The sequence below is a fragment of the Carcharhinus amblyrhynchos genome, chromosome X (assembly GCF_965287045.1).
Source record: "Carcharhinus amblyrhynchos chromosome X, sCarAmb.v2.hapA, whole genome shotgun sequence".
Taxonomy (NCBI): Eukaryota; Metazoa; Chordata; class Chondrichthyes; order Carcharhiniformes; family Carcharhinidae; genus Carcharhinus; species Carcharhinus amblyrhynchos.
In genome coordinates, this window is record NC_137359.1 from 7,526,623 (window position 1) to 7,598,711 (window position 72,089).

Below are 72,089 nucleotides of genomic sequence, written 5' to 3' on the forward strand. Positions count from 1 at the left end.
TCCAGTTTTCCCTCGAGTAGAATGCCCCATAAATCTGTATGCATATTGTTGCAATGTGCAAAATGAGTGTTTGCGTACAAAAATGAAAACCATGTAGCGACCATTAAGCAGCCCAGCTATGAATGAAACTTTTGCGCAGAATTTCCAGATGGTTAATTTTAATAGCTCATTTAAAAGATTACATGGCCAAGGCATGGCACAGCACTAGATTTGCAATTGCAGTATGGTACAGTAGCAAAAGCCCAGAGCAGCTGTTCACATCACCATTGTGAATTAGAAGCCAGTACACTAGTCCTCTATCAACATTTATTTGAAAAAGTGCTAGTTAACTGACAGCATTACATTTAAACAATGCACATCAGTTCAGTGCAAAGACAGTCCAGCCAGGCCCCCATTTCTTTTCCTCAGAAAAGTACAATGCATAAGACCTGTGGGCAAAAATCAAAAAGCAGCCACAAACAGGAAACTGTTGCTCAAGTGTTTTTCCAATGGGGAGGCATTGAGACAAACTAAGGGTCACTCACCAAGGTGAGTTTCAAACAGAAAAGTCCTTGCGAATACTGGCAATTATTTCTAAACCATAACATTTCAGGAGCATGCATGGGTACAGAACACCAAGTATGGCAAAGGACAGGGACCTATTTACCAGCTTCCAATGGCTAGCAAAACCAAGTTCTACCATGGTAGTGTGCTAGAACAGGTGGCTCAGTTGAAAGTGTACTTGGGAGTAAAACAATTCAATCTTATGCTGTTAGTGTTGCAATACTGGCTTCAGACAGTAGTGGGGATATTGCCATACATCTATTGCAAACTGCATTGCACAGCTCACCTATGAGAAAAGCAGAGTGACAAGTTACCAAATTAGGTTTTATGTTGCATTTTCACTTTTCAGGTGAAAGGTCATTTAGATCACAAAATGTTAAAAAGGTACCACCCAGCAACATTCATACCCTGCAGTATTGAAACTTGGCAGCAAGTCAAAGTAAGCTGCCAGTGGCTGCTTTTTGGAATCTGGCTCTCTTTTCTTATACAAGACCCCTTCAGTACAAAAACATCTTGGGATAAATTACACTAAAATAAAATCCATTCTCAGTTATACAGACATTTGTTCAGTCAAGAATAAAAACATCCGTCCAGTCTTCCCTGTGTATCAGTCTAGTCTACCCAATGTTCATGCAAGTCATCTTTTAGGGTCAGCAAGCTGACCAACAAAGCTTTATAAAACAGATCAGCCTGTTACCAGTTTTGATTGAAGCTAGCTTGAAGACCAGGATTTCAATATTGCTTCAGCTGTCTTGGGTTTACTTTCTGCATCCATACAAAAAGGTGTTGGGCCATTTAAAACATGCAGTATAATTTCTCAGTCAGTGGCCACAAAGGAGTGCAACAGGATTGATCAACAAGCTAGGGAGAAAACATCCAACCCAGGAGTTGAAATAAAAACCAAAAGGGAAAAAAAAAACAATCAAATTTAGTTTGTTATGCAACAATAGTTCATATTTGAAATACTTGGTTATGGTGGAAATGCAATACTATGTAACATTGCAAAAAGCCCAACTCCTGCTACCTGGTTCTGTTCTTTCAATGCTTGGTCTGCAATCCTCAGTCACTTCCCATTAATAATTTGCAATAAGTGTGAAAGCTTTTAAACTAGTTTCTGGTGCAAGAGGAAAACCACACCCATTGACAATTGCTTATGCACAAGTTATTATTACATATCCTTAATCCTCACTTTCACTATGTGGGACCAAGCACATTTTAAAACCCTGTATATAGGAAAGCACCAAATAGGAGGATCCAAAAGAGTCAATAAATCCAGAAAAGGAAAACAACCAAACTGGGACTGATGCAAAGAGTGAAGTGAAATTCAGAGCTACTGTGGGTGGTAGTGAGGAAGAGGAAAAACATTCCAGGTCAGGTGCTGCTTCTGGAGTGTTTTAATTTGCATACTTGGTTGTTGTGTTTGGAGGCTGTTTAAGTGACACTCGAAGGGTGAGCTGCATGAAAAGATAGGTTTCTAAAAGGAACATTTACTTTGGGAGGCATGAGATGAAAAAGGAGGTTGAAAAGCCATGTTCTCAATTTTAAATAAACACATTCAAGCAGCTGCAAATGGCTCTGTGCCTAAAAAGGTTGCAGAAAGTTTATGCAGTGTCTACAAAAGTAGACAAAGTCCAGTGTTAAATGAAAACAAAATGACAAGCTGCTCCAAACCATCATCCCTGTATGGTCTCAGTGGTTGAAAGGAGGTCTCCTGTATGCTGTGGAATTGGAGCCACAATCTAGGTAGCGGTATGCTTCCAGAGAGTTCTGTGATGGATGACCCAAATAGGAGCTTTTCACTGTGGTCCTGAAAAAGATGAGGGGGAAATTTAAAAAACTGCAGACAAGTCAAGTTAACTTGATCTCACTTGAGGATGGAAGTCCTAGCTACACAAGACAATTTTCTATCACATTGTGGCAGTGTTATTGCTCTAAAAGGGAAATGGGTTAGATTTTGAACAGATCTAGCAGCTCAAAAATTGGGATTCATGCAGTGCTGTGGATCATCAGCAGAATGTGTATTTAACCACAACTTGAAACCTCATAGCTGGCCATATCCCCTCTACCATTACCAGCAGCATCTGTGGAAGAGAAGAATTTCAGCTGGAAGCAGCACTGTGCATGACGACAAGTCAGGGTGTTGAGTATAGGAATTGGGAAATCATGTTGCAACTGTACAACATTTTTGGTTAAGCTGCATTTGAAGTTGTGTACAACTGTGGTTGTCACACTGTCAGAAGGATATTGATGCATTGGAAAGGGAAGAGATGTAGCAGAATGTTGCCCGATTTGGATGATATGGACTAAGAAAGGTTGAATGAACTTGGATAGTTTTCACTGGAATGCAGGAAGATTGGGAGGGGCCAATAGAGGTTCACAAGATCATGACAGACTTAGATCAAGTGGATAGTCAGGGTCTTTTGACATACAGACAGCATTTAAAACAGATACAAGAGGCAAGTTTCTCCAGAGGGTAGTGAATGCCTGCAATGTGCTGCTGGAGGTGATGGAAGCAGACAAACATTCAAGGAGACATCTGGATAGATACACAAATAGGCTGGGAAGAGGGATATGGACCATGTAGAGACAAGAAAACGTTAGATTAGAGGGGCATCTGGGTCAGCACAGACTTGGTGGCCTGAAGGGCCTGTTCCTGTGCTGTACTGTTTTGTTCCAAATCTCAAACTGATGATTAGACCACAACTCTACAGTCTTGCTGTTGAGTGGATATAATTAAAACAGGGAGATGCTCCACAAAATTTGAGCTGTCAAGTGGTTATTGGATAGGCACATGGAGCACTCCAAATTATAGGAGGGGACAGCTTGATCTAGGGATTGGACATAGCTTGGCACAACATTGAAGGGCCTGTACTGTGCTGTAATGTTCTATGTTTCTATGTATAGAAAAATCCCCATATTCACACAAAATGGCAGAGTGGCTGTTTCAGGACATAGTGACCCCAGTAAAGCTTCTCAAAAGAAGAGGCTGAAGCATTCTCATTGTCCATCTCTGCTTCCTCCACTTGTGATGTGGGTATGCTGGCATTGCCACTAGAGATTCCTCACAGATGCCAGTCTTCAGCCCTGAAGTATTACCAAACCATTGAGCACATTGGATAAAGCAAAGACTCCTCAGATACTGAAGCAGTCCATGTCCAAATGCAGCAAGACCTGAATATCTAGGTTTGGGCTGACAAGTAGCAAGTAACATTTGTAACAGGTGCAGACAATAACCATCTCCCTCAAGAGAATCTAACCATCACCCAATCCCCCACTAACATCCTGGGGTTTAATCATTGACTAGAAACTGAACTGGACCAGCCATAAATATTGTCACTACAAGAGCAGGTCAGAGGCAAGAAATCCTGCAGTGAGTAACTCACCTAACTCCCAAAGCCTGTCCATATCCAGGGGTATCAGACATTTAGGAGGGACAGACAGGAAGAGGTGGGGTAGTTCTGTTAATAAGGGATCATATCAGGGTGGTAGAGGGAAGATATAGGCTTTAAGGAGCAAAACATGGCATTGTTGTGGGTGGAGATCAGGAATAGTAAGGGAAGAAAGTTGCTGGTGGGCATGGTCTATAGGCCCCCCCCAAACAACTTGAGGTGGGAGGGCTATTAACAAGCAAATAATGGATGTGTGCAAAAATGGAATGGCATAATCATGGGGGATTTTAACCTGCATATTGATTGACAAGTCAGATGCAGTGGGCTTGAGGAAGAGTTTTAGAATGCTGTCATGATAGTTTCCTTGAACAGTATGTAATGGAACCTGAGGGAGTGAGTTATTTTAGATCTGGTGCTGTGTAATGTGACAGGTAGAATTAAGGATCTTCTTGTGAAGGATCCTCTTGGGATGGAGTGATCACAATGTGGCTGAATTTCTGATAGATGGAGGGTGAGAAAAAAGGGTCCCAAACCAGTGTCCTCTGCTTCAGCAGAGGGGGAGTATGATAGGATAAGGGCAGAACTGGCTAATGTAGACTGGGAGAGCAGACTGGTTGGTAGGACAGCTGAGGAACAGTGGAGGATTTAAAGGAGATTCTTTTCAGTACGCAAAAATATGTTCCAGTGATGAAGGACTAAAAAGGGATAACCAGCCATGGATAACTAAGGAAATAAAGGAGAGTATTAAATTAAAAACCAGTGTACAGAGTGGCCAAAAATAGTGCAGAATTAGAGGATGGGAAAGCTTTAAAAACACTAAGGAAGTGATAAAGATAGATTATGAAACTAAACTCACTCAAAATAGAGATAAACATTTTTACAAATATATAAAAAAGGAAGTGTGCCTAGAGTGAATGTTGAACCCTTGGACAGGAGGGGTGATTTAATTGTGGGAAATGAGGAAGTGGCTGAGACTTAGTTTGTGTCAGTCTTCACAGTGGAGGACACAAATAGCTTACAGCTTACTGGATATTAATCATTAAGGGTTGGTAGGAGATGAAGTCCTTAATACAATTAGAGGTAATGCTTGGTAGACTAATGGGACTGAAGGCAGACAAGTCCCCTGGGCCCAGATGGAATGCATCCCAGGGTACTGAAATAAATGGCAGAAGTAATAGCAAATACATTAGTTATTTATCAAAATTTGCTGGACTCTGGGGAAGTGCCAGCTGATTTTTAAAGTGATGGAAAACAGCTACTGTTACAAAGTAGACAAATGGTGGGCAACTACAGGCTGATTAGCTTAATGTCTGTAATTGGGAAAATGTTGGAATCTATAAAGAAATAGGACACCTGAAAAGGAATGGTTCAACCAAGCAGATGCAACATGGATTCGTGAAAGGGAAGTTGGTGTTTGATGAATTTACTGGATTTAAGAAGATGTGACTAGTAGTTGACAGGGGAACTGGTGGATGTGTTTAGATTTCTAGAAGATGTTCAATAAGGTGCCTCAAAAGGTTGCTGCAGAAGATTGGGTACATAGAGTTGGGGGTAAAAAGTGTTGTGTGGATTGGCTATCTAAACAGGAAGCAGAGAGTTGGAATAAATGGGTGCTTTTCTGGTTGGCAGTTGGTGACTAGTGGCATGCCACAGGGATTGGTGCTGGGGCCTCACTGTTTTACCATATATAGTCCCCTCCTCAGGATTGTCTGAATGTAGGGTAACAGTTTGCTGAAGACAAGATGAGTGGGGAAGTGAGTTGATGAGGACAGTCTGCAGAGAGATTTGGATAGGCTGAGTGGGTGTGGATCTGGCAGATGGAGTATATTGTTGGCAAATGAGGTTATCCACTTGAAGGAATTGTAAAATAGATTTACTTTTGAAATATTACAACATGCTACTGTGCAGAGGGACCTGGGGGGGTCCTTGTGCACAAATTGCAAAAACCCAGTCTGCAGGTGATCAAGAAGGCAAATGGAATGTTGGCCTTTATTGCAAGGGGGATAGAATATAAAAGCAGGTCTTGCTGCAACTGTACAAGGCATTGGTGAGGCTGCAACTGGAGTACTGTGTGCAATTTTGGTCACCTTATTTGCAAAAGGTGATATTGGCTTTGGGGAGTAGAGAAGGTTCACCAGGTTGATTCTGGAGATGAGGGGGTTAGCTTAGAGTAGAATGGGCCTGTATGGAGTTTAGAAGGCTGAGGGGGGAAATCTTAGACAAGATAATGAAGGGGCTGGATAGGGTAGAGGTAGAGAGAGATTCTTTCCACTTAAAGGAAAGCAGAACTAGAGGACACAGCTCAAAATAAGAGGGAGCCAGTTTAGAAGGAACAACTGGAGGGTAGTGAATCTCTGGAATTCTCTGCCCATTGAAGTGGTGGTGGAGGCTACCTTGTTGAATATATTTAGTCATGGGTAGATAGATTTGATAGACAAGGGAATTAAGAGTTATGGGGAGAAAGCAGATCAGATCAGCCATATCAGATTGAATGGCAGGGTAGGCTTGAAGGGCTAGATGGCCTACTCCTGCTCCTATTTCTGTGTTCTCATACACAAGACAGGAATGACATGGAATACTCCCCAGTTGCCTGGATGCATCCACACCACAAACTCAACACCATCTTGGCCAAAGCAGCCCACTTGATCAGCACCTTAAACAAGGATTTCCTCCACAACCAACTATTTGCACCATCCACAAAATGTACTTCAACTCGAGGTTCCTTCGACACCATCCAAACCTGTGACTTCTACCAACTTGAAGGTCAAGAGCAGTAGATACCTGGGAGGTTCCCCTCCAAAATCACTCACCATCCTAACTTGGAAATATATCACTGTTCCTTCACTTGTCACTGGGTTGGAATTCTGGAAGTGCTTTTACAGCTGCAGCAGTTTGAGGCAGCTTATCACTACCTTTGAAGGATTCAAAAAACAAATAAAGCACCCTCAACAGCCCTGTAACAAAGATTTGTACAGTTCCAGCACAGCTACAACACTGCCATCTACCCAGCAACATGGCAAATTGCCTAATTTTGCCTGGTCCATGAAGAGTAGGACAAATTCATTCTAGCCACTTACCTCTGGATGAGCAGCCAGTGACAGAAGGTCATCAATCGTGCTATGAGTAACACTCAATAATTGACCTACAATGCACAGTTCTGCCAGGGCCACTCTGCTCCAATCTTGGTACAGCCTTAAATCCAAAACCTGGATGAAGAGCTGAACACAAGCAGGGAAAGAGTGACTGCACTTGACAGCAAGGCATCCTTGTGTACTATCAAAGGAGTTCTGGCAAAAGCCAACTGGAAGCAGGGGGTATTTCTCCACTGGTTGGAGTAAGGAAAGTGGCCATTTTACTTTAGTTGAACTTCTTGTGAAACCCTGGAACTATTATTTCAATGACCTTCCATCATAAGTGCACAACTTTAAAATCTCACTTGCACCTCATACCATCTAGGACAAGGAACACCACCACCTGGACTTTCCCTCCAAGTCATTCACCATCCAGACTTGGACCATTGTTCCTGGGCATGAATCCTGAAACTCTCCCTAGTAGCACTGAGGGTGTACCTACATCATGGGAACTGAATCTATCCAATAGTGTGCACATGTATAAACATCCCCACAGATGCAATGATCCAAGGCAGTGGCTCATCACCTTGTCACAGGCAATAGATACCAACAAGCAAAGGAAGAGGAAGAAACTTTTTAAGCTGGTCAGCACAAAATCTCAAGTCACCACATGATTTTTATTACTACATTGAAAATGGTGTGGATTGGGTCTGAAGCAAGTGCTAATCAAACTGATAGTTATTTGCATGGACTGGTTAAGTAACTCCAAGCTGTGCTCAGGCAGCATTAGACTTCAAGCAAAAGTGAAATCAGAAACTATACACACTATCCAACTAACCTAAAGCATAAACAAAGCATTTGTACTTGTATATTACTAGAAAGTCTGCATTTTAGAATTGCCAGTATGAGGTACTTGACTTGTTGTAATAAATATATGCACCTTGGTAATCTTCAAGGTCAACCATTTGAGAGCCCACTCCAAAAGCAAAATAATGAAATCAAAGTAGACAGACTCCCTTTTATTGGGAAATAGCTGATTAAAAACATACTTGCAACATAACTGCAACATTTTTCTGAAAGCTTTGAAAATAAAGTCTTTGTTCCAACCAGCAAAATACATTAAAACAACTTACTGCAAGAAGACAACAATATTGTGGACCTTGATTGATGGCATTGTGCAAAAGGTGCTGTAGGGAAAAAAAAGCTGCCTTATAGTCAAAGTCAGAATAAAGTCATTACAGCATAGTAACTTGAAGTAGAGAATAGCAGCAGCAGACCTCATGTAAACCAAGTAGATTCTATTTATCAGGGCAGCTCAAACCTACTTTTATTCTAGTGCTCACATGCCAAGAGTCACAATATGCCTTCACTATATCATTGCAAGCCCATCAAATTGGATTACATTGTGTTATCATAGAAACCCTACAGTGCAGGAGGCTGCCATCTGGCCCATTTGAGGCTGCACTGACAACAATCCCACCCAGACTCCATTCCCAAAACCCCACATTTACCCAACTAATCCCTCTAACCTAGAAATCTCAGGATGCTAAGGGCAATTTACCATGGCCAAATCAACCTAACCTGCACATCTTTGTGGGAGGAAACCCATACAGACATGGGGAGAATATGCAAACTCCAGTGACCCAAACCAGGAATTGAATCCAGGTCCCTAGAGCTTGAGACCGATGACACCAAGATTGGTGGAACAGCAAATTGTGCCAAGGGTGTGGAGAGTCTGCAGAAGGATCTAGATAGGCTGGGTGAATGGGCCAAGAACTGGCAAATGGAATTTAATGTTGGCAAATGTGAGGTTGTCCACTTTGGTGGGAAGGACTCTTTCTTACGTGGTGAAAAACTGCAGCATGTGATGGTGCAGAGGGGCCTCAGGGTCCTTGTGCACGAGTCGCAAAAACCCAGCCTGCAGGTGCAGCAGGTGGTCAGGAAGGCAAATGGGATGCTGGCCTTCATAGCAAGGGGGATTGAATATAAAAGTAGGGAGGTCTTGCTGCAACTGTACAGGGCACTGGTGAGGCTGCAGCTGGAGTACTGTGTGCAGTTTTGGTCACTGCACTAACGCAAGAATATTTTGGCCTTGGAGGGCATGCAGAGGAGGTTTACTAGGCTGATTCCAGAGTTGAGGGGGTTGAACTATGAGGAGAGGCTGAATAAACTAGGCTTGTACTCAGAGTTAAGAATGAGGGGAGATCTCATTGAAACAAAGATGTTGAATGGGATGGATAGGATAGAGGTGGAGGGGCTCTTCCTGCTCAAGGACAGTAGGACAGAGGGCACAGCCTCAAGATGAGGGGGGGTGGTTTAGAACAGAGTTGAGGAGGAACTTCTTCACTCAGGGTGGTGAATCTCTGGAATTCTCTGCCTGTTGAAGTGGTGGAGGCTGCCTCGCTCAATATTTTTAAGATGCTGGTTGATAGGTTTTTGATAGGCAAGGGAATTAAGGGTTATGGAGAAAGGGTGGTAATGTGGAACTGAGCCACAACAGATCAGCCATGATCTTATTGAATGGTGGGGCAGGCTTGAGGGGCTGGATGGCCTACTCCTGCTCCTATTTATGTTCTTATGAGGCAGCAGTACTAACCACTGCCACCTTTTTTTTTAAAATATAAGAGTGGGGTCACAGACTCAAAGTTCACTATTTTATCTCTCCACAAAATGCATCAGAATCTTGGGCAGTGAGGGAGAAAAAACATTTAAATGAGGTTTCTTCCCCTCTGAAGTGTACATCCCAACCATCTCCAAAAACATTGATTTATGAAAAGCCAAATAAAACAGTTTATTCATTCTGGCAATATGTGGCCAGTGTCTAATGCTGGCAAATCATCAGTAACTTGCATTAAAAGATTCTCAAAATGCAGGCACTTCAGTTTCAAATATTAAAATTGGAATTTCACATCAACATGTACACAAGGCAACTTAATCACTTTGCCCTCTTGGCTTTTCTTTGCACAAAGGCTGACTGTACAATTGTGTATGGCAGGCAAATTTCCATCTCCAACCTTCCATCTTTGCACCAGAGACACACCAACAGCAAATGGAGTTGCTGTGACAGCTGTAATATTTATTAGAGTTACTAAATAGGTAGTGTAAAATTAACCACCCCTTCATGGTGTGTGGGCATCAAGTCTTAATTGCTGCCAGCCCCAGTTACCCTGAAGGTCCATGTGGTGTAGGTACACCCAGTGTGGTTAGGGAGGGAATTCCAGGATTGTTTCTAGCAGTGAAAGAATAGAAATGTGGTTCAAGTTAGGATGGAATCTGGGTTTGATTCCCAGCTTGAGTTACTGTGCAGAGTTTAACATGTTTTCCTACAGGTGCTCTGGTTTCCTCCCAATCTGGAAGACATGCTGGTTAGGTGCATTGGGTACACGGAGGGAGAAATTTAGCATGGCCAAACAGGCACTGGAGTGTGGTGACTAGGAGATTTTCACAGTAACTTCATTGCAGTGTTAAAGCAAGTCTAAATGTGGCACTAAAAAATTAGTGACTCATGAATAGGTTTCAAGTCAGGAGAGGGTTGCTCACCAGTATTCCCAGCTTTTTAGTAATGGTATTTAAAAGGCCAGTCCAGTTATGGTCAGTGGTGCAGAGTAACAGGTTATTGGATCATTTAATGTCATGGTCTCAATTAATGATTCAATTGTGACACTAGTCTGATGAGCAAGAGGTCAGCATCTTGAATACCAGTGTTTACTCTAGGGAAACAGCCTCAAGATGGCATAATGGTAAAACCAAGGCTCAGCAAGATCAAAACAAGCAGGAACCATCTATGGTGTAGTGTCTCGTTGCATTTTTTCAATATGCAAACATTTTCAAACTAGAGCTATTGAAAGATGTCTTTGCCTCTATGGTAATGGTGGGTTTCCAAAATTTAATTGATGAACAGACTTAATAAAATGATTAGCACACAATGCTGCTGTTGTGTAGGACAAAATGCTTACTTACTATACATATGCTAGAGGTCCACTAAATTCCATTCGAACAGTGTAGTTCACCTAAAAACACAAGAGACAATGTCATTAACACTACAGCCCTGATGCAGCAAGTTAAATATTATTTCCACTTTGGATGCTAGGCTTGAACTCTAAACCAGAGTAACCAGCGAGAATCTTCTTACTAGCTACAAGGATGCAGTGTAAACTCAGCTGCTCCAACTGAATCCAGAGGCACAAAGCTACAGCATTAACTAAAATCAAAACAATTTCCTGATAGGGCTCCTTAACCCACCTCTAGTTGTCCACTGTTTGGCATCTCAGTTACAACTCTCCAACTTTTACAAGTGCACCACAGAAAACATTCTGGTTGTATCACAGCTTAGTATGGGCTCCTGCTGTCCAAGACTGCAAGAAACTACAAAAGGCTGTGAATGTAGCCCAATCCAGCCTCCCATCCACTGTCTGACATCTCCCACTGCCTCAAAAGCAGCCAGCATAATCAAGGACCCCATGCATCCCAGGCATACCTTGTCAGTACAAAAGTCTGAGTTCACATACCATTGGACTCAAGAACAGCTTCTTCCCTGCTGCCATTAGGCTTTTGAATGAACCTACCAAGCTGATCTCTCTCAATCCCCTAGCTATGACTAACACTACATTCTACCTTATGAGCAGTATGCTTTGTTTGTACAGCATGCAAGAAAATACTTTTCATTGTATCCAAATACATGTGACAATAAATCAAAGTTGATGGTCCTAGTTTGCCCTAGGTCCTTATGCTAAGAATTTAAACAGTTTTTTTTCCCCCCTAAGGAGTCACAACATGGCACAGTATTACATAACCAAGAGCACAAATAAATGCAAAGGCAAAATGTTAAGTACAAGTACCTGTTTCTCACTTAGTGGTGGTATAACAGAAATGTTGTTCAGTTGCTTTGTTCCAATTACAGTTTTCATGTATTGGACCTGGCAGGTAAGTGAGTCCACAGAAACAGTATAAAAATTGGAATTGCTGATGTTGAGGGTACTCTTGGAAAAAAAACAGCACTGGGTTAAATATCAAAAGATAACATACTGCTAATGGTTAAATATTATAAAAACTAACATTGTGGCATGCTGGAGAGCCACTTAACCTGGTCTGAGGGCTAGCATAGAACTTGGTACTGCAGTAAGCAATGTGATCATAATCTCTCACCATGAGGGGAAGGAGAAAAAAGGGGAGAGCAACTTCACCCTCAAAAGGATTTCCCAAACAGATTATAGAAGCTGGTATCACACTAAATCATGAACTACTTTTGAAATCTTAAACTCTTCCTTCAGGACTTGCAAGGAATTCTCCCTCACTTTGTTAAAGTTCTTACCCCACACTTGCCTCCAGTATTAGTGCCCATGTCAGTAGCCTGGTCAGCTTCAGACAAACAGTCTTGAATTATGCCAATTGAGTGGGGATATTGCCCTCCCTCAAATTAAAAACCCCAGCCTGTTTGTTCAGGTGGGCATTCTACTGAACAAGAAACCCAGCATGTTTTTATTCTTCATTGTCACCATAAAGAATCTGATGTGCAATTGGCTAGTGTTGGACCAAAATTATACTGATAAGCATTTGGGAGGCATGAAGTTGTGCAATAAAAGTCAGCAATCTCAGCTTGACACCTTGGATAGTTAAAGCAATGCAACTATAATTACTATGTGTCCATTGATCTATAGAAAAGTAACTGCACATTTTAGGTGGTGGGGTGCAAAGCAGTAATGCATTTCTTCAAATAGGTTAAGCCACATCAGGGAAAGCTTACTCTGAAACAATGACATTATGTCATCTGCAAGCAGATCCAACACAAGTTTGGCCAACTGGATTAAAAATAAGCCAGACAGTACTGACATAGTTTTTCAATATTCAAATGGTGTTGAACTATTTGTGGTCTGGTTATTCAGACTACTAACAAGTTAAAGTATTACATGAACAATCTTACAGCAAAATTTTAAGGTTATGCAAGACAAAAAACAAAATATGCTGCAATTATAACCACCATTCTGCTGGATGCATCTATTCCACAACAGCAGTTCAGCTGTTGTACTCCTCTATGCTGCAAACTTCTCTTCAGGTACATAATGGAATCTGCCTCCATCTTCACCAACCCCTCTAGTGCATTCCAGCATTAAAAACTAAGCATGCACCAAAACTTTAAATTATAAAGTCATGCACCTTGGCAAAGGTGCTGGTGTAACTATTTAGACCCAAAGACTGACAAGCCCCTAAGCCTGCATCTGAGGTTCTGGAAAGACAGGAGACTTACTGGTCTTAATCATAACCTTCCAAAGTTCTTTAAAGGTCCCAGATTTAGAACAAATGCAACACCTCAAGAGGAAACTATAGTCCAGTTCGTCTAAACTGTCATTGGTAAAATGCTAGAAGCCATTACCAGGATATTTCAAAATATAGAATCTGTACACTAGAGGCCATTTGGCCCACTGAGTCTATACTGACCACAATCCCACCCAGGTCCTATTCCCATAATGCTACATATTACCTTGCTAATGCCCCTGACATTAGGGTCAATTTAGCATGGCTAATCAACCTGACCTGCACATCAGGTGAAGTACATGTGGTTTTAATCAAAGAAAAGATGAGGCTTTTGAGAAAGTAACAAAGATGGATCAAAGGGGGAATATTTGGTGTACTTGGATATCCAAGAGGCTTTTGCCAAGGTATCACAATAGAAGCACATGGTTTAGGTAGCAACATGTGGAAGAAGGATTGATTAGCCAATTGTATGGCTAAATGGATCATTAAGTTGGCAAGCTGTGAACAAGTAGGGTACACAACTATCAGTACTGGGATCTCAACTTAGTTTATATCTGACTTGAAGGGGCCATGTGATTGTAGTAAATTTGCTGATGATGCCAAGATAGGCAGGAAAGCAAGCAGTCGAGGTAGACATCAAAAAGGTATTACAGACAAGCTGAGTGTAGTCAAAAAATTGGCAGATGCAATACAAGGTGGGAAACATGAACTTGCCCATTTTGGCAGGAAGAACAGAAAAGCAGTATTAACTTAAACAGGGTCTTCATTTACAATGGGAGGAGGAGATTGAGAATTCTACAGGCTAAGAATCCTCCACCACAAATCAGTGAAGTTGGATCAAATCATTGACTTTATTCAAGGTACAGTTTGTCAATTTAAATATCAACAAGGGAGTTAGCAGTTATTGGGCAAACAGAAAAGAGGAGTGGAGGCCACAATCAGATCCACCATGATCTTATTGAATGGTGGAGCAGGCTTGAAGAGCCAAAGTAGATTTTTAAAACACTGATGATTTGAGCACAATAACCCCAGGTCTATTCTCCAGCAGCCTTTTAGGACTGTATCTTGTGGGGTAATAATGGCCTAGTTTTAAGGCTGATAAAATTGGATATCCTAAATTAAAAGGAATTGGGCATATTAAAAAGTCAAATGGGGTGGGGGGGGGAAAAAAACACAGGCAATTCTACAAATACACAAACATGTCTGGGCCTGACCCATCAAAAAAGGTCATTGCACCTTACTGATACTTAGGAGATCATTGCACCCCATTGAAATGCACCAGCCTATTATTGTTAGAAGCCTGGATCAGGCCAGACTTTGGTCAGCAAGAGTTCCTGACATAACTGCTTACATGTAAGCCGTTATCAGATAAGCCAACAGCATGGAGATGGACACCTGGGGGCAAACCCTGGTGTCCTGTCAGGCAGGCAGCAAGAAACCCACTGGGTATATTAACCCTCTCCTGGGACCTCACTGGCCAGAAGCCAGAGAAGTTTCTGGAAAGGCAAGCAGGTAGGGGGATAAAGGGACACATTTTTCAGTCACCAACAGCAAAGACTTGACAAGGGAAATGACTGACCATTCAGAAGACTGACTGGAAGGAAGAAGCTGCCATTGAGACTCACCCTCATGGTGGACCAGAGGGACTCAACTGAGCCTGCAGTTTTAACCAAATCATCTCTGCAGGTCGTATGCTTTAATCTGGGATATCCTCTTGTTTTGTGGGTAATTTAAGAACATAAGAAATAGGAGCAGGAGTAGGCCATCTGGCCCTTCGAGCCTGCCCCGCCATTCAATATCATGGCTGATCTGTTGTGGCTCAGTTCCACTTTCCCACCCTCCCCATAACCCTTAATCCCCTCTCATCAAAAACCCATCAACCCGTGTCTTAAAAATATTTAGCGAGGCAGCCTCCACCACTTCAATGGGCAGAGAATTCCAGAGATTCACCACCCTTTGAGTGAAGAAGTTCCTCCTCAACTCTGTTCTAAACCACCACCCCCCCCCCTTTATCTTGAGGCTGTGCCCCCTAGTCCTACTGTCTTTTTTGAGCGGGAAGAGTCTCTCCACCTCTATCCTATCCATCCCATTCATCATCTTATACATCTCAATGAAATCTCCCCTCATTCTAAACTCTAACGAGTACAAGCCTAGTTTATTCAGCCTCTCCTCATAGCTCAACCCCCTCAACTCTAGTATCAGCCTAATAAACCTCCTCTGCACTCCCTCCAAGGCCAAAATATCTTTGCGCAGGTGCGGCACCCAAAACTGCACAGTACTCCAGCTGTGGCCTCACCAATGCCTTATACAGCTGCAGCAAGACCTCCCTACTTTTATATTCAATCCCCCTCGCTATGAAGGCCAGCATCCCATTTGCCTTCCTGACCACATGCTGCACCTGCAAGCTGGGTTTTTGCGACTCATGCACAAGGACCCCGAAGTCCCTCTGCACTGTCACCTGCTGCAGTTTTTTGCCATGCAAGTAATAGTCCTTCCTACCATTATTCCTACCAAAGTGGACCACCTCACACTTGCCAACATTAAATTCCATTTGCCATTTCCTGGCCCATTCGCCCAGCCTATCTAGATCCTTCTGCAGACTCTCCACACCCTCTGCACAATTTGCCGTTCCCCCAATCTTGGGGTCATCAGCAAATTTCGATGCCCTACACTCAGTTCCCTCCTCCAGGAGGGTCTATATAAATGGTAAAGCTGAGGCCCCAGCACCGACCCCTGGGGCACTCTACTAGTCACCATCCGCCAATCCGAATAGCACCCGTTGACCCCCACTCTCTGCCTCCTATCTGACAACCAATCCTCTATCCATGCTAACACCCTACCCCCAACTCCATGTCCCTCGACCTTCTGCAATAACCTCTTGAGGTACTTTGTCAAACGCCTTCTGAAAATCCAGAAAGACCACATCCACCGGCTCTCCTCTATCCACTGCCCTAGACACATCCTCAGAACTCCAGTAAATTTGTCAGACACGACTCCCCTTTAATGAAACCATGCTGCATCTGCTCTATCAAGCAATTCCCTTCAAGATGCCTCGCAATTTCCTCCTTAATGACGGATTCTAACATTTTACCTACCACAGACGTTAAACTAACCGGCCTATAATTCCCCGCCTTTTGCCTGGCACCCTTAAACAACAGCATAACATTAGCCGTTTTCCAATCCTCCGGCACTTCCCCGGAATCCAGTGACATCTGGAAAAGAGTGTTATTATTAAAACTTGTTGAACCTGTGTTTGTCCATCTTGCAAAGGACACCAGGGTAAAAACCTTGGAGTAAGCAAACTGGTTGAAAGTATCTGAAAATTAACAGGTACAGCACCTTATGCTACCTCCCCTCTTCCTTGCCACTAGAGAAGTCTCACTTTCCAGGATCTGCAATTAGTCTGCCCATTCCACTAATCTTTCTACATTACAATGATACTGGAAGATACTTTTAGATTCAAGATTTTTTTGCAGCATTGCCCCCAAGCATCATACCTTCCAGATTCTCTCTGGGGACTCAATTGCCCTGACAATTTTCTAGGACAAAAGACAAGAGTCCCAAATATGATTAAAAATCTCTCCTCACATAAAACATAAGACTAAAACAGAGTACTCCATTTAAAATAGGACTGAGGCCCATTTTAAAAGTCACATCATACACCAACCTGACTTGGGGGCCCAAACTTACATGAGAACAGCATGCAAAGTAAAAGTGAATCACCTTATTTAAAGGAACTTAGAGATAAGTGAAAAGGGAAGGAATATGGACTAACTGAAAGCACTTAAAATGCAAGTGTTTCAATATATTGCAAAGAAAAGTTAATTACAGTCATGTCAATGATGACTCTGGAGTTATTGTGGTCAAACTTGACTATAACCACTCTGATTCCATCATCGTTCACAACCACTGACCGAGGGAACAAGAAGAAGACAACCAATCCAGATATGAACAGGCACAGGAATATGGATAAGAAGACATACAACTTCCTGAAATACAAAAAGAGGACATTTGGTTTAAGCAGTAATGATTTCTTTTACACATTCTCCAAAACTAGTTATCCCACTCATTTCACAACATGGTCAGCAATAATCAATTTAGGTGCAGTGGGAAAACAGGCAGGAGATGCTAAGAGGCAAATTTCATTCGCAGAACCTAGAAAGTGCAATTTAAAAAATGAGCCAGAAAGTCAGTTAGCTGGATGGCTGGTTTGGTGATGTGGAGCATCAACATCATGGGTTCAATTCCCATACTGGCTGAAGTTAAATCTTGCAGATCCACTTCATGTTTAACTTCCTCTTTTGTACACCATTTATTTCCTTTGGAGGAAAGTCTTTTCTGCTGAGGGGCTGGTGGTGCTCCCTTGGACCCTCAGGGTCAAGCATGCCAGGTCCATGTTGGCAATGACCAAAGCTGCCCAGTGCTGTTCCTGCTGGATGGAGCATCAAACCCACTTAGTGGGTTTGCATGTTAAAATTGGGTTGCTGCCCAATCTTGGGCAGGAAACCTATTGGGTCAGGTCAGGTGAATCCCAACTCTAGCCACCATGGTCCCCCCAAACCAACAACTGGAATGAGTCAATAATTTAAATTTGTTCCAAACTGTTTAGTGTTGGAAATGAGATTCAAGCTTCCAGGTTCAGTCACAGGTACAAGTTGCTAATTATTCAAGCTCCAAAGACTTACGTTCTTTGAGGCTGCAGCCTCTGGTCACTATATGGGATCAAGGCCACCAATTCATTAATCTGCCCTGCAAAACGAGAAAAATAGCAGAGTTAAGTCCAACTTAGATCATTATTGTGAGGGGGACAAACCAAGATTACCTATGTGCCTTCTGGACATGCAATGCATAGTTAAGTGTGCAGAGAAGCTCTTGTAGAAACATTGGCATAAAATTTAATACTGGAATAATGTTTGGGATTGGAGAAAGGCAGATAATATTCCAACTTTCCTCCATCACTTATAAAGCACATCTAGTTCCCTACACCACTTCAAAACAATTCAGTAGAACAGATTACTATTCAGACAAAACATTGGGTTGCATGATTAGGATAAGGTGATTTAAAATTTTTGGTAATCTTCCCCTTGCAGCACCATTTGCCCCTTTTATGAATAAATGGAACCAACCAGCATTGATGAAGTTGCAAGGAAATGATTGAAAATAGACGGTGTGTTAGAAAGAAGTGACAAATTGATGGTGAGCGTCTCAGTGGTCAGGGTAGCACAGGAAAGGACAAACTTCCCTTTCTAATTGCATTGATGTTAAAACAACTCCATGAAAATGGTTAAAGGAGACAACTGCACCCAGCAAAGCTTTGATTTGAAGTAGCTCAATTATTCATGGCAAATATTTTTATACCTTACATTTCTCCTTCCCTATTAGGCCTAGAAGAAACTAGTGACTTTGGACCTTTACCTTATGATTCAGTATTGTTATAACTACACCATTTGAAGGACCTTTGATTTTGACTTTGGATTTCTACATTTGCACTGTGGGGATTCAAAGGAGGCATTTTTCAGCCCATCAAGCCAGTACTGACAATCCCACCCAGAACTCCATGTATTTACCCTGTTAGTTCATTTAATACTAAGGGGCAATTTAGCATTGTCAATCCACCTCACCTACACATCATTGGATTGTAGGAGGAAACCCTTGCAGGCCAGTCACCCCAAGTCAGAACTGGACTTGGGGCCTGGCACTGAGGCAGTCGTAACTGTGCCAAAACCTCCCTCTGCCAACACTTAAAAAAATCACAAGTTTGTGCTGACTAGCTATTTGAACCCATAATTCTTGCAATGCTATTTGCTCTTGAGATTTTATAGCATGTTTTGCCTTGGGATGGACCTAGAATATATTCAATAGTTTACCAAATTGCAGCTTACATAACTTCACCATTTAGGAAATGTCCCTGCTGAAAGCAGAAAATACAGTACACAGGATTTAAATCAAGTTGCCATTTTCCTTTCTTTAAATTTAACTTTATACCCAACGCATCAAGGCTGCAGTTCCACTTTAGGTACAAAGTGGACAGGGATAAGGTCCAAATTTATGCCAGAGTTTGGATAGCACATGCAGTGAGCCCAGATGTAGCATCTCAAAACCAGCTGTGTTATGGAAAGTTGGCAAAGAAATTCTGGATAGGGATTCCCTTAACACACCAAGTGTTAGAACTGCCAATGTGATTTAATGCATACTTTTGAGATGCCAAAGCAATTAGAGCAACAACAAAACCACTAACAGCAAAAGCAGTAACAAGGCCATTAACAGCAAATTGGCTGTGAAAAAAATAAACAGATCAACATTATGAAGGGAGGGCATTGGTCTCAAATTGCCCACCCCTCTTCCCTCCAGAGAGATGAGTCTTAAGTGATGCCAAGGTTTTATGGCCTCTACTTCCATCTGATGGTCAACTGTGTGGCTAAAAACTCAATTCAGTTTTATCCAAATCATTAATATGGAAAAGAAAATTTACAATTACTTACACTTGGGTATCCAGCCTATTAGTTTAAAAGAGTTGGAAAACTTGAAAACAAGATCAAGAATAACTATGCAATACAATAAAATCTTACATTGAAAAAAAACAGGGTTTTGCACAACCATAGCACACTTTAAAGCCACTGAAGTACCTTTGAAGTGTAGTCAATGTTGTAATGCAGCAGCCAATCTGCACATAGATAATTTGGTTTGCTGTGCTTACAGGGATAGACATTGGCCAGAAGCACAACAGGGAGAACCCTTCTGCTGTTTGTGCCATGGGATCTTTTCTGTACAAAAAAGCAGTCAGATCAGCCAGTTTAATGTCCCATCCAACAGTCCACCACTCCCTCAGTACTGCAGTGGAATGGCAGTTATTTTTGTATTCAAGTCCTGAAGTGAAGCTTAGAATTTAGTATCTGCATCCTCAAGTGAGCAACTGAGCCACAGCAAACAATTGGGTTTATATAAAACTGTGGGAGTTTAAAGCACAGAAAGAGACCAGTTGAGCCATCACATTGGCTTGGCACTGGTTTTTTGAAAGACCAAAAATATCCCATAGCCCTATCAATGCACTTTAGGTGCAAAGTGCAAGCTTCCATATCACTCCCTCATACTATCAAAATAATGCAGCTAGGTTAGATGTGATGTGCCTTTCACAGATCCATGCTGGCTCAATCAGCTTGTGTATCCAAAGTGTTCAGTCACCTCATTCAAAAAAGGCAACAAATTTCATTAACAAGCCTTCGGATTTTTTTTTTAAAACTGGCAACATTGATGGACAACTCCCCTGCATTTGATGGCATGTAACCATGGGTCTTAAGTTGCTAGAGATAGTGGACAAATTGATTGTAATCTGAATTATTACCCAGATTCTGGAAAGGGCTCAGGTGATTGGGTTTTTTCAATGCAACACTGGACACAGAGGCAAATTGTGGTTGCTGGAATCTGAAACCCAAAGGAAATGCTGGATAATCTCAGCAGGTCTGGCAGCATCTGTAAGGAGAGAAAAGAGCTGACAGAGTCCAGATGGCCCTTTGTCAAAGATTTGAAAAAGGGTCATCAGGACTTGAAACGTCAGCTCTTTTCTCTCCTTACAGGTGCTGCCAGACCTGCTGAGATTATCCAACATTTTCTCTTTTGATCCCAATACACCACCACTAGCTGAGACAAAGCAGAAAGCTATAAGCCAATATGCAGCATTCAGGTGAAAGCAGGACATTTAGAAAATCAGAACACAAATCAGATGGTTGACAGTTTTATGAAAAGTAAATGGTGTTTGGCAAATTTAGAGCTCTTTGGAGATGCAAGAAGCAGGGTGGTGACAGAAAGCCCCATCAACAGCTTGTTATAGTGCCTGTTCAAAAGTTGTGTGCACAGATCTGTGATCAGGAGCTTATAGTCAGGGCATTCTGCTTTTGATAGTTGAAAACAGATACTAACTGATATCTAGAAAGCTATTCTGGTGAAATGTGCTTGTGATTTAACTGTTATTTTGGTCCATTGAAACATCCTTTTTGAGGGAGTATTAAATAATTTTGTACTGGGATTTGGAAGGTACAAACAAACATCTTTGCACAAAAAGGTGGCACTGTGCCATTTGCCATCAATATATTTAAGCCCACCTTTGGGCCTACATTATTTTGCACCTAAGCTAGGGGTGTGAGTGCATAAAGTGAAATCAATAGATGCAGTGCACTGAGTTCCAATAGAGCTGGGGGCATTTCTCCTGCCCTGCACCGCCCCCCCCCCCCCCCTCCCCCTGTAGGATTGGGCAATGAACTCAAATCATTTTCAGATTGATAAGTTGCCTAGGTTAGGTGAACATAGAGCATTAGTGCAGGAAAATGGAGGTTGTCCACTGATTTTGGTGGGGGGGGGGGGGGAGGAGTAGAAAAGCAGCATATTATTTAAAATGGAGAGACTGCAGAATGCTGTAGTTAAGGGATCTGTGTATCCTTGTACATGTGTACATGATTCAGAGTATGAGGGTCAGCAAATAATTAGGAAAATAAAACATTAGCTTTTACCCCAAGGAGGATGGAGCATAAGGGAAGCAAGACAGCATGTAGACTGTAGCAGGCAGCATGGTAGCAGTGGTCAGCACTACTGCCTCAGCACCAAGGACCCAGGTTTGATTCTGTGTGTGAGTCTGCATGTTCTCTATGTTTATGTGGGTTTCCTCCCAGTCTGGAGGTGGTGCTGGTTAGGTGCATTGACCATGCTAAGTTCTCCCCCTGTGTACCCAAATGCCAGAGTGTGACAACTAGGGGATTTCACAACAACTTCATTACAGTGTTAATGCAAGCCTACTAGTGACATAGTACTGTGCAGTTTTGATCACCTGGGAAGGTAGTACAGAGGCTGATTAAGAAAGTTAACCTCATACTTATGCAATTAAGAACAAAGTATGGTCTCACTAAAAGAAAGATTTAGAGAGGTTTTAACAGGGGAGATGCTGAGAGCCCTCGTGGGGAATCTAGAAATAGGGGCAGTTTCAAAGTAACTGTTCCTCATTTAAGAGGGATGAGGAATTTACTACCCCAGAGCACAGTGGAGGCTGCATCATACTCAAGACTGAGTTTACAAATGGAGGAATCAAGGGTAATGGGGAAAGCAGAAGCCATGATCAAACCAGCTGTTACCTTGTCAAGTGGTGCAGCAGGTTAAAAGGGCTGAATGGTTTACTCCTGTTCCCATTTCTCATCAAGAGTTGAAAGATCCACAAGTTCCTCACCTACTTTTAACATCCTGGGATGGAAGCCATCAAGCCTTGGAGATTTTTTAATCTTTGTTTTATGTAATTAAAAATCTAACAACTTCCTCCTTGATTTAATTTTACTTTATCCTCTTTCTCCACTAGAAGGCTTTTCTTTTGTGGGAGGTGAATGTCACTGACTGAGCCAGCATTGATTGAGTGGTTAACTAGACTATTTCATAGGGCAGTTGGGAGGACCACATTTGTGGATCTGAAGTTACCAAATTCCTATAGTGCAGAAGGCCATTTGGCCCATTGAGCCTACACCAAAATCCCACTGAGGTCCTATTTCCATAACCCCATTTACCCTCCTAATCCCCCTGATGCTAAGGGGCAATTTACCTTGGCCAATCAACCTAACTTGCATATCTTTGTACTGTGGGAAGAAACTGGAGCACCCAGAAGAAACCCATGCAGACATGGGAAGAATGTCAGATAGTCACCCAGATCCCTGATGTTGCAAGGCAGCAGTAATAAACACTGCTGCCCCACATGTAGCTAGAACAGCAGATTTCCTTAAAAAGGCATTAGTGAACCACATTTTTTCCTTTTAATAACAAATTGATGACCATCTCAGTAATGACAACCATGCACATTCTGAATTCAAATTCCTGTGGTGGGATTATGAACCCATGTCCTTACTCATCTTAGTTGGGGGAACTAGTCCAAGGTTAATGCTGTAAGGTCCAGTGACTTTCCCTCCCAGACATCCATTTGTTATGAATGTGAAGTCAAGGGGAGGGTAGAAATGTATCAGACATCCTGAAATGGTGATCAAGCAGCCAAGTCACAGACAGTAAATAAAAAGAAACTCTTCTCTAATTTAGAGTAAGTGGTGATGGGACAATGAATTGAGATAGAAGCTTTATAACAAAAAACCCCAATGGATTTATGAGAATTAAGAAAAAATTGAGGGCCTGTAAAGCTGCAGTTATGAACTAGTATGCAGTTTAAAGAGTCACACCCCATTTAACAACATGTAAAGAATTCAGTGATAGTGTGGCAAGTGCTTGCCTGTTCAAAATATCAATTGTTCTAAAGTCCCTGGACTTTAGAACACCCTCCAGAGAAGTGCAAAGTCACTGATAGTAATTGCTGATTCCTATGTTTAACCATATATGCATAGACTCGACAATGAGTAGAGCTACCATTTCCTAATTACAACATGGCCTGCTCCTGTCTTTTCTAAAAGAGGGAGTTGCCAGTTCACATTACCCTCAGCCTCCCATCCACTGATGGTCTACACTTCCTGCTGCCTCAGCAAAGCAGTAAAAAGTCTGACAACACCAGGTTTTAGTCCAACTGATTTATTTGATAGTAAACGCACAAGCTTTTGGGTTAGTCCCTTCGTCAGGTGAATGGAGTTCTGGCCTCAGACAGAGCATATAAAGCACAGACTGTTTACAGATTACTGATTAGAATGCAAATCTTTACACCTAACCTGCTGTTCAAGTCTTGAAGTGGCTGACAATGTGAGTGGAAGGAGCACTGATCACAGGTTAAAGAGCTGTGTATTGTCTCCAGACAGTACAGTGAGTGAGGTTTTGCAAACCCAGGCAAGTGTTGGGGGTTACAGAGTGTGACATGAACCCAAGATCCTTGTTGAGACCGTCCTCATGTGTGGAACTTAGCTATCAGTCTCTGCTCAGCGACTCTGCGCTGTTGTGTGCCTTGAAGGCCACCTTGGAGAATGCTTACCCGAAGGTCAGAGGCTGAATGCCTGTGACCACTGAAGTGTTTGCCAACAGGAAGGGAACAGTCTTGCCTGGTGTTGTCAGACTTTGTTTACCCCAGTCCAATGCTGGCACATCCACATCAGCAAAGCAGGCCAGCATAATCAATGAACCCATGCACCTCAGACATTCCCTCTTCCATCTCCACCTGTCAGGAGGAAGATACAGAAGTCTGAAGTCACTACCAACCAACTCAAGAACAGCTTCTTCCCTGTTGCTGTCAGACTTTTGACTGGGCCTACCTTGCATCAAGTTGATCTTTCCCCACACCCTAGCTACACCTAACACCACATTCTGCACCCTCTCCTTTCCTTCTCTATGAAGATGGTTTGTCTTTAAATGCACAAGAAACAAATACTTTGTATGAAAATACATGTGACAATATCAAATCTCAGCCACTCTCCAATTTAATGTACTCAATCACAACCATGTTGCTTTTAGCCAAATCCTTAACACTAGCTCTCGCTTTGATAATAGTACAGCTCTTGTATGCCAAGGACTTGGAATGGTGCCAAATACTCCTTGGAACACTTCCCACACCATTTTCAGTTAATAGTTCTGCCCAGTTCATTCCCATCAATTTACAGCCCCATGCCTTCAAGTCCACCTTTCCCAGCTGGTGGAAAAGAGAGGAACAAAGTTTAGAGGCACAAGTAGTATAAAGTAGTTATACTGGGAGACTTCAAGCATAAACTGGCACAGGAATAATGGAAAGGGAAGAGAAAATGTTGAAGGCTCAGGTGCCTTTTCTTGATCAACTCACTTCCAGTCCAATGAGGAAGGCATTGCTGGATCTGGTTGGGAATAAATTTAAGTGATAAAGTGTCAGTAGGAGCATTTGGAAGATAGTCATCATTGTATCACAAGGTTTAGTTTGGCCAGGGAAGAGGACATGTAAAAATAGGAGGGGCCAACATCAATTGAGTGATAACAGATTCCAGTCTATCTGGGCCAGATCCAAGACTGAGACAAAACTAAACAATAGGCTGCTTTTAAAAAACTAATTTGGCTAGAGTAAACAAATCCAGGGCTCCCTGGATGAATGAGGCAAGACAACAAGATGAAGCATATGACATATGGATAATACAATTAAGAATCAGATTGAGGGGGAAGTGAAAGACAAATAGTACACAGGGTGGCAAAGGTAAGGGGCTGGTTATGGGCATAAAAGGGATTCAATTTTATTTTTCAAATGAATACTCTGCAACTATTTTTAAACCAAGTAATATGCTGCTGACCAAGCTAGTGAAAGAGGCAGTCAAGATACTGGATGCACTAAAAATTTAAGAGGTGGTGTTTGATCCACCAAGACCAGGTGCAATGCAGCCAAGGATAGAGGGGAAAGAGAGTGGCAACTGTAGAAGCACTGGCTATGTTGTTAGTTTGTCTTGGGTACACAGGTGCTAGAGAACTGCAAAATATTACACCTTGTGGAGAAAGAACAAGCCCAGCAACTATAACCAGTTTAACCTTGGTGATGGAAAGGGTTTAGAAATAAAATGTGGGACTAAGTGAATAGTTGACTAACTTGCCTGTGTTTTGTGGCAAGCATGGACTTCCAAAAGTTATGGATAAAGTGCCACATGACAGCTTCTCAGTAAGGTTAGGGCTCAGTGAAAGGAATATGGATACAAAATTGATGGCATGACAGGACACAGTTGTTTTTCCAAACCAGAGGGTTTGAGGTAGGTCCACAGGAGTCAATATTTGGACCACTTTTTCTTGCTACATACTAAGTAATCCAGACTAGGCTCTACACACCACAAGTTCATAATATGAAGACAAAGTGTTGTGAACAGATGGTAGTGATGGACTTAAGGACAGAAAGGCAGCAAGCTAGTTTGCTAAGTGACTTTTGCAAGGAAAGAAAGGAATATAATTCTAAAGGAGGGTGTAGGAGCAGAGGGACCAGGGTATACATGAACTATTGAAGGTGAAAGGATAGTTTAAGAACATGAAAAAATAGGAGCAGGAGTAGGCCATCTAGCCCTTCGAGCCTGCCCCACCATTCAATAAGATCATGGCTGATCTGTCGTGGCTCAGTTCCACTTTCCCACCTTCTCCCCATAACCCTTAATCCCCTTGCCCATCAAAAGGGGATCTACCTGCATCTTAAATATATTTAGTGAGGCAGCCTCCACCACTTCAACAGGCAGAGAATTCCAGAGATTCACCACCCTTTGAGTGAAGAAGTTCCTCCTCAACTCTGTTCTAAACTGTCCCCCCCCTTATCTTGAGGCTGTGCCCTCTAGTCCTACTGTCCTTTGAGTGGACAGAGCCTCTCCACTTCTATCCTATCCATCCCATTCATCATCTTATGTCTCAATAAGATCTCCCCTCATTCTAAACTCTAACGAGTACAAGCCTAGTTTATTCAGCCTCTCATAGTTCAAACCCCTCAACTCTGGTATCAGCCTAGTAAACCTCCTCTGCACTCCCTTCAAGGCCAAAATATCCTTGTGCAAGTGCAGCAACCAAAACTGCACAGTACTCCAGCCTCACCTCCCTACTTTTATATTCAATCCCCCTCGCTATGAAGGCCAGCATCCCATTCACCTTCCTGACCACCTGCAGGCTGGGTTTTAACTCATGCACAAGGACTGAGGTCCCTCTGCACTGTAGCATGCTGCAGTTTTTCACCATGTAAGTAGTAGTCCTTCCTATGAAAGTGGACAACTTTACACTTGCCAACATTAAATTCCATTTGCCAGTTCCTGGCCCATTCACCCAGCCTATCTAGATCCCTCTGCAGACTTTCCACACCCTCCACACAATTTGCTGTTCCACCAATCTTGGTGTCATCAGCAAATTTTGACATGATACCCTCAGTTCCCTCCTCCATCTATATAAATGGTAAATAGCTGAGGCCCCAGCACTGATCCCTGGGGCACTCTAGTCACCAACTGCCAATCTGAATAGCACCCATTGACCCCCACTCTGCCTCCTATTTGACAGCCAATCCCCCCCCCGCCAACCCTTCTGTAATAACCTCGTGCAGCACCTTAAACACCTTCTGAAAATCAAGAAGCACCACATCTACTGGCTCTCCATCCACTGCCTTAGACATCCTCAGAACTCCAATAAATGCATCAGACATGACTTCCCCTTAACGAAACCATGCTGCATCTGCTCTATCAAACAATTCTCCTCAAGATGCCTCGCTATTTTCTCCTTATGGACTCGAGCATTTGACCAACAGACATTAAACTAGCCAGCCTACAATTCCCTGCCTTTTGCCTGCTACCCTTCTTGGAAAACAGTTAATGTTACACCATTGTTTAATCTTCTGACACTTCCCCAGAATCCAGCAAGGTTTGGAAAATAATCAAGGCATCCACTTGCCTTGGAAGGAAGTAACAGCAACCTATGCTTTACCATTAAAGACTGAGTTCAAAAGCAAGGGGTTATGATGAACCTGTACAGAAACACAGGTTTGGCCTGAACTGTGTTGTCTAGTTCTGGGCACCACATTAGGAATAATGTGGTGTGCAGAAAATGATTCATAAAATGTATATTGAGCAGAGTAGCCACCTTGGGAGAAAATATTACAAGGATTTGAATTTGAATAGTGGAGATACTGGCTGGAATTCAGTCTCACCCCACCACAAGAAGTAGAAATTCTCTCCCCCCCCACAAACCACCAATTTCAGCAGGACTGGGAAAAAAATTACAGCTGCTAGAGGAATCAAGATCCAGAGGATACAGATTCTGAGATTGGCAAAAAACCTCCAGTGAGTGGTTAGAATCTGGAATGCATTGCCTGGGTGTGTGTGGAGACAGATTCAGTGGGGCTTTCAAAATTGGATAATTATGTAAGAGAAAGAAATTGCAGAGCTAAGAGGAAAACAGTGGGACTGGATGAATTCCTGCAGACAGATGGCCTCCTCCTGTGCTGTAACCATTCTATATCAAATTATGTCACTTAAACCTAGATTACTCATATCTAAAACAAGAAAACTGCTAGTTCTGACTTGTTCAGTTTTTGATTCGATTCAGTCATAAGATAGCACAGGAGACCATTCAGCAGCTGAATGGCTGGCTCTTTACAAGAGCTAGTTAGTCCCAGTCCACTAGTACAATTTCTTCCTATAGCCTGAAAAAAGTTCTCCAAATCAAAGCCCTTTTGCATACTGTTAAATGTGCCTTCACCACCTTAAGGCAATACAATCCAAATTCTAACCACCCACTCAAATTAAATCCTGCAGTTATGCTGTATTTTTAGCCAAAGTCCTTGGAGTTCTTGATCCCAGCTACTGGAACAAGACCCTTCATGATTTTAAAGTTAACCTCCGAGCTTTTTCTTATGAAAGGAAAACCTATTCCAGCTTCACTGGTCAAACTGAAATTGTAATCACATCCCTGAAAGCAGGCTAGAAATTCTCACCTAGACCCAAAACAGATCCAAGCATGGGCTGTACAATTGGATGCTATACTCCAGCCAACAAATTAAGTTTAATAACTTGGTGGAGCATAGCTTCCTGGTTCTTTTGCATTCATGCATCTACTTACAAAGCAAGGGTCCCATACAAGTACACAAAATGCTGGGCACCTCCCATGGAGAGAAAAGCAGCCAACACTTCAGGTCAATGATCTTTCCCCATATGCTTTCTAAACTAGTCATTCCATGGTCAAAGATTCTCACAAACACCAAATTGTTCTGTTCTTGCACCATCTTTCTTCCTAAGAACATCACCTCACACTTGCATATTGAATATCAACCCATTATCTTTCACTACAATTTCACACTTCAGTTATGCCTCACACCCATATCATTAAACAGAAAAAAAGGCAGTGTTTGTTGTACTTAATCCTGAGGAACACCACTATTCCTCCAGTCTGGAAAGTGTCAATTCCCAAGGCAGCTTTCCATTGTTTAGCCAATTTTATTCATGCTGCTACCTTTTTAAAAGGTTTTGATTTTGCAAATACATCCAATATCAGGAAGTCTTTTCTGCAACCTCCATGTTTATGCATCCCACTGCTATCAGGACATTTGCAGACAATGCCCAGTCATATCTTTCCTGTTGGTTTGATTTATTGTCACATTAGTATACAGTGAAGAGTATTGATTATTGTGCACAAAACATACTGTTCATAAAGGAAATGACAGTGCAGAATGTAGTGTTACAGTCATGCTAGGGTGTAGAGAAAGATCAACTTGATACCAGCAGGGAAGCTATTTGAGTCAGTTGGTATGTGATCTCAGATTTTTGAATCTTTTCCAAGAGTGTATGTCTGGAGTGTTTGAGTCCTTGATTGTGCTGGCTGTTTTACCAAGGCAGCAGAAAGTGTAGACAGTGTCAACTGATGGAGGCTGGGCTACATTCACAACCTTTGTATTTTTGTGATCTTGGACAGAGCAGGAGCCCATACCAAGCTGTGATACCACCGGAGAGAATGCAGTCTACTGCCTCTTACAATATCACCCTATCTAATGCTGCAAATGCCCATCAGCATTGGTGTGTCATGGTCACTAAATCACATCTTTTAAATTTGTGATTCAAGTACATATAAATCTATAGAACTCTTATCTGAAGATGACATGAAGTGGACCTTTTTCCCAGCCTAGCAGGTATTAGTGTCCTACAAAATGTAACCCCTCCTTGCCACAAATATTCAGCGATGTGTTTATTTCTTTAACCCAATTGACCCCCTCATGAAGAGTCTACTCTGGAGTTCCTGCTTTTCTAATAAGCTACTGATACCACCCCAGTGGGATCTCTTCCTGGTTCACATCCCAACAGCTTGGCCAGCATGGACCACTGCAAGTGAATCTTCTTCCTCCTTTTGCAGTCACTTCAAAATATCCAGAGCAAAGGCAACAAACAACAACTACTCATTGAGACAGACTAGGCCACCTTTTAGTTCAGTAAAAAGGCAGGAACCAAAACAGTGGTAATGGAAACCAGGTTTGCAAGCTGCAATATTTGAGGACTATGAGGGATGCTTGGGTCAAGGAGATGTAACCAGTAGAAAAAAGGCAAAATTAAATGATGCTTGCATAGGGTAGAAAGGAGATGCAGTAGTCAAAAGTGAGTGAAGGTACAAAGAAAGGAGAGCAGGAAGGACTTCTCATGCATGAGATAAGCTTGAAGAGATGAGGAAAAAGCAGAGCAAGAAATTGCAGACAGCAATCTGGATTTACAGCAGAAGTGCATGAATGGTCTTTTATATTGGGAGGTTAAAGGAAACCAAGAATGAACACTTCACATTTGAAAAGGTGAGGAGCTTTGTGAGGCTGAGGTAACTGCAGTTGTTTTTGGGGGGGGGGGGGGGCAGGTTCCATTATAATAGTTGCCCTTCAGAATGCAAAATGCTTGGTGCAGTTATCATCTGGCTGCTATGTATTGGGATGGTTTACTACAAGTATCTAGGTTGTTTCTCTTCTCCCCCACCTACACAGCACCAAGGGCTAGAAGTGGGTGGAAAACTTGCAAGGAGACTTAAAAATGCACAAAAATCTCATTTACATGGGGGAGGCAGGGTCAGCAGAAGGGAACAAAGTGTCAGGGTGCTGGCTAGTTGTACAAAAAAAGGTCTTGCCCTGAAGGGTTGACCTCTGAATAACAGCAAGCACTTGACTGGCCAGAGGGGCATAAAACCAAGCTCATGATGATCAGGCAAGGCATTCAGCTATACAAGTTTCTACAGCCTTCAGACTGAAGGGAATATGAAAAAGTGTGAAATGTGAAAATATGAAAGGGACAAATACAGAACAGAAGGAATGACATCATGATTTGTGACCTCAGACTGTAAACAGCATTAAGAAAATCAGACCACAGTGCAGGAAACATTCATTGCTCAACAGCTGAGCAGCTAGTCAAGTTATAGATTTCTAGGTTAAAGTTTATTTTAGTCAAAAGCAAGACTTACACCTCTGAAGTTATGAAATTCTCTAGTTGCCACACCAGCACCTGTTTGGCCCAATGCACCTAACCCACATTTTCAGACTGTAGGAGGAACCCTGAGCACCCAGAGGAAACCCCACACAAACACAGAATGTGTAAACTCCAGAGTGACCCAAGCCAGGAATCAAACCCAGCTCCTGGCAGAGGTGGCAGTGCTAACTACTGTGCCATCATGCCACCCAGGAAAGACAAGAGGCAGAGCATAGACAAAATTTGTCAATTTTCTAATGTTAAGTGAAAATTGAACCACACTAGCAAAAAATATGCCCATCAGGCTGAAAACATTGCATCAATATTTCTGTAAAATGCCCAGTCTTTTTCCAAATAATCCAACAAGCTATGAGTTGAAAAAGGGACAAGATTCCACAACAGCATACATGATCTGTATTGAAGTAACAGGCTCATTTCACATTTTATTTATGCCAAGACTCATGTGACAAGATTGGAAGCAGTGGTGCTTTCATGAGCTCTGATGCTACTCAATTTAAATTTTTAAAAACCTGACGCACAATCCAAAATTATTTGGTCCTGAACCAATTTTATGAAAATGTAGAACAATGAGCATTCTGTATCAAACTAAATTTTAGTGATTTGTTGCATAGACCACAAGACATAGCAGAATTAGGCCACTCGGCCCATCAAATCTGCTCTGCCATTCAAACATGGCTGATTTCCTCCCCCCCCACCCCCACAAATCCCCATTCTCCTGCCTTTGGGCCATAACCCCTGATCCCCTCATCAGGAAGCTGTCTGAAAGACACTCAATGACCTGGTCTCCACAGCCTCCTACAGCAGAGTGCCACAGATTCACCATTCTGGCTAAAGAAATTCCTCCTCATCTCTTTTAAAGGATCACCCCTTTAACCTGAGATTGTGCCCTCTGGTTCTAGTTTTTCCAGAAGGTAGAAACACCCTCTCTGCATCCACTATCCAGAGATCTCAGTATCCTGCAAGTTTCAATGACATGCCCCTCATCCTTCTAAACTCCGAGTACACACTGAGTCCTCAACTGCTCCTCATATGACAAGCTCTTCATTTCAGGGATCATTTTGAGAACCTCCTCAGGAGCCTTTCCAAGGCAAGCACATACTTCCTTAGAAATGGGGCCCAAAACTGCTCACAATACTCTGAACGGGGTCTGACCAGAACCTTATACAGCCTCAGAAGTACATCCCAGCTCTTGTATTCTGCCCTCCGACATGAATGTTAATATGGCATTTGCCTTCCTAACTGCTGACAATCTGCATGTTAACCTTGAGAATTTTTAACAAAGACTCCCAGCCGCTTTGCTATTTCCTAAGCATTCTCTCCCCCCCCCCCCCCCCCCATTAGAAAATAGTCTATGCTTCCATTCCTCCTTCCCAAGTGCATAACCTAACTTTTCCACATTGTATTCCTTCTGCCCCTTCTTTGCCCACTCTCCTACTTGTGGAAGGACTTTTGCAGCACCCACTCCCTGCTTCCTCAATACTACCTGTCCCTCTACAGGTCTTTGTATCATCTGCAAACTTAGCAACAGTGCCTTCAGCTCCTACTAGCTTATTAAGTTGTGGTCCCAGCACTGACCTGAGGCACACCACTAGTCACCAGCTGCCATTCTGAAGATGACACCTTTATCCCCACTACCTTCTACCAGTCAGCCAATGCTCTATCCATGCCAGAATCTTACCCTTAAGATCATGGGCACTTGTTTAACAGTCTCCTATGCAGCACCTTGTCAAAGGCCTTCTGAAAACTTAAATAATCATATCCACTGGTTCTCCTCAACATTCTTATTATTACCTCCTCAAAGAGCTCTATCAGGTTTGTCAAACATGATCTTCCCTTGACAAAACCATGCTAACTCAGTCCTACATCATGCACTTCCAAAATGCTCTGCAATCTCACTTTTAATAATGGACTAAAATCTTGCCAGTGACTGAAGTCAGGCTAACCAGCCTATATAAATTTCCTGTCTGCTGCCTCCCTTCCTTCTTAAAGCAGCAGTGTTATGTTAACTACTTTCCAGTCCTCTAGTACCCTCCCTGCTCGAGTGATTCCTGAAAGATCACCACCAATGCCTCCACAATTTCTTCTGTTAAAATGGAAAGCTCTCAAGTGACAAACCAGCAGCATTTTTGCAGTACTGAAGGGACAATTTCAGTTAATTTAATGTAATCATTTTGCTGCAAAAGACTGTTTTGCATTTATGGTGGATATTGGCAAGGTCACGCTTCCTTCTATCATTGGAAAGGATAGGGTTCACTCAATGTTTTAATCAGACTGCAATTCAAATTGCTAAACACCTGGCTCCATAACAAGAGCAATGTTTGTTCATGCTGCTTGAAACCATTTGTCCAGAAACTTATACTCTGGGTAAAAGCAAATTCCTGCAGATGCTGGAAACTGAAACCAAGAGGGAAAATCTCAGGTCTGACAGCATCTGTAAGGATTCAGCTTGCCAGCTTTGACAAAGGTCATCTGGACTCGAAACATCAGCTCTTTTCTCTTTACAGATGCTGCCAGACTTGGAGATTTTTTTTTCCAGCATTCACTTTGAATGCAATTGCTGCCTAGTTTGACAAAGGCTTTAGCCAGATGATTCCCCTCCTACCACCACACAAGAAAATTATTTCCTTTAAACTCACAAATAGTACAAATTGCAACAGTCAAACTGCTTTTACATAGTCTTTTCAGACATCAAAAACAAGCAACACAACCAGAATGGTCTTCTGCCTTAAGATGAGTTTAACTGTAACAGAACCCCACATTGAACAGTGCAATTCAATCAATTCCATGTCATCTAGGCCACAACAAAATGCTTCTGTTGGATCCGTTTGTTCCTTTGAACAGGAAAGGGGGACAGCACTGCTACAGAGTTTTAAAATAATTTCTTTCAGCAAAGATAATGGAAAATGAACACGATGGAAGTAGTGAAATAAAAAGCAAATTTAGATACTGGCTGCTGGTAGCCACCTGTTTCAACATGCTGCAGTGTGCATGTGATTGCACATTCAAGGACTTTTAAAATGGGCAGTACATTTGCAAGGATTACAGGGCCACAGTTTTCTTTGGAGACTTCTGAACAGACCCTGATCTTTATCTTTCTCTGCACATCAGCAGTGGCTGTAACATTATGCACCCTTTCCCTCTATGAACAGTATGCTTTGTCTGTTTAGCACAAGAAAAAATATTTCTCACTATTTAAGACAATCAAAAATCAATCACATCTTAGGAGTCAACACCCCTTAATTTCAGGTGAGGGGAACATTAGGATGAAAAGCCAAGGTAAGAGAAGGAATATTATTATTTTGCTGTGGAGATACCAGCATTGGACTGGGGTAGACACAAGAAGAAATCTCAATACCAGGTTAAAATCCAACCACAAGCTTTCAGAGCATTGTTCCTTCATCACATGAGCTTCCAACCACATTCATACCATCACTAAGACTGCAGCACTCAAAATTTGCAACACCAAATAAACCTGTTGGACTTCTTGGTGTTGAGACTTCTTACTTGGGACTCAGGAAAAGCTAGGGTGACAGTGCAGTAGAGTAAATTACTAGCTGCAGAAATCTGAGTGCAAAACAAGACAGAAAGACTCAAACTGTGCTAGAGATGTTAGTGCAAACACACAAGATTTAGGGTTAGCCATGAATTAGAGCTGAGGAGCTTGTAGAGTGAATAAATTAGGTGTCAAGAGCATTCACAGGCTAGTTGAGAAACAAAGAGCTTGATTACATTTGGGATTTGAATGAGAAGGGGAAGATTAAAAATTACAACATAGCTGGTGGCTGAAGCTGTGTTGTGCACACAAGAACAGTAGGGGCAGCCCAAAGCTAGCACTGCTGCCTCAGCACCAGGGGCCCAGGTTCATTTCCTGGCTTGGGTCACCATGAGGAGTTTGCCTATTCTTTGGCCAAGGGGGTCCTTGTGCACAAATCACAACTCAGTCTGCAGGTGATCAAGAAGGCAAATGGAATGTTGGCCTTTATCATGAGGGGGATAGAATAGAGTGGGGAGGTCTTGCTGCAACTGTACAGGGCACTGGTGAGGCCACAGCTGGAGTACTGTGTGCAGTTTTGGTCCCCTCATTTGCAAAAGGGGATATTGGCCTTGGAGGGAGTACAGAGAAGGTCCACCAGGCTGATACTAGAGATGAGGGGGCTTATGAAGAGAGATTGAATAGACTAGGCCTGTACTCACTGGAGTTTAGAAGGCTGAGGGGGGGGGGAAATCTTATAGAGACTTACTAGAAACTAGAGGGCACAGCCTCAAAATAGGGGGGCAGTTTAGATCAAGTTGATGAGGAACTTCTTCACTCAAAGGATGGTGAATATCTGGAATTCTCTGCCCATTGAAGTGGTGGAGGCTACCTTGTTGAATATGTTTAAATCACAGGTAGATAGATTTCTGATAGACGAGGGAATTAAGGGTTTATGGGGAGAAAGCAGGAAAGTGGAACTGATCCACTTCAGATCAGCCATCTTATTGAATGGCAGGGCAAGCTCAAGGGGCTAGATGGCCTACTCCTGCTCCTATTTCTTATGTTCTTATTCTTCCCATGTCTGCATGGGTTTCCTCCCACATTCCACAAACGTACAGGTTAGATAGATTAACCCAGACAGGCACCAGAGTGTGGTGACTCAGGGGTTCTCAGTAACTTCATTGCAGTGTTAACATAAGCCTTGTGTGACTGATATATAAACTTGAATAGTGGACTGGCTGTGGCCCCACCACCAAAACGCACACACAGGCTATGGCCAGGGGTGTTGCTAACTACTCTTGCTGGACTTTAAAAGCAGCTCACTATCCAAGCGAGTTACCAGCTCGCTTTACACTGGGAGGTCCCGGGCTCAAATCCTCTCTCCAAACTCAGACAGACAGTCTCCTGTCAGAGGGGGCATTCATGTGAACTTTCTGCCCATCCATCCGTGGGCTAGCCCCTCACACTTTATTCTCAGACACCGACTGATGTTTTATAAAGCAGCGTTAGCCTACACGCTTTCCACCTGTTCCGTAGCAGCGGCGCTCAGCCAGCACTATGGGAATGCCGGCGAGGCTGTTCGGCCCAGCGGCGTGAGGCAACCCCGCTCCCCAGCATTACCTTTCGGAATGCGGCCGGTGCCTTGACAGGTGGGGCAGGTGACACTGTCCTTGCCGGTAAACTCCACGTATGGGAAGCGGGCTATGTCCTCCTGACGATCCTGGGAGTCAACCAGCAGGTCCTCACTGCTGCCGGTATCCGGGGGACGCCCCTTCCCGCGGCTGCGACGGCCTCGAGCACCTCGCGCTGATAACTGCGACCCCATCACTGTGCGCGCATCACCAGCCGCCACGGGGCGCCGTCTTTATACCGCGCATGTGCTAGCGCGCTCCCTCAGGCGTGCACGTGCGCTCTCTAAGCCGCGCATGCGCGCACTTGAAACAGCGTTCGCGTCCTCGATTGTGTTCCCCGAGCGTGCGCCCTCCGCCACGTGACGTCATGACGTGCGCGTTCCCGCTCCTCCACTTCATTATCTTCGGCTTCTCCCTTTTCCTCACGGTTCCATCACCTCAAGCTCGCCATACACAGCCAGCAGAGTGTGCACCAAAGGTACATGAACTCTAAGGGGTAATTTAGCATGGCCAATCCCCCTAACCCACACATCTTTGGACACTAAGGGGCAATTTAGCATGGCCAATCCACCCTAACCTACACATCTTTGGACACTAAGGGACAATTTAGCATGGCCAATCCACCTAACCTACACATCTTTGGACACTAAGGGACAATTTAGCATGGCCAATCCACCCTAACCTACACATCTTTGGACACTAAGGGACAATTTAGCATGGCCAATCCACCTAACCTACACATCTTTGAACACTAAGGGACAATTTAGCATGGCCAATCCACCCTAACCTACACATCTTTGGACACTAAGGGGCAATTTAGCATGGCCAATCCACCTAACCTACACATCTTTGAACACTAAGGGGCAATTTAGCATGGCCAATCCACCCTAACCTACACATCTTTGGACACTAAGGGACAATTTAGCATGGCCAATCCACCTAACCTGTACATCTTTGGACACTAAGGGGTAATTTAGCATGGCCAATCCACCTAACCTACACATCTTTGGACACTAAGGGGCAATTTAGCATGGCCAATCCAGATGCAAACTCCACACAGACAGTGACCCATGCCAGGATGGAACCCAGGTCCCTGGCGCTGTGAGGCAGCAGCACCAACCGCTGTGCCACCATGCTGCCCCTCTTTTCCTGTTTGTCTCTGGAGGAGCTCTTCTTCTACCCACTATACAGTCAGGATGACTGCGACAATTTCTCCCAGAATTCTGAAGTCTCTCTGCTACCTCTGCTGGATGTTCTTGAATTATGATAAAGTTTATTAACTGCTAAAGAGGTAAGGAAAAATGGTAAAACACATGCATCTACATTCATACAAGTTAGAATTAAGAATTGAGTCCAATAGTAAGTAAATATAAATAAAAGGTTATATAGAACAGTCCTTGAGCTGTGAGGAGTAGATGATGAGTGATGCAGCTCTGATGGATTGATTGCAGTTTGATTTCAGTATGATGAGTAGTTAGTTCTTCGATTCAGATGTCCTGTGGTTTAATAGCAAGATTTTTATTCTTTTTGCGGCTGCTGGCCGATTGACCTCCACAGTCAGAGAAAACATTTTAGAAATCCCTGCAAAAGATGGTTATTTTTGCAGGGGTCCTGCTTTGGTTACCTATCACACACCTTCAGTATGGAAAACGTCCAGCTGATTTTCCTCACACACAGACCGACAGAGCAGACACCAGTTAGCCAGTAGCAAGCAGGCTTTTAACCCCATCCTATGTCTATATCAAGAGGACCAAAATATATTGGTCTTGTCTAGGCAGTTACACCCAGGGTTGTTGAGATGGCCTTGCAATGATGTTTGTTTTTAAAAGTATCTTGTCGGAAAACACAGGGAGGAGTTCCACTGTCCCTTAGAGGATCACCCTGCAGCCACTTCTGTCAGTGGCTGTTGTTGTTGTTCGTCCATTGTCATCGATGAGGACCTCGACACCATTAGTCATTTTGAGGCTGGTTGCGGTGTGTCCGAAGATCAGGCCAATGCGGGCACAGAATGTCCTGGCACATATTGGACAGACTTGTGTAGACACTGTAGTTGTTGCGCTGGTGGCTCTGGACTTGCGCAGCTTGCGCTTAAGTTGTGCTTCAGTAACACACCTTGCTTCGTAAGCTTGACAGCCTTTGTGGATGAGGCAGCGCCAGGTAGGGTGGTTTTGTGCCAGTGTTTCCCAGGTGGTCGTGTCAATGTCAAGCGACTTCAGGGAGGCTTTGAGTGTGTCTTTGTAACGTTCCTTCTACCCTGCATGCGAGCGTCTACCAGCAGAGAGTTCCCCAAAAAGGAGCTGCTTGGGTATGCGCTCATCTGACATACAGATGACATGACCTGCCCACCGGGTCTGCGCTCTCATCAGTGGCTAACTGTACATTCTCTACAATCTTTGGGGTTTGTGTCCATTTTGAAAGATAAAACTTTGGTCTTTTTAAAATCCAATATTTTTGTGGATAATTCCTCTTTTAATTTCTCGATCATCATGACAAGTTGTGATCATTTGAAATTTGGCAATGTTTTGCTTGTCTTAATGAGCATAGTAAAAAAGCTTTGACAATGTCTCTTTTTTTTCTAAAATATTAAATAACAGCATAGAAAGGATTTCCTTTTATCTCCAGCTTATATTTTCAATAGAAAACTCAAGAAGAAAAGACAAAAAAGTTATAGACCAGAAACCACATGTTCTGGGGGAGGAAAAAACAACAGGAAGTAAGCTGTTGCAAAATAAGAACTTACGATGAGGTGAAACAAGCTTATGTTTCACCTACATTTAACCAACAATGGGAGACGGAAACTCTGGAGAAGGGGTGTCAGTTGGGGTGGGAGGGAAGGGAATTCTGGCGGTGCAGAGGGGCGTGGGAGCACAATCGGCGTGGGAAGGAGGGAAGGAGCTCAGCAGAAGGGGTGGTGGTTGAGGTGGGTAGGAAGGGAGCTCTCCCAGGGGAGGGGGCAATTAGAGAAAGGGGGAGGGACTTTGGCTAGTGGGGGGGTATCCCGATTGGCAGTGGTGGGGGTCCCAATGTGTGTTGAGGGGGGTTCTCGATGTCCGTGTATGGGGGCTGGTATGGTAGGAGATGTCCCAGTACACTGGGAGATTGGGGCGCCTGTGCAATGGTGCCCCTACAACTCAGCAGCCGGCTTCACCGGTGAGCTCAGGCTCCACCCCCCCCCCCCGCCCTTCCCCCCGGCATTGCTGGCGAGAATCACATCCTGGTACTTTTTTTGCACTAAGTGCTATAAGATTCCTTTTTTAAACTTGCCCAAAAAAAAGAGTCTGAAACTCTCCCGTTTTCTCCCTTGTTCGGCATTTAGAATTTTTTTTCTTGAGATTGCGCCAATGAAACAATATCGGAAAGTTCCACCCAATAAATCCACTTTCCTGTCTTATCTCCATAATCCCTAATTCCCTGGATGATTAAAGACCTATCGATCTCAGCCTTGGAAATGTTCCCAGACTCGGCCTCCGCAACTTCCTGGGGTAAAGAATTCCAAAGATTCATCACTCTTTGAGAGAAGAAATTCTTCCTCAAATCTGTCTGAAGTGACCATCCCATTATTCTGCAAGTGTACCCTCTGGTCCTGCACTTCCCCATGAGTGGAAACATCTTCCCAACTTTTACCCTGTCTAACCCTCTAATAATCTGATATATTTCAAATCATATTACCTCTCACTTTCTGAACTCCAAGGAATACACACTCAACCAAGGAGTATAGGTAGCACAGTGGTTAGCACTGCTGCCTCATAGCACCAGGGACCTAGGTTTGATTCCCGGCTTGCGTCACTGTCAATGTGGAGTCTGCAAATTCTCCCCATGTCTGCGTAGGTTTCCTCCCACAATCCAAAGATGTGGTCAGAACATTGAATACAGGAGTTGGGACGTCTTGTTGAAGTTGTACAAGACATTGGTAAAGCCACACTTGGAATACTGTGTACAGTTCTGGTCACCCTATTAGAGAAAGGATATTATTAAACTAGAAAGGGTGCAGAAAAGATTTACTAGGATGCTACTGGGACTTGATGGTTTGAGTTATAAGGAGAGGCTGGATAGACTGGGGCTTTCTTCTCCGGAGTGTAGAAGGTTGAGGGGTGATCTTATAGAGGTCTATAAAATAATGAGGGGCACAGATCAGCTAGATAGTTAATATCTTTTCCCAAAGGTAGGAGAGTCTAAAACTAGATGGCATAGGTTTAAGGTGAGAGGGGAAAGATACAAAAGAGTCCAGAGGAGCAATTTTTTCATACAGAGGGTGGTGAGTGTCTGGAACAAGCTGCCAGAGGTAGTAGTGGAGGTGGGTACAATTTTAAAAAGCGTTTAGACAGTTACAAGGGTAAGATGGGTATAGAGGGATATGGGCGAACGCAGGCAACTGGGATTAGCTGAGTGCTTTAAAAAAAAGGGCAGCACGGACAAGTTGGGCCGAAGGGCCTGTTTCCATGCTGTAAACCTCTATGACTCTATGACTCTATAACTCTAAGAGGAATACTAGTTAAGAAAATTATACCAAGCAGTCTCAAGTACCTGTAAAAGAAATGATGGGTCAGTTAGGATCCATGGGTACTTAAAATGAAGAAAATGAACAATGGATTTCCTGTGCAGAGTGTTTTCAGTACTTTATACAAGAAAATAAAATTGCAAGCGAGTTGGTCATACCAGCTTTTCTCAGTCCAATAGGAAATAAAACCTACAACTCATTCTGGAACTTGGTTCATTCAGCAAATCCAGCAACCAAAACTTACAATGACTTGACAAAGATCCTTGAAGAGGATTACTCTCCAAAGCCATTGATCACCATGGAACAGGTCAGGTTCCACCAAAGGAATGGAGTGGAAGATGAAAGCATTGCTCAGTTGGTGCCAACCTTAAAACGGCTGGAACAACATTGGGAGTTTGGTGAGTCATTAGAGGATACTCTTCGAGAGAGTCTAGTTTGTGGACTCCAAAATGAGGTTATCCATAGCAGAGGTCTATTGAAAACAGGGCTGGATTACGTGATGTAAACCGAACGGTGAACATTCTCTTCCAGAGGAGGAGTCGCAGGGTTACCGATGTGGGTTCCTCCTCAGGTTCCACTTCAGCGCAGAGGCACACCCCTTCAACCTCCATCTGAGTCTGTACCTTCACTATCTAGAAGGACCAACACGGAGTCAGCTTCAAACTATGGGCTGGCACTGGCAATCTCCGTGGGTGATGGCGGGAGGTTGACTCGGGTAAGGACTCCCTGGTCCTGAGGTGGTCCAAGTGCTTCTTTAGAGCTTTCCCCTGAACTTTGACCTTGTAAGATACTGCTCCTGTTTTCTCCATAATGATCCCAGGGACCCATCTGGGACCATCCCCGAATTCTTTACATGAACCAGATCACCTGTCGCGAAAGTTCTTTCTGCAGAATTAAAGTTTCTTTTTTGGTTTTCCCTGTTGGGACTTTACCCTCCTTGCCAAGTTTGGGAATAATGGCTCAATCTAGTACGAAGCCATCGTCCCATCTGCTGAAGCAATGCCTGTTGAGGTGTGCAGCACGGTCCCGTACTTGAACAAAGATCATGCCAGTTTAGTCACCATGGATGCCACCGGTTGTTTCTTCATGCCATCTCTGAAGGATTGAACCACCTGTTCTGCCAGTCCATTTGATGATGGATGATAAGGTGCAGTCGAGACCTTTTTCTTTCTTCATTGGTGAGACATAGGTGTCACTGGCTGGCCAGCATTTTGTTCCCATCCCTCGTTGCCCAAGACAGTCGAGAGTCAACCACAATGCTGTGGCTCTGGAGTCACATGTAGGCCAGACCAGGTAAGATTTCCTCCCCTAAAGGACATGAGTGAACCAGAGGGGTTTTTCATGTAGGACAGTATTGGAGGGCACAAAGTTCTGAAAATCACCGTGAGCAAAGACCGTGCCGTTAGTGGAAAGCAGGACTTCCGGTATTCCATGTCTACCAAAGCTTTGTTGTAATTTCTTGATCGTAGCTTGAGAAGTCATGGAGCCCATACAGTGCACCTCCAACCACTTAGGGTGTGTATCCACCATGACTAAGAATATGGAACCCATAAAGGGAAAGTGCAGAAGTCCACATGTACACGCACCCATGGCCTTCCAGGAAGGTCGAGGGTGGGCGATTTGATTTTTCTGGCACATGTCACATCAGTTCACCAAGTCCGTGATATCGCAATCACGACCGGGCCACCAGATATAACTCTGAGACAACATCATTTTTGACACCCCCGGGTGACCACTATGTCGTTCCATTAATATCAGACATCTTCCTGGGGGGGGGGTACAATGTTCAGGACCCCCAAAAAGATCCCGTCCTCAACACTAAGTTCTGCTATCTTATTGAGGCAGGGTTTCATTTCTGTGGAGGTTTGCCATTGGAGCCCGCCGTATAGGATCATTTAAATGTGGTGAATTGTGTCTTGACCGATTCTGTCTGCAGAGTGGCAGTGGGACCCCCGCCCCCCCCCTCCCCCCCCCCCGCTGATCACCCCTATGCTCCACCCACAATAGGTCCTGCCCTTGGCACTGCCCCATGCCCTAAGGGCAATGCCAAGGTGCCCTTTGGGTGGTGCCAGGCAGCACGGACTGGCACTGACGGGGAGCACCACTCCCCGCCGCCTGACCCTTGGGGGGCCCTGATTGCCGCCTTTTTATTCCGGCGGGGTCTCCTGCTCGTTCCCTGAATGTGGGGAGCTTGTCTGAACCCCGCCGGAATGAAGTACTCCTAGCGGGGTGGGAGATTCAATCGGGACTGGTAAGTTCCCAATAATGAACTGATAAACATTTTTAAAATATATTTTAAAAAGATTTAAATCACATATCTTTCCTCCCGCTGGTTTCCAGCATGATCTGACCGGTGACTATTCTCCGGCTCTGGGAGATGCGCATGCATTCCCGGCGCACACGCAAATCCCTGTTCAAGGCCACAGACGCGTGTCTCCCACCGTGGCCTGACAGAAAAGCTGTTGATTCACAATGGGAGAACCGTGGCCCAGGTTTCGGAATCACATCTTCAGATTTGGCTTCATCAAAGCAGGATTGATTTTGAAGTTGCTATGTCCTGATTGACCACAAGGTGGGGTAGCCTTCCTTCGAGCCCAAGATTTGGTTCCCCTCGGCTCTGTAAATTTGCTCAGTTTCACCGTATCTGTGAGAACGATTCAGCTTGGGCCTGGGCTCAATGTCACACAGCCCTTGTGAGCAGTCATAGAGGTTTACAGCATGGAAACAGGCCCTTCCTGCTTCCATGCTGTGTCCATGCCACTCATTTCTTACCACTAAGTTTTTACCCAATTTTCTGCATTTGGCCCATATCCCTCTATACCCATCGTACCCATGTAACTATCTAAATGTTTTTTAAAAGATAAAATTGTACCTGCCTCTACTACTACCTCATTCCAGACACTCACCACCCTCTGTGTGAAAAAATTGTATCTCTCCCCTCTCACCTTAAACCTACGCCCTCTAGTTTTAGACTCCCCTACCTTTGGGAAAAGATATTGACTATCTAGCTGATTTGTGCCCCTCATTATTTTATAGACCTCGATAAGGTCACCCCTCAGCCTCCTATGCTCCAGAGAAAAAAGTCCCACTCTATCCAGCCTCTCCTTATAACTCAATCCATCAAGTCCCGGTTGCATCCTGGTAAATCTTTTCTGCACTCTTTCTAGTTTAATAATATTCTTTCTATAATAGGGTGACCAGAACTGCACACAGTATTCCAAGTGTGGCCTTACCAATGTCTTGTACAACTTCAACAAGACGTCCCAACTCCTGTATTCAAAGTTCTGGCCTATGAAACCAAGCATGCTGAATGCCTTCTTCACCACTCTGTCCACCTGTGACTCCACTTTCAAGGAGCTATGAACATGTACCCTTAGAAATATAAGAAATAAGAAATAGGAGCAGGAGTAGGCCATCTAGCCCTTCGAGCCTGCCCCACCATTCAGTAAGATCATGGCTGATCTGTCGTGTCTCAGTTCCACATTCCCGCCCTCTCCCCATAACCCTTAATCCCCTTGCCAATCAAAAACCCATCAACCCGCGTCTTAAAAATATTTAACGAGGCAGCCTCCACCACCTCAACGGGCAGAGAATTCCAGAGATTCACCACCCTTTGAGTGAAGAAGTTCCTCCTCAACTCCGTTCTAAACCGCCCCCCCTTTATCTTGAGGCTGTGCCCCCTAGTCCTACTGTCCTTTCTGAGTGGGAAGAGTCTCTCCACCTCTATCCTATCCATCCCATTCATCATCTTATATGTCTCAATGAGATCTCCCCTCATTCTTCTAAACTCTAACGAGTACAAGCCTAGTTTATTCAGCCTCTCCTCATAGCTCAACCCCCTCAACTCCGGTATCAGCCTAGTAAACCTCCTCTGCACTCCCTCCAAGGCCAAAATATCCTTGCGTAAGTGCGGCGACCAAAACTGCACACAGTACTCCAGCTGCGGCCTCACCAATGCCCTATACAGCCGCAGCAAGACCTCCCTACTTTTATATTCAATCCCCCTCGCTATGAAGGCCAGCATCCCATTTGCCTTCCTGACCACCTGCTGCACCTGCAGGCTGGGTTTTTGCGACTCATGCACAAGGACCCCGAGGTCCCTCTGCATCGTCGCCTGCTGCAGTTTTTTGCCACATAAGTAATAGTCCTTCCTACCATTAGATCTTTGTTCTATAAATCTCCCCAGTGCCCTACCATTAACTGAGTAAGTCCTGCCCTGGTTCGATCTACCAGACTGCATTACTTCGCATTTATCTAAATTAAACTCCATCTGCCATTCGTCAGCCCACTGGCCCAATTGATCAAGATCCCGCTGCAATCTGAGATAACCTTCTTCACTGTCCACTATGCCACCAATCTTGGTGTCATCTGCAAACTTACTAACCATGCCTCTGATATTTTCATCCAAATCATTAATATAAATGACAAATAACGGTGGACCCAGCACTGATCCCTGAGGCACACCGCTGGTCACAGGCCTCCAGTTTGAAAAACATCCCTCTACTATCACCCTCTGGCTTCTATCATCAATAGTAAGAGGTCTCACAACACTAGGTTAAAGTCCAACAGGTTTATTTGGTAGCAAATGCCATGAGCTTTCAGGGTTCTGCCCCTTCGTCAGGTGAGTGGAGAGTTTGGATTACAAACAGGGCATATAAAGGCACACACAGTTTACAGAATACTGATTAGAATGTGAGTCTTTACAGCTAATCAAGTCTTAAAGGTGCAGCCAATGTGAGTGGAGAGGGGGTTAAGCACAGGTTAAAGAGATGTGTATTGTCTCCAGACAGGACAGTTAGTGAGATTTTGCAAACCCAGGCAAGTCGTGGGGGTTACAGATAGTGTGACATGAACCCAAGATCCTGGTTGAGACCGTCCTCATGTGTGCGGAACTTGGCTATCGGTCTCTGCTCAGCGACTCTGCGCTGTCGTGTGTCGTGAAGGCCGCCTTGGGGAACGTTTACCCGAAGATCAGAGGCTGAATGCCCGTGACCACTGAAGTTTCACCAACAGGAAGGGAACAGTCTTGCCTGGTGATTGTCGAGTGATGTTCATTCATCTGTTATCGTAGTGTCTGCATGGTCTCCCCAATGTACCATGCCTCGGGACATCCTTTCCTGCAGCGTATCAGGTAGACAATGTTGGCCGAGTTGCAAGAGCATGTACCGTGTACCTGGTGTTCTCACGTGCACATCTTTGGACAATTTAGCATGGCCAATCCACCCTAACCTACACATCTTTTGGACTGTGGGAGGAAACCGGAGCAACCGGAGGAAACCCACACAGACACAGGGAGAATGTGCAGACTCCACACAGACAGTGACTCGCGGCCGGGAATTGAACCCGGGTCCCTGGCGCTGTGAGGCTGCAGCGCTAACCACTGTGCCACCGTGCCACCCACAAGAAGCCAAATTCCTGAGGCAAACCTGCAATATCCGAGGATGCGGCCATTGATGGTTCCAGATGCACATTTAACTCCCTTCCTCCATCATTTTCAACCCCTGCATCTTTGCACTGGCTCTTTCAGCTCTAGAGTTGGGATGGTGTTATGCAGGGCCCCATGTGGCCTGGTGCCATCTAATCAACACCAAGCCCAACAGTAAAATGAATGGCTGCCTTCACAAAAATAAGCGCGACTCGCTGAACGTGCTGTCAGGTTCCCCGAGTGGTGTCTGAAGCCCCACTCCCAACACACCCGAGTGAGATGTTGGGCCATTGTCTCAGTCAATTTGCAACATGGGATGGTGATGTCACATTCTGGGCAACACCACAGCTGGGTTTGGGGTTGGAGTTGCAGGGCGGAGGAGGGGTTGCTACTCTGTTATATACCGACAACATTTCCACAACAGAAACCTTTCCAATTCCGCAGTGTTTATGGAATTTTGTCAGCTGTTTCTTAGCCACGTCTCTAAGTAACTGCCCTACCCGATGTGTTGTGTTTTAATAAACAGTGTGGTTACACAGCCTAACCTCGATTTTTATATATAGTTCCAAGGTTTATTGTTTCGAATATTCCCAATGGAGGGCACAGTCTGTGCCTCATAAAAGTTGCATCCACAGGCGCAGAATTAAAACCAAATTTTCTGCAACCACAGTCATGGAATTCTGCTCCCAGTCCAGCTTGACGCATCTTTGTCTGCATTCAGAAAGCTGCAGTTGTTGAGAATTCATTCTGGATTTATTATTCACGTGCAATGCACTGGCTCAAATACAGAAAGAATAATTGAAACCTGGGATGTGAGGATGCATGGTATATGTGAATGCATTGTGTAAATCAGCATATGTTATATATGTGAGCATATGCATCTTCTTTCTACCCATGATTCCACCCATGTGTTAATCCTAATTTGAAGAATAGAATAGAAGAATAGAGTCCCCACAGTGCAGAAGGAGGCCCTTCAACCCATCAAGGCTGCACCGACCACAATCCTACCCAGGCCCTACCCCCGTATTAGCCCTGCTAGTTCCCCTGACACTAAAAGGCAATTTATCATCGCCAATCCACCTAACTTACACATCTTTGGACACTAAGGGACAATTTAGCATGGCCAATCCACCCTAATTTACACATCTTTGGACACTAAGGGACAATTTAGCATGGCCAATCCACCTAACCTGCACATCTTTGGACTCTGGGAGGAAACCGGAGCCCCCGGAAACCCACGCAATCAGGGGAGAATGCACAAACTCCACACAGTCTATCACCCAAGGCCAGAATCAAACCCAGGTCCCTGGCGCTGTGAGGCAGCAGTGCCAACAACTGTGCCATCATGCTGACTGACTGCCATCACTGAACCATGACTGCCTGCTGTTCACCTTCCTCCTCGTCAGGGTCCTCTGCCATGCTGACATCCCTGAGACTGGCACCAATAAGACACCATCCTGACTTCATGCCACAGAAGCACCCATCTGTCATCCTAACTATTCAATCCCCAAGATTATTGATTTCCCAAACTTCTTCAAAGAATAAAGAACAGTACCACACAGGAAAAGGCCCTTTGGCCCTGTGCCAATCATTTGTCCTATCTGGACCAACAACTTATATCCTCTATTCCTCCTCTGGAGATACAGAGCCATCCATGATGCCCTGGACTTGGCTGTGGCTGCACTTGTGATCACAGCTGCAGACAACTTAAGCTGTCAATCAAAGGAGAGAAATTGAATGGAAACAAAGGTTTTCAAAGGGTTTGAAGGGGTTTCAAGGCTTGAAAGAAGTGCGTGTGAAAAGAATGCAGCTGAATGAACAGCCGTGAAGAAGAGGATTCCACCCCACCTTCTGTCAGCCAGAAGACTTGAAAGGGATCTTCTCAAATATGCGAGAGAGAAAGGGGAAACCCTTCTGCTGAATGAAGTCCTGTTGAACTGTGTCCATGCAAACCATCAAGGAATTGAGTCTAGTCAAAGGAAGACAGAATAAGCACTTTCAAGGGCTGCATCTTATTGTGTCATTTGTTATTGAAGGTAGATGAACAGACAAAAGCTTGGACACATACCATGAAGAGACCTGAATGCTTCAAAGGTTATCGCGAGACCCTTTAGGTGATGGTGGTCTTGCCCGTCAGTTGGAGAGCCAGTCAGAGTCACACGTCCATTCTTTGTAAGGAGACTTGTGCATCTTGATTTACTCAGGCACTTAACAGGCCAGTGGTGGGCCTTCCTCTGGCATTCCCAATACCAGGGCCTCGTGGTCCGTCAGAGGCTGGCAGTGCCTCTGTGTTCTGCAGGGGAGGATGTGGCTTGTGTCAGAATGACACCTGAGGCTGCTGATTGAGAGAAAACCCGGGCCCGGGTGAGCGATGGGTGGAAGAGGGTGATGGGGTGGGGCTGTGGGGGAGGAGAGTGTCAGCAGCTGGAGCCCAATGTCAGGCCTGTTCTAATCCAGATCAGAAACTCTAGGGTGTGTTATGAAATCAGCCTAAACCATACCTTTTACGCTTTGAATTTGCAACGGTTCAGCAGAAGAGGTTCACTCCAGGTATGATTCACACAACCCACTGGGGAGCTTTCATCAAACAAAGTTTATTTAAGAACACAGTTAACATATAATAAAACAATTAGCGATATATTTTATCAATTACAAACAAGAATAAAAACAACCATGATATTGTATTAACCTTAACAGCAAAGAATACAGTTCTAATCAAACAGACATCTCTACAAACATACACCCTGTTCTAGGCTTAGCACAGAAAGCAAGTCTGCTCACGTGATGCTGGACTTTGCAGCTTTGCCACACCTGCTGTGAATCAGTCCTTTGGATGGAGAATTGAAACTCTGACTCCCCCGTCCTGGAGGTTCCAGCACACCTCGAGGTAGAGATAGAGCCACTGCTGGCCACTAGCTTCCTGCTAGCAAACCACCGACAGCGGAATTTTCACTCCAGAAAGAGAAGCTGGAAAGACTGCTTCCGGTCTGCAGCCCAAACAGCCTCTAACCAGCCAGCAGAATTTCCAACAGCGGGGAGAGAGAGACACAAACACTGTTTGTCTGGAGCCCAAACAGCTTCTACCAAACTGAAACAAAAACCTTTGAATTTTCCTTGTAGAAAAGAAACTGTCCCAAGGTTCCACCTGACCTGTCAATCATTCTTTGCCCAACAATTCCAAAAGGGTCATAAAACCCCCAGGACATTGCATTAGGCCCAGATTAAAAATAAACATTGCATGAATTATCCTGCTACAGCAGACAGCATGGCAACAAAACCAAAAAGGCCAATCCTGCTTGAAAACACTTATGCAGATAACCATGATTAGAATAATCAGTCTGGAATAACAGTTTTTTTGTTGGATTTTCTAATGGCGAATGTATATGGAAACTCGCAAATGATAGTACACGCAATGTTTTTTTGAAAAGAGGAATATTTGGACAAATATCTCAGTACACTGAGGCTGGTCATTGTCGTATATCTAAAGCCATGGTGTGTAAATCAAGGCCGAAGAATAATCTCCATTTTACACACCACATATCTATCTTCTCAAAGAACATTGCCAGATGTAAGATGGTATCTTGAGCCCCGTGTTCACCATCTGTATATATTCAAACTGCCGGCGTAACATCACATTGGCACAGTTTACAACAGGTTCACTCAGATATAAGCCTGTCATGGGGGTGTCCCCGGGGTCGTAATGATAAGTATAGCCCTTGGTGCTGCCCCTTAGCACAGGTTGGTCGCATGTCCATGCCACCCTGGCAGTGTCACCCCAGAAGCGCCAACCTGTGCCAAGGGGCAGCCCCAGTGGGAGCCCTGTTGGCGGGGGGTGGGGGTGGCTTTGGCGATAGTTACTTGTGTGGGGTGGGATTGAATGAAGGGGCGGTCGGTCATGGGGGGCAGGCAACGAGTTACTGATCGTGCAGCAGGTGGGGAGGGGGAGTAAAGTTTATTTATTAGTCACAAGTAAGGCTTACATTAACACTGCAATGATGTTACTGTGAAAATCCCCCAGTTGTCACACATTGTCACCTGTTCAGGTCAGTGCACCTAACCAGCACATCTTTTAGACTGTGGGAGGAAACTGGAACACCTGGAGTAAACCCATGCAGACACAGGGAAAACATGCAGACTCCACACAGACAGTGACCCAAGCCAGGAATTGAACCCGGGTCCCTGGCGCTTTGAGAACATAAGAACTAGGAGCAGGAGTAGGCCATCTGGCCCCTCGAGCCTGCTCCACCATTCAGTAAGATCTTGGCTGATCTTTTCGTGGACTCAGCTCCACTTATCCACCTGCTCACCATAACCCTTAATTCCTTTACTGTTCAAAAATTTATCTATCTTCGCCTTAAAAACATTCAATGAGGGAGCCTCAACTGGGCAGGGAATTCCAGATTCACAACCCTTTGTGTGAAGAAGTTCCTCCTCAACTCAGTCCTAAATCTGCTTCCCCTTATTTTGAGGCCATGCCCCCTAGTTCTAGTTTCACCCGTCAGTGGAAACAACTTCCCTGCTTCTATCTTATTTATTCCTTTCATAATCTTATATGTTTCTATAAGATCTCCCCTCATTCTTCTGAATTCCAATGAGTATAACCCCAGTCTACTCAGTCTCTCCTCATAAGCCAACCCTCTCAACTCTGGAATCAACCTAGTGAATCTCCTCTGCACCCCCTCCAGTGCCAGTATATCCTTTCTCAAGTAAGGAGACCAAAACTGTACACAGTACTGCAGGAGTGGGCTCATGTTGAAATCTCGATTTTCAAGTTTGATTTTAACACCAAGACATATCAACTTATTTTTATGGTTATAATTATCTTATATTTATGGACTAATTAAAGGTATTACATGTACCTTTAAAACGACAAAGTATTTAAAACACCTAATTAAAAATACTAACAAACTTGCTCCCCATTTACAAAGTGAATTCTACATTTAATTCTACATCCGGTTTCCTCTGGGTACTCCGGTTTCCTCCCACAGTCCAAAGATGTGCAGGTTAGGTTGATTGGCCATGTTAAAATTGCCCCTTAGTGTCCTGAGATACGTAGGTCAGAGGGATTAGTGGGTAAATATGCAGGGATATGGGGGTAGGGCCTGGGTGGGATTGTGGTCGGTGCAGACTCGATGGGCCAAATGGCCTCTTTCTGCACTGTAGGGTTCTATGATTTCTGTGATCTAAATTGATTAAACAAAAACCCTAGCAGATTCTAGCAATTTTATAGTGGCCCTTTTCTTTTCTATTTTTCTACACTCACCAGCACCTTATACAGCTGCAACATAACCTCGCTGTTTTTAAACTCCATCCCTAATGAAGGACAAAATTCCATTTGCCTTCTTAATTACCTGCTGTACCTGCAAACCAACTCCTGGAGATTCTTGCACAAGGACACCCAGGTCCCTCTGCACAGCAGTATGCTGCAACTTTTTACCATTTAAATAATAGTCCATTTTGCTGTTATTCCAACCAAAATGGATGACCTCACATTTACCAACATTGTTCTCCATCTGCCAGATCCTCGCCCACTCACTTAGACTATCTATATCCCTATGCGGACTTGCAGTGTCCTCTGCACACTTTACTCTACCACTCATTCTTAGTGTCAGCTGAAAATTTTGACACACTGCACTTAGTCCCCAACTCCAAATCACCTATGTAAATCGTAAGACAACAGGGCTAACCACTGTGCCACCCCAGGGAGGGAGCCAATGAATGTGCCAAGCAAAGGTGGTAAAGTATGTTTCAAATGATGGCTTTGTTTCAGACTTATCCCAGTCAACTGTGTACCTCAGTGACATTGGTAATAAAAGGTCAGGTGTGGCAGCTTAAATCTAAAAGATAAAGAAAGTTTATCAGCAGCAAACATTATCACAAACACGAGGCTTAAGATACCGCCTTACGTCTGGCAATTTTCATTATTTTTTTCGAAGATAGATATCAACTGCCCATGTGCTGTGTCAAGTGGAGATTATCCTTCAGCCTTCATTTGCACATCACAGCTTCAGAGATCATATGACAATGGGCAGATACAGTGTACTGAGATATTTGTCTGAACACACCCCCCCCCCCCCCATACAGACACAAGCCCAATGATTTAAACATGCACTGGATTAATGTACAACAGTATTTTAATCACGCCCATTCTGAGAGTGCAGCTTAAAGTCACATGTTGGAGCATCAGAGAGCTAACGTGTGATAGTGCCTTCAGGATCGCCGCCAATATTCGGGGAATGAGAAACAGCGAATGCCAAGAATCTGAAATAAAAGCAGTCATCTGAAAGGGGAGATGGTTTAAGGTTTAAATAAAATGTCATTTAGTGGGACTGACGCTGAGAGGGTTACCTTTTAACTCTGCGTAGCCTCAGAGAGTTAATGTATAACAGAATTTATATTCAGGGGATTAATATCGCAGTGTGTTGAAATATTGCAGCAGTCAAACAAGCTACAAAACAAAATACTCGGAGGATTGATTGGGAAGAGTGAGAATTTGCAAATGGACTAAATTGACAGCAAACGAGCCTTTAAACCCCACTCATTACTCTGCTGGAAACGAAGAACATGCAAACATCCAGCCCAACTCTTACACAGTTTAAACATATGACCCTTTGGTCCTCCCCTAACTGGCAAACAGAAAGAATTAATGAATTAAAGTACGCTGCCATTAATTAGTATATAGACCTATATCTCGTCACCTCTAAGTCTACACTGTCTCAAAAGTAAATAGACTGAGGTCTTAGAGTGTCCTGGCTCACTTCTGAACCCTTTCCAAGTCGACTGTATAATCTATCATGTAAGGGAACCCAAAACTGGGCACAGTACTATAGGTACAGTCTGGCCAGTACAATGCCAAAATAGTCCTTTGATTTATACTGAATGTTCCCATTAATACAACCCAAAACTCTACTTGCTGTAGCTATAGCTTCATTGCATTTGTCATCAGCCTTCAATGATCTGTGTGCAGTAATGTTGAGATATGTTTGTTTTTCAAACTCTCAGTATTATTCCCCTGCAAATGGGAATTGTATTCTTTATTGCTGCTACCAAGGCAGTAAGGAGTCTCACAACACCAGGTTATAATCCAACAGGTTTATTTGGTATCACGAGCTTTCAGAGTGCTACTCCTTCATCAGATGAGTGGATTCTCCACTCAGGATCAGTGCTCCGAAAGCTCGTGCTACCAAATAAACCTGTTGGATTTTAACCTGGTGTTGTGAGACTTCTTACTGTGTCCACCCCAGTCCAACACCAGCATCTCCACATCATGGCTACCAAGACAGATAGCATGGCATGCTCCAGCTACTTGGAGCCTTCCTCGGCAGTGTGGCCAGAACCATCCTCCGCCATACCAGGGAAAGGTAGAACCTCAGCATACAGAATTATCCAAAAACAATGCTAGCTGTAGAAGTTTTCTTGCCTGTTGTTTTGAACGATCGGAGCTTTGTGAATTTACATTATGCCATAACAGAGGCCATCAGGAGATTCCTGCCAGTGTGGGGGGAGGCGGGGTGGAGGCTAATCTCGCCAGAGAGGCCGGCTTCAGATTGTCAGGGCGCTGATACGCAGTTGCCCCGATCTCCCAGTAAGCTCCCTGCCACTGCCCCCCCGCCGCAGACATCACCAGTCTCCCCCACTTCCCTCCCCAATCACCCCCCTTTCAGAGCTCCCCCTGATCACCAGCCCCCTCCCTGATCACTGCCCCTGCAGATTTCTCCCCATCAGCACCCCCTGCAGAGTAGCCCGTACCTCCCCTCTATTCTTGAAACCAAACAGCCTCTATATTATGCTCGCTGGAATTAACTAGACAGACACTTGACTCGCCCAAACTGCCTGCAGCTGAATTCCCTTCATGAGGGAGACCTGTATATAAGCCTTAATGATGGACACACAGGCTGTCATACCAGGGAGATGACAGTGGGGAGGAACCCACTGCGGTTCAATGATGTGGAGCTGGACTATCTGCTGGACACAGTGGACAGGAGGCAGGTGATAATTTACCCCCCAAGGCGAAGATCCAGGGGTCGGGCTGGTAGTGCGGCCTGAGAGTCATTAACAGCCGCTGTTAGTGCCCACACACTGGCACTGAGGACCAGCAACTAGTGCCAGAAGAAGATGACCAAACAAGACCTATGCAAAAAGCCAGATATGATCTAAGGAGATCCATCAAAGATGCCAAGAGACAGTACCGGACCAAGCTAGAGTCCCAGTCTAGCCACACTGACCCCCGCCGACTATGACAAGATCCGCAAGACATAACAGGTTACAGGATGAAGGCAGGTAAAATCGCCGGCGCGCACACACCCCTCCCTGTTGAGCTCAATGTATTCTACGTCCGTTTTGAGCAAGAGGTCAGTGAGAGCATGCCCCCCACCCTGGAAACCCCTGGATGAACCTGTATCCGAGGTCACCATTGCAGATGTCAGAGCAGTTTTCTCAAAGCTCAGCCCACGGAAAGTGACTGACCCGGATGGGATACCCGGATGTGCACTCGGATCCTGCATGGATCAGCTGGAGGGGGTATTCACAGATATCTTCAATCTCTCCTTACAACAATCTGAGGTCCCTGTCTGCTTCAAGAAGATGACCATCATCCCAGTACCTAAGAAAACCCAGGCAGCGTGGTCTTAATGACTATCGGCTGGTGGCTCTGACATCCATTATTATGAAGCACGTTGAAAGGTTAGTCATGGCACGACTAACCTTTACTTAGGGTTAGGGTTAGGGTTAAGCTGATCTTTCTCTACATCTCAGCTATAACTGTGACTACATTCTGCACCCTCTCCTTTCCTTCTCTATGAACGGTATGCTTTGTCTGTATAGCGTGCAAGAAACAATACTTTTCACTGTATCCCAATACATGTGACAATAATAAATCAAATCAAATCAAAAGATGAACGCCCTCCTTCGGGACCTGACATTGGTCCTATTTGTCGTGCCTGCAATGTCGAGCCACCCCCTGACACCCCGCGGCCTTCCAGCATTCGGACCTCCCAGTACCCTCCTCCAACCCCCTCTGGCACTCTCAGTCACAACCCCAGAGAGGTGAGGCACAGCCCTGATATCACCCACCCAGCCACCCCCAGTGCCCTTCCAGCATCAGGCTTTCAATCCTCCCTTATGTTCCTGCAGGATAAGAAGACCCATAACCACTGGGAGCATGCCAAGACTGGAGGAGGGGTCCCCGAGTTGTATCTCCTCACTGCCTTTGAGGGACGCATGCCGGGGCTGGTGGACGTGGGCGAGAGAGAATAGTCAATGACCGCCAGCTTGGTATGCACCATGGAAGTGAGATTCCACAAACCACTAGTTCAAATGACTTATTCCAAGTCTTTGGTAGCCAAGTCCCACATGCCTGAGGACGGCCTCAACCAGAATCTTGGGTTCACGTCACACTACATGTAACCCCTACCATTTGACCTGGGCTTGCAAAATCCTACTAATTGTCCTGGATTGAGACAATTCACACCTCTTTAACCTGTGATTATCCCTCTCTCCACTCGCCCTGTCTGTACCTGAAAAGATTAGATTACCTGTAAAGACTCGAATTCCAACCACTAATCACATTCCAATCTGTAAATTGTCTTGCAATTGTGTCACTGTCTATATATGCTGTGTTTGTGAACCTACCTTCACTCACCTGATGAAGGAGCAGTGCTCCGAAAGCTCGTGATTCCAAATAATCCAGTTGGACTTTATACTGGTGTTGTGAGATTTCTTACTTATTCTAAGTAGGTGGCATGCTGCCCAGACACCTGTCCCGCTCTTACACTGAACCTTGTATCCTTTGTTACAGGAAATGACCCTGGGATCCCTGGACTTTTGTGAGTAGCCCCTCCTTCTCCACCTCTTCTCATGCTGTGACATCCAAGATTAGCACAATTCACTCAACACTGGCATCCATTACACAATCAACACAGTAGCACAGTGGTTAGCACTGCTGCCTCACAGCGCCAGGGACCCAGGTTCGATTCTCAGCTTGGGTCACTGTCTGTGTGGAGTTTGCACATTCTCCCCATGGCTGCATGGGTTTCCTCCGGGTGCTCCAGTTTCCTCCCACAGTCCAAAGATGTGCAGGTTAGGTAAATTGGCCGTGCTAAATTGCCCCTTAGTGTTCAAAGATGTGCAGGTTAGGTGGATTGGCCATGATAAATTGCCCCTTAGTGTCCAAAGATGTGCAGGTTAGGTGGATTGGCCATGCTAAATTGCCCCTTAGTGTTCAAAGATGTGCAGGTTAGGTGGATTGGCCATGATAAATTGCCCCTTAGTGTCCAAAGATGTGCAGGTTAGGTGGATTGGCCATGCTAAATTGTCCCTTAGTGTCCAAAGATGTGTATGTTAGAGGGATTAGTCAGGTAAATGTTTGGAGTTACAGGAATAGGGCCTGGGATGGGATTGTTGTCAGTGCAGACTTGATGGGCCAAATAGCCTCCTTCTGCACTGTAGGGATTCTTTGATTCTATGGTTTTGTGTGATCTTCTGAGTGGCTTACCATCTTCAAAGTATTCTCTGATATTGTTAAAATACACTGGAATGCTCTTCAGTTGTGTCAGGCCGTTGATACAAGGGTATTGTCTGAAGGTGTGTCAGAAAGAGCTGAGTCAACAACTGATAAGCTCTCTAAATTGTAACCCATCCCTTCTGCCCGAAGATATATTTTGCCTATAATCTTTATTATAAACAAATGATTGTTTAAAGTGATGCTAGAGATTTAAGGGAAGTATAAAAATGTCAATTTATTTTAGCATCAGAGAGTTGGTGGTAAGAATTGCAAGTAAGATTCCCGAGGCGACCTTTGCTGCTGCTTACCCTCCTGCTCCCGACCTGTCTCTTTCGGAGAGTTGGTGCAGAATTAAAGGGCCAAATGGCTTCCTTCTGCACTGTAGGGGTTCTATGGATTCTAAACTCTATCTGTCGCTCATCTGCTTGTCTTGCTAGCCTATCCATGTGCTGTTGGATTTGAATAGTATCATCCTCACCATTTGCCATTCTTCCGAGTTTGGTATCATTGGGAAATTTTACCCTGTATTCTAATATCCATTTATATAAATCAGAAGCAGTGATCCTTGCACTGACCCCTGCGGAACATCACTCTACAATTATCCAGTCTGAAAAATAACCGTTTACCACAACTTCTGTCCTTCAGCTCATTTTATATCCAAGTTGACACTGCTTTAATGTTGTTATCCAGTCTTTTATGTTGTCATTTGTCAAACACTTTCTGAAAATCCATATAGACAACATCCACCACATTTCCTGCACTCACCCCCACTGTTACTTCATCAAAATATTCAATTGGATTAGTCAAATGTGATCTGCCTTTCACAAACCAAAAGAGAAAATGCTTGAAAATCTCAGCAGGTCTGGCAGCATCTGTAAGGCGAGAAAAGAGCTGACATTTCGAGTCCAGGTGGCCCTTTGTCAAAGCTAAAAGGCACAGAAAGTGGGAGATACGTAACGCTAGAATATATTTATACTGAAGAGTCCTGTACAGTATAAATATCTCCCACTTTCAAAAGGGTCATCTGGACTCAAAACGGCAGCTCTTTTCTCTCCTTCCAGATGCTGCCAGACCTGCTGAGATTTTCCAGCGTTTTCTCTTTTGGTTTCAGATTCCAGCATCTGCAGGAATTTGCTTTGGTCCGCTTTTCACTAATCCATGCTGCTTCTCCTCAGTTAACTCAAACCTCTCCCAGCCAATGTGAATATTCTTCCTGATTACTGGGCAGGATGTTTCTCCCTCTGCAGTGTGTTACGCGGTGGTGGGATGCAGCACGCCGCTCACTGGATCTCATAGTTCTGACGTTGCCAATGGGGTTTCCTGTTGAATGCACCCCTCACCACTGGGAGCTGGCGCCAATGGCAGCAAAATTGCGGGGGTGATTTTTTTTCTGAAACTTTACCCACCACTGACGTTAAACAGACGAGCCCTTTTGTCCCTCGGACTATCCTGACACTTTTTCTTGAACATTTCCCACTTTCCAATCCACCGGTACCTCCGTAAATACAAGGAAGTTTGGAAGGTATGACAAACCTGGATGGGAGCAGCTCCAACAACACTCAAGAGACTTAACACCATCCAGGACAAAGCAGCCCCGCTTAATTGGCATCACATCCACAAACTGGTTAGGTGCATTGACCCAAACAGGTGCCGGATTGTGGCGACTAGGGGAATTTCACAGTGACTTCATTGCAGTGTTAATGTAAGCCTTACTTCTGACTAATAAATAAATTTTACTTTAAACATTCAATTTTACTTTAAACATTCCACTACCAACGCTCAGTAGCAGCAGTGTGTACTATCTACAAGATGCACTGCAGCAATTCCCAAAAGATCCTTTGGCAGCACCTTCCAAACCCACGACCACTTTCATCTAGAAGGACAAGGGCAGCAGATACCTGGGAACACCCCCACCTGGAGGGTCCCTACCAAGTCACTCACCATCCCGACTTAGAAACATATCGCTATTCCTTCACATTCACTGGGTCAAAATCCTGGAATTCCCTCCCTAATGGTCTTGTGTGTTAACCCACAGAACATGGACTGCAGCGATTCAAGAGGGCAGCTCACCACCACCTTCCCAAGGGGCAACTAGGGATGGCCAGCCAGCGATGCCCATGTCCCACGAATGAATGAAAAAAAGCCCTTCCGCTATCTCCACCTCCACTTCCTCTGGAAACCTGGGTACAAACCATCCACGGCAAGTGACTTATTAAGTATTTAAGCATTTTGGTGGAAGTAATTTGAATTTCGAAACATTTCAATGGTCTTTTTGCATGATGTTGTAAGGTCAAGGTCAGGGACATCAGAAGATTCAAGAAGCCCAGCAAGAGGACAGCAAAGTGCATTTACCCTGTCGTTGTTGTCAGTGACATTGGAATGAATAGAGTTTCATGCCCTTAATAAATGGGCGGTATGCTGATGTCAAGATTATTATTATAGCTTTGTGTGACATAGCTATTATCAGCACTCATGACTCTTTTAACCTTCACACCGGTCAAAGAGGAGGATTATACAAGGAGGTAAACAGGTGACTGTTGTAACTCATTCAAATTTGGATTGGTGATTTTGCTGAGCACATGACGCAGGATCAGATTGGACACCAAGGTTACAAATGGCCTGCTTCATCCCAGGGAGATGCATCAATTCATGCCATCCAGAGAATGCACTTTGGGACTGACAACAATGGAGGGAAATTATGCTTTCCAATACTGGGTGTCCATAATTCCCATTCCAATTCTCTTCCCGTACCTAGTGGCACACGAAGGCACTTTCCTCTGTTTCCACACCTAGTAATTCCCAGAACAGGTCACTAGCCTGTCACCAGAGGCTTATAGCTTGAGGGGCAACACTCCACATCAAGCATGGCTGACCAGGATTCCCTCCCGCTCTTATCACCAGCCATTGGCATGTTTGGAAGGATTGCATCTTGACTACCGAGCTGTTTGACCGCGTTATGAATGCACCTCCCTTGGCCATCAAGTGTTAGGGTGGGATTCGAACTCGGAACCTTTGGTTCAGAGGCAGGAACATTAAACACTGTGCCACAAGCAGTGTCCATGATGAGACGCAGTGGAGGGGTCAAGAGAGGTAATGATATAGTAGAGATGGGTGCCGTCAGCGTACATACGTGCCAAAGAAGCAAATCCGAGTATTTCCCAACTGGAAACCATGGATGAACAGGGATATCCATTGTGTGCTGAAGTCCAGGTCTGAGGCGTTCAAGTCAGGCAACCCTTATCTATACAGGAAAGCCAGATACGATCTAAGAAGATCTATCAAAGATTCCAAAAGACAGTACCGGATCAAGCTAGAGACCCAGGCTAGCCACACTGACTTCCCCTGCTGACTATGTTTATGAGAGAGGGAGGTGAGAGTATGTATGGGTGTGTTTGAGAGTGTGTGTGAGAGGGAGGTGAGAGTGTGTATGTGTGTGAGAGTGTGTGTGTGAGAGAGAGAGAGTGTGTGTGAGAGAGAGAGAGTGTGTGTGAGAGAGAGAGAGTGTGTGTGTGAGAGAGAGAGAGAGTGTGTGTGAGAGAGAGAGAGAGTGTGTGTGAGAGAGAGACTGTGTGTGTGTGTGTGAGAGAGAGTGTGTGTGTGAGAGAGAGAGTGTGTGTGTGTGTGTGTGAGAGAGAGTGTGTGTGTGAGAGAGAGTGTGTCTGAGAGAGAGTGTGTGTGAGAGAGAGTGTGTGTGTGTGTGTGTGGGAGAGAGTAGGGAGATGAAGGTGTGTGAGTGTGTTTGGGTGTGAATGGATGTGTGAGATAGTGAGGGAGGTGTGAGTGTGAATGTGTGTTTGCGAGTGTGTGAGAGGTGTGTGTGAGTGAGTGTGTGAGTGAGATAGCGAGGGAAGTGAGTGTTTGAGTGTGAATGGGTGTGTGAGATAGCAAGGGAGGTGAGTGTTTGTGTGTGAATGAATGGGTGTGTGAGACAGCAAGGCAGGTGAGTGTGTGTGAGTGTAAATGGGTGTGTGAGATACTGAGGGAGGTGAGTGTGTATGGGTGTGTGAGATAGCGAGGGAGGTGAGTGTGTATGGGTGTGTGAGATAGTGAGGGAGGTGAGTGTGTATGGGTGTGTGAGATAGCGAGGGAGGTGAGTGTGTATGGGTGTGTGAGATAGCGAGGGAGGTGAGTGTGTATGGGTGTGTGAGATAGCGAGGGAGGTGAGTGTGTATGGGTGTGTGAGATAGCGAGGGAGGTGAGTGTGTGTAATGAGGGGAGATCTTATAGAAACATATAAGATTATGAAGGGAATAGATAAGATAGAAGCAGGGAAGTTGTTTCCACTGGTGGGTGAAACTAGAACGAGGGGGCATGGCCTCAAAATAAGGGGAAGCAGATTTAGGACTGAGTTGAGGAGGAACTTCTTCACACAAAGGGTTGTGAATCTGTGGAATTCCCTGCCCAGTTGAGGCTACCTCATTGAATGTTTTTAAGGCAAGGATAGATAGATGTTTGAACAGTAAAGGAATTAAGAGTTATGGTGAGCGGGCAGTATGTGGAGCTGAGTCCACAGAAAGATGAGCCATGATCTTATTGAATGGCGGAGCAGGCTCAAGGGGCCAGGTGGCCTACTCCTGCCCCGAATTCTCATGTTCTTATTCATTAACACATCTCTCATTGGATATACATCTTCACCCTTCCATTATGCAGATAAGAGGGGGGATCACCTCAACCACGCAGCTGAGAATAAATATAAAATGACCCAACAAAGCCTGTGATGGCAGTTCCTTCCACAAGCACACTTCACATTAAGAAAGAGGCATCACTGATGATGGAAATGATCAAAGAACAGGCACACACTGTAGTAATATGAGAGCAGATAACATTGGCCAGAGGCCCTTGATAGTGACATCTGCAATAAGTGGGGGAGGGCCCATGGTATCACAGCTGATTGACAAGAACATGGCTCACCATAAAAAGAAATATAACATAGGTGTGATTCTCTTTACATCGGTAAACATTATATACTTGTGGTTAACACTTTTGCCACCATTGTGCTTTCAATATTTCCTCATTTTTCTAACACTGCCACTATGTCAGGGTGTGTCCCCCATATCACAGCGGAGGTGGAGGCAGCCTGCTGCTCAGACTGAACGTGCACAGACTCCTCCATCATGCGTTGAAGTCTGAAGAATGTGGCTGAGAACCGTTCCTGATATTCCCATGATTGTCGCTGGAACCCGTCTTGTACACGGTGTATGGGAGATCAGGGCGCATGCTTTGCGATCTGTAGGCGGCTTCCCAGTGTGAATAGACTTCGCCCACTCCCTCTCCTGGCAGGATTCAGACTATGGCCTCTGTATTCCTCAGAATGCCGTAAACTTACCTAACTTACCTCACTGGAAAAATGGACGGGAAAACCTTCCATTTTCTTGCCCATTCAACATGTCGAATGTTTTGGAGAAAATTCCACCCACTATCTGATCATTATCACATTGATGTTTATGGGAGCTTTTTGTGCACAAATTGGTTGCTGCATTTGCCCCAGTACAACACTAAAGTACTTCATTAGCTGTAAAATGCTTTAGGGTCATAGAGGTTTACAACATGAAAACAGGCCCTTTGGCCCAACTTGTCCATGCCGTCCTTTTTTTAAATCCATAAGCTAATCCCAATTGCCCGCATTTGGCCCATATCCCTCTATATCCATTGTACCCATGTAACTGTCTAAATGCCTTTTAAAAGATAAAATTGTACCCGCCTCTACAACTGCCTCTGGCAGCTTGTTCCAGACACTCACCACCCTGGGATGTCCTGTAATCATGAGAGGCACTGTAGAAATGCAAGTCCTTTAGAATGGAATACCCAGTAGGAAGAAATAGTTAAGATAGTTAAGTTATTCTTATTTCCATGTTTTACTGGTGTTCCACTTTAAAGTATACAAGACCATTATTCTCATCTCCCCATTTACGAATGTTCCATTTTAAAGTATATAAGACCAGTTCAGACCAGGGGCCTGATTCTCCCATCCCAATGTACACGTTTTTTGGTGCGTCGGGAAGAGAGAATCGCGTGTCGACCATTTTGCAGGATTCGTGCTTGCATTCCAGACTCCCACAGCCAGAGTGCAGGCACAGCCGGGACTGGTGGGAAGGGAGGTAAAGGGCCTCCAAGGGGATGGGTGGGTGGTGCCCCTTGGGCATGGGCACCCTGGCAGTGATGATATGGAGATGCCGGCATTGGTCTGGCGTAAACCCAGTAAGAAATCTCACAACACCAGGTTAAAGTCCAACAGGTTTATTTGGTAGCAAAAGCCACTAGCTTTTGGAGCGCTTCCACCTACCTGACGAAGGGGCAGTGCTCTGAAAGCTAGTGGCATTTGCTACCAAATAAACCTGTTGGACTTTAACCTGGTGTAATAAGACTTCTTACCCTGGCAGCGCCAGCCTGTGCCCCCGGCACTGCTCAAAGGGCAAAGTGTCCATTGTGAGTGGGGTCAAGGGGGCGATCGGTGGGGGTGGGAGGTCCCGCTGCCACACTGCATTGAGATTGGTCAAGGCTGGAGGAAGGTTAGTGATCGGGGTGGGTGGGGAGGGGGAATGGTTGTGGAGTGGTCTGCCTCTCAGGGGGAGTCAGCGGGGTTGGGGGAGATTCGTCACTGCTAGGGATGGGGGCTGGAGATCGGGGCACTCTGGGGTAGGAGGAGGGGTTGAGTATGGCCCAGGAGTGCTTGTAGGGGCTGTGATCAGGCCGCAGGTTGGTGGGGGGGGAGTGGGGAGGAGGTGGAGGGACAGTACTGCGGGGAACACAGGCTGGCCAGTAAACTGCGGTCTGGCAGATCGGGGCCACTGCACGTTCGCAGAGTTCAAGAACTGTCAAACTCCAGTGTAAATAGGCTCCCCCGCCGCCCCCGGGTATTTAATGAGATTCACGACTGGGACCTCTGCAGTGTACAGAGTGGGGAGATTCAAGTCTGAACTCCCACTGAAAAAAAAAGCAGCATCATTTACACTATTTTGCCCGCAGATTCAGCATTTAGATTTTTTTTGGGGAGAATCTGCCCCCTGATTTCCCCATTTACTGGTGTTCATTTTAAAGTACACAAGACCAGTTCACACCAGTATTTGCATTTCTCTGTTTTTTACTGTTCTTTTTCTCCTGGGTATCTACCATTGTACAGCTTGTCCAAGTTTCACTTTATTGATTATCAGCAGGTTAGAAATGGGCTGTGATTGATAAAAAGCATTGTCCATATACAATGACAACAGTGAAATAGAAAGATACTTCCAGAACTCAATAACAAGGAATGCAAATGTGTTAAGAGTGAGGAGGGAAAGTCAGACAGAACCCCATCACCCAAAGGGAAACTCAGTATGGAATAAATTTCCCGAGAAGTAATCACAAGTTCATGGGATGCTCTCCTGAAGGGATACGGTTGCCGAGAAACCTCGGTAGCTGTGGCTAAGATCACTCAGAAAGGGATGGGCTGGCTGAGTGAACAGCAATTTCCTGTTTCTAAAACTCATACGCTCGTTCTCAGGAGGATTGATGTACACAGGAAAGAGAAATACATTTCCTTACTCTCTTTGGGTCATCTGGAGAGTGAACCAACTCTTTTTAGAAGGAGATTTTCCCCATTTAGATTATACTTGGAAATCTGGTGAGACAATTGCCTTGAACTGAAAGTGACATGTATAAAAAGGAATTGTACAAGCAAAACCATGAAATGGCTCAAACATGAAATATCTGATTTATTATTGTCACATGCATTGGGATACAGTGAAAAGTATTGTTTCTTGCGCTATACAGACAAAGCATACAGTTCATAGGGAAGGAAAGGAGAGAGTGCAGAATGTAGTGATACAGTCATAGCTAGGGTGTAGAGAAAGATCAGCTTAATATTTGATTTATTATTGTCACATGTATTGGGATACAGTGAAAAGTATTGTTTCTTGTGCGCTATACAAACAAAACATACCATTCATAGAGTACTTAGGGGGGGAAGAAAAAGAGAGAGTGCAGAATGTAGCGTTACAGTCATAGCTAGGGTGTAGAGAAGGAGCAACTTAATGCAAGGTAGGTCCATTCAAAAGTCTGACAGCAGCAGGGAAGAAGCTGTTCTTAAGTCGGTTGGTACGTGACGTCAGACTTTTGTATCCTTTTCCCGACAGAAGAAGATGGAAGAGAGAATGTCCGGGGTGTGCGGGGTCCTGAGTTATGCTGACTGCTTTCCCAAGGCAGCAGGAAGTGTAGAGTCAATGGATGGGAGGCTGGTTTGCGTGATAGATTGGGCTACATTCACAACCTTTTGTAGTTTCTTGTAGTCTTGGACACAGCAGGAGTCCATATCAAGCTGTGATACACCATAGAAAGCATTCTTTCTGGTTGTATCTGTTTGATGGGTTGGAGATGCAGGTGATCCACTGCACAAAATGGATGCTGAGGGTAGCAATGGGGAAGTGATTGTCACCCCGGTTGGTGACCTGGGATACCTTCTGTCAAGGAACACAGTGCACCAAATCTTGCAGGAGTAAGTGGCAAGGCTCAGTGCTCTATACACACTTGAAGGAGCCAGAAAGAAGACTGCACACTTTACTGAATTTGATAATATATGACGCCTGTCTCGTCCTATATATCAGGTTGACTGCACTGCCGAACAGCTGGATGAGACTTTAGTGCCGGAATTCTACTGCCCCGCCATGGGAATCGGAGCGGGCAAGGGGCAGACAAGGGAGATGTCCGTTGATCTCGGGCGGGAATTTCCAGTCTCGCTCAAGGGGGGCCATAAATCCCACCCTAAAAGCTTTAGGGCAGGATTTTCCAGCCACGCTCACTCCAACGTCAGATAAATCCCGCCCGGGGTCAACAGACCTTTCCATGGTTGGTATCCCACATGCTACGATTCCCATGGCAGACGGGACGGGTAAGTTCCACCCTTAAAGTTTATTTATTAGTTACGAGCTGCAACGAAGTTACTGTGAAAATCCCCTAGTCGCCACACTGAGGGAGAATTTAGCACGGCCAATGCACCTAATCAATGCAACCTGGTCTTTTGGAACCAGTGGAGGTGGCATTATCAGTCGTGGGGAAGGGCACTGCAAGTATCGAGTCACAAACGGAAGCATGTCTGTCCCTCCGGGTGAGGAGGACACTGAGTCCGAGATGGAAGCCGGAGAGAGCGATGCCTCAATTGGAATGACACCTCAAAAAGAACCAACTTGGGTGACCTTACAGTGCTCCCTGTGGAAATGAAAGTCTCCAATCTGCTTCCCACTCCTTGATCTGGTCCTGCCTCTAATTGAGCCCAGGCTGATTGCTAAATGGGGGAAAAGGCCGTCCTGTTGTGGGGGTGTTGGGGAAGAAACAAACTTGAGGGGAGAGGGATGTTACTCTGGCCACAGGGGATCACAGGCACTCTGTAGTCATTGAATGGAATGCTGTAGGGATAGTAATGGTGATGGAAGATTCCTTGGTAATGTTATTACAGCGGCAAATGAAATAACAGCAGAAGAAAAGCACAGGTTAATTTGCTCAGTCTGTGACCCAAGACTTATAGTTTTACAAGAACATTAACATTTCCAGACACAAAGGGTGGAATTTACCCATCCTGCCTGCCACGGGAATCGTGGCGGGGGGGACACGGACCATGCAAAGGTCCATTGACCTCGGGCAGGATTTTCTGGCTTCCAGGTGAGCACAGCCAGAAAATCCCACCCAATGTCTTTTGACCAGATTTTGGAGTTGGTTAAAAATCATTTTAATCCCCCCACCACCATCCCTTGATCATTATACTGAGATACAAACTTCCTACGGCTGTCTAAGTGCTGGAGAGACAGTCTCAGGATTCGTTGCTGGGTTGGCAGAGCACTGTGAGTTTGGTCCAGCTTTAGGGGAAATGTTAAGGGACAGGTTGGTCTTTGGGATAAACAGCTTAAATCATATGAAAAAAGATTACTGGTTGGGACCAAACAGGCGACTGAAGATGTGAAAACAGGACGTAAACGAGCTGCAAGGCATGTCAAACTAAGTCTTTTGTAGCAGGAAACAGCTGTGGCTGAGAGCGGGTGCAGCAGAGCACAAGAGGTGCAACGTGTGTGTTTCTGACGTGGGGAAGATCTGTCGGGAAACCGTGCGAAGCAATATGCGAACAATGCCTGGCACCGGGCACTGGGCAGTGCCAAGGGGCCAGGGCTTTGAGGCAAGCTTGATCAGTGGTGGTGGGGGAGGGAGGGGATGCTTGGGGAAGTCATGGGGAGGCTGGCAATTGGGAGGTCAGTGATGGGGGAGGGAGGAGGGAGGCAGTGATGCACGCGCCAATCTCCACATGCACAGTGGCCTGCTCAGCGCGGTGATGCCAGCCTCTCGGGCAGGATTAGGCCCCCACCCCATTACCGGCGTGAATCCCCCAGCGAACTTTGATTTGCGGAAATTCAACGGACTAATTTTGCCCAAAGCAGGGGCGGGAAAGTCTCCTGTTGGACACTCAGGCTGGAGCTCCATCATCTCGCCCACCCCAAAATCGGAGCGGGCGAGGGTTCAACAGAAATCTCCATTGAGTTCGGGTGGAAATTTCCAGTCTCGCCCGAGCGAGGCTGTAAAATCCTGCCCTTAGTGAGGTTTTATTTTGAGAAAATCGCCCAGAAAATCTCTGAATCCAGATGCAAAGCTGAAATTCTTTCAGGCTCGCTCGATGCCTTCTGTCCTTCATCAGAAGGGTGAAGTTGAACTGAAGAAACTGGAAGGTTTAGATATGATGAAGTCCGTACAATTTTCAAAACACACTCCTGGATTTTGAGTTTGGACAATGTTTTATTTGCTCTCATCATGCTTTCCATCATAGGATCATTCATCTTTGTACTCAACTGTCGGACTTCAAAATTAACATCCAGACTGGTCTGTCTACCAGCCAATTCAGCTGCCCTATCAAACTTCGGAGCTCCTCTTTCTTCTGCCTTTGAAACCATCACATCCTTTTGTGGAACCTGACCTTGACTGATTGTTATTGGACTGATACTCTTCAAATAAGATTGCTGATAAAGTGACACCTGACTCAGTCTGTCTGATTGCCAGCCCAATATATTTGAAAGCTCCTGAAGCCTGACTTCCAACACTGAATTAATTCCTCCGCCTGGAGATTACCATAGCTTTGAAATCTCTACTACCACCCCACAAAAAAATCATCGACATGCATCATAAACATATCGGAAAGCTTTCCTTCATAGTGCCAGTGAAACGTTGCAGGATCTGCTTTCAACTGGCAACAAGCTAACTTCAACAAAACTGACCTTATCGAAAAATACCAAACTCTAGACACATCATTTATCCCATATACACATTTATTTAACTTCCCCTATACCTCTTCTGTGTTGGCTGCCTCTTTGGCAGGATGGAGAAAAATGTCTCTGAAGCTGATGCGGCTGCAGAAAGGCAGCTTTTGTATCTATAGATTTCTATTCCCATGCTTTTGTACCTTTCAAATAACTTTCCTGCCATAGGTGAATCCACCCTTAAATCCTGGTCTTCTATATTTTCTTCAAATCCCCTTGCTACAAGCCTGGCCTTTTCCTTACAAGTTCCATCAGGAAGCACCTTTTCTGTGCAAACCCATTTGTGAGATAGAGCTCTTTATCCCCTATCTGGCATCTCGGCGCAAAACCCCAAATTCACTCCAACTGTGCGGTTCTTGCTGCTTGGCATTTTTTAACTTTTTCATCTAATTTACTGGAAGCCACCAAAATCTCACACACATGTGGGCTTCTACTCCTAGTAGCATTTGTAGACTTGCGCCTATTCTGAGACCTTGCAAGCTACGCCCCCTGTCCTGTCTGATATCTCATTCTGTGCTACCACTGCTTGCCCTTTCCCTCCTGCTGTGGGATGTTCTTGATATCTTCCTGTGATCACCTTCACTATTGGACTTACTATCTGAACTGGCACTATGTTTCTGTACCATTCATTTTTGAACTTGTTCCCAATCCGTGGCCTTGACATCCTCCCCTGTATTCTGTGGATTTAGCTAGTGTTTACACTTTCCAGTGACCTTCCCTGCTCTACTAATGATAGTTGCATCCTTCCATTGACTGGATCCTTCAGGCAAGTATGTCACTTTTGCATCAACTTTTGGCAGCTATCCTTTCAGAAAAATGGCTTGTTCTAGTTCAGCAGTATTGTGTTCCTGTACGTGTACCCTATTTCAGTTAACTGGTCCTCATCATTCTGTAACACATGAGTATCAGATGACCCTGGTTCCTCACATGTTCATCTACTCTAAATTTGCAAGTTTGTATACTGTACCGTTACCCTTGATGTACCCTAACAGTCTGATTACCATGTTGCAAAACAATTGTTTTGCCATCTATGCCTATAACTTCCCTGGGCCTTCACATTCATTGAAATTGTCACGTTTATAGTATACTACATCTTGCCGAGATGATAGCTATACATTGCGCCTTAAAGTTCTGCAAATTCTTTGAGACTTCTGCTTCCAGAAACGCTCTTCTACTTATACGCAATGCATTTGAATGTTCAATGGCAGCGCTAATTGTCATTCCTTCCCAAACTGGAGGCTGACCATTCAAAATGGATGGAATTTTAGGATTCCTGCCCAATGATAATTGATGGGATTTTAGCCCCCAACTATCTGCAACAAATTATTAGCATGTACCACCCATGCAAAGGCTGAATTTAACTTACAACTTGGTCTATCTGTCAAAATTTTTCCGGAGCATGTCATCTATTACAGCATGGTTTCTCTCCCATGCCCCATTACTAAATGGGCTTTCTGCAGCCGTATTCATCACTACAATATTCATGTTTCCACACATATCCCTAAATTCATGGTGAGCAAGTTCCTCCCCATTGTCGGTAAGGAATTTTGCTGGTGACTCCATCCCTGTCCCTATCCATTTTTCCATGATCTGATCCAGAATTTCTCTTTACTATGCACAATGGTCGATTGACTAAATCTGGTCGCTAAATCTACAGAGTGCAAAATGAATATATTGGGCACGATTTTACCATTTTGATTCGAAGTGCTGAATCCGGGCACAATTCAGATCTGACTTGGAAACCTGTTGAGGCGCCCCCATACGCACTCAGCCTGAAAAACAAATCATGGGTCTGAATCGTGCTGTGGGCAGGACTTAGCATACCCGAAACACTGCAGCTCCGATTGGAGCTTTGAACAGCGCATGCGCAGAGAGGAAACAAAAATTGAAAAACGCGCCCTGTCACATTGCTCCTGGGCTGCAAGAAGCGGCCCAGGAGCACAAAGCGGGAGCGATGGCTCCCACAGACATTGCCCAACCCCCATAAAACTGTTCCCTCTTATCCACTCACCCCCCCCCCCCCACTTCCCAGACCAATTATGACTCTCTGCCCCACTTCCCCCCCGACCAGTCACCCACAGAGTGACAGTGGACCATCCCCCCCCGCCAGAAATACATCTGACCCACCTCCCTCTCCCCTGCCAGAGAATGATTCCCCCCCCCACAATCGGGGGAGGAGGGAGGGTTACTATCAGTTGTGATTGTGCCATTCTGTACTTCCTACAAACCTCATACTGATCGCTGACCTGTTCTATCAGCTTAGTACAGTCTTCATCTCTTGAGTCTGCATCGTTTAATACATTGCTCAGCCTCTGAGGAGATGGATGTGCAAATTGCCGATGCAGTTTCAGCACAAGGAGCTTTTTATCAGCTGAAGTCCCATTTCTGGCTGCTAACAACACTTCCTTAACCTCTTTACCTAAAATATTGGCATTAACATAATACAATTAACATAGTCGGGACACTATTGTAAGTTCACCACGTTTCCAAAAAGCGCTGCCGTATCATTTTCCATATCTAGTTTCACGTGTGCTTTCTTCATTGACTGTCTGCTCAGAAGCAAAGGCATCTCACTTGACACAACATCTGTGCTAATGAAATGATTCACCCTGACAATATTGCAGGGGATCTCCACTCTTCAGTGACTTCAGGGCATCATCATCATCTCCAAATCTGAAACTTGTGGAACTTTCAAATTCTTTAACCTTGTTCTGATTTTCAGCATTTAAAGAGTCCAGGTAACATTTTAACCACTCAATTCCACACACAGGAGACGTGCAGCCACTGTCCAAAATAGCAGAATTGAAAGACTCTGCAACCAAAACTCTCATTACAGGAGTGAAACTTCTTGTTGTTAATTAAGACAATGCTTTCTTTCTGGTCACTATCTCTTTCCTCTTCCACTTTGTCCATGCCATCTGCAGCTTCAAGCACAAATCATTTCGGACAGTTGAAAGCATGATGAAATTGAGAGTCACACTGGAAACACCAATTTATCATGCCCTGGGCATTTCTGGGGTTCATTTTCCTGTTACCATTCTCCACACACTGTTACCATCTTTCCTATTGCTATCGGCATTAAAGGGGTTTCTGGCCCCTAATCTTCTGCCCATACTCTCGTAGCCTGCTTGTGCCTGCACGATCTCGCCATCCTGTTAACGTATCTTCCACATTCTGCTTCATCATTAATTGACCCATAAGAGCCGTAGGGATAGAATGTTTCCCAAAAAACATTTCTGCAATTTGATCAAATAAAAGGTATTACCTGCAAACTTAACTCCTGTTAAAACCAGTCCATATTGGTTACTTTAGCACAGTCCAGTAGTTTAATGGACTGTGGAAATTCCAGGCAGTGTTTTTGTAGCCTTTTATATAGTTTACTAAATTCTATCGCATACCTGAAGTCTTAAAGTGCATCAAGGTAGATAAATCCCCGGGACCTGATGAAGTGGACATTGTGGGAGGTTAGAGAGGAAATTGCGGGTCCCCTAGCCGAGATATTTGAATCATCGATAGTCACAAGTGAGGTGCCTGAAGATTGGAGGGTGGCAAATGTTGTGCCTTTGTTTAAAAAGGGCTGCAGGGAAAAGCCTGGGAACTACAGGCCAGGGAGCCTCACATCTGTGGTGGGTAAATTGTTGGAAGGTATTTTGAGAGACAGGATCTACAGGCATTTAGAGATGCAAGGACTGATTAGGGACAGTCAGCATGGCTTTGTGAGTGGAAAATCATGTCTCACAAATTTGATTTGAGTTTTTAGAAGGGGTAACCAAGAAGGTAGATGAGGGCAGTGCAGTTGATGTTGTCTACATGGACTTTGACAAGGTACCACATGGTAGGTTGTTACATAAGGTTAAATCTCACAGGATCCAGGGTGGGGTATCCAAATGGGTACAAGATTGACTTCTTGACAGAAGCCAGAGGGTGGTTGTAGAGAATTGTTTTTCACACTGGAGGCCTGTGACCAGCGGTGTGCCTCAGGGATCAGTGCTGGGTCCACTGTTATTAATCATTTATGTTAATGATTTGGATGAGAATATAGGAGGCATGGTTAGTAAGTTTGCAGATTACACCAAGATTGGTGGCATAGTGGACAGTGAAGAAAGTTATCTCCAATTGCAACAGGATTGTGATCAGTGGGCTGACGAATGGCAGATGGAGTTTAATTTAGAC

At 44.5% G+C, this 72,089-nt stretch overlaps 1 protein-coding gene across 1 annotated transcript; it reads right to left on the reverse strand.

The window, feature by feature from the left end:
* Positions 1–292: 292 nt before the first annotated feature.
* Positions 293–36,470, reverse strand: LOC145361998 (transmembrane protein 106C-like). The gene is made up of 7 exons (XM_080218016.1): positions 36,215–36,470; positions 17,941–18,004; positions 17,085–17,244; positions 11,842–11,982; positions 10,964–11,013; positions 8,137–8,190; positions 293–2,350 (listed from the first exon to the last, which is right to left on the reverse strand). Exons 1-7 carry the CDS (start codon positions 36,417–36,419, stop codon positions 2,233–2,235), a joined length of 792 nt encoding a protein of 263 aa, XP_080074142.1. The 5' UTR covers positions 36,420–36,470; the 3' UTR covers positions 293–2,232.
* Between the last annotated feature and the right edge of the window lie 35,619 nt (positions 36,471–72,089).

Coding starts and splice junctions, on each gene's coding strand:
- LOC145361998 (XM_080218016.1), bottom strand. CDS start 36,419: ATGGGGTCGCAGTTATCAGCGCGAGGTGCTCGAGGCCGTCGCAGCCGC. Junction 18,005..36,214: donor CACCGGCCGCATTCCGAAAG/GTAATGCTGGGG, acceptor CTCGTTTTGCAG/GGCAGATTAATGAATTGGTG. Junction 11,983..17,084: donor GAGTCATCATTGACATGACT/GTAATTAACTTT, acceptor TTTTTTTCCAAG/AGTACCCTCAACATCAGCAA.